Source organism: Ammospiza nelsoni, chromosome 15 (assembly GCF_027579445.1).
Source record: "Ammospiza nelsoni isolate bAmmNel1 chromosome 15, bAmmNel1.pri, whole genome shotgun sequence".
In the NCBI taxonomy this organism is placed as follows: Eukaryota; Metazoa; Chordata; class Aves; order Passeriformes; family Passerellidae; genus Ammospiza; species Ammospiza nelsoni.
Genome location: NC_080647.1, coordinates 6,514,255 through 6,565,338, shown reverse-complemented (window position 1 = coordinate 6,565,338; position 51,084 = coordinate 6,514,255). Strand labels below are relative to the sequence as shown.

General features: G+C 41.4%; 3 protein-coding genes across 5 annotated transcripts; 1 reads left to right on the top strand and 2 right to left on the bottom strand.

The window, feature by feature from the left end:
• Positions 1 to 335: 335 nt before the first annotated feature.
• ZC4H2 (zinc finger C4H2-type containing) lies at positions 336 to 12,085 on the bottom strand. Of its 2 annotated transcripts, XM_059483146.1 has the most exons (5): positions 11,919 to 12,085; positions 9,453 to 9,624; positions 8,036 to 8,208; positions 6,663 to 6,825; positions 336 to 4,925 (listed from the first exon to the last, which is right to left on the bottom strand). In XM_059483146.1, the coding sequence occupies exons 1-5, from the start codon at positions 11,969 to 11,971 to the stop codon at positions 4,812 to 4,814; spliced, it is 675 nt and encodes a 224-aa protein (XP_059339129.1). In that variant the 5' UTR covers positions 11,972 to 12,085; the 3' UTR covers positions 336 to 4,811. The 2 variants fall into 2 exon arrangements, with proteins under 2 accessions (XP_059339129.1, XP_059339130.1); XM_059483147.1 differs by lacking the exon at positions 6,663 to 6,825.
• A 3,415-nt stretch (positions 12,086 to 15,500) lies between these two features.
• On the top strand, positions 15,501 to 37,018 carry ZC3H12B (zinc finger CCCH-type containing 12B). The gene is made up of 6 exons (XM_059482698.1): positions 15,501 to 15,674; positions 27,222 to 27,987; positions 29,259 to 29,398; positions 30,119 to 30,353; positions 30,441 to 30,547; positions 31,096 to 37,018. Exons 2-6 carry the CDS (start codon positions 27,386 to 27,388, stop codon positions 32,514 to 32,516), a joined length of 2,505 nt encoding a protein of 834 aa, XP_059338681.1. The 5' UTR covers positions 15,501 to 15,674; positions 27,222 to 27,385; the 3' UTR covers positions 32,517 to 37,018.
• A 1,451-nt stretch (positions 37,019 to 38,469) lies between these two features.
• On the bottom strand, positions 38,470 to 49,928 carry LAS1L (LAS1 like ribosome biogenesis factor). 2 transcript variants are annotated; one of them, XM_059482695.1, is made up of 13 exons: positions 49,716 to 49,928; positions 48,969 to 49,094; positions 48,713 to 48,782; positions 47,505 to 47,586; positions 46,283 to 46,474; positions 45,649 to 45,695; positions 45,176 to 45,285; positions 44,766 to 44,851; positions 43,675 to 43,890; positions 42,320 to 42,455; positions 41,362 to 41,741; positions 40,291 to 40,432; positions 38,470 to 38,846 (listed from the first exon to the last, which is right to left on the bottom strand). In XM_059482695.1, the coding sequence occupies exons 1-13, from the start codon at positions 49,910 to 49,912 to the stop codon at positions 38,756 to 38,758; spliced, it is 1,875 nt and encodes a 624-aa protein (XP_059338678.1). In that variant the 5' UTR covers positions 49,913 to 49,928; the 3' UTR covers positions 38,470 to 38,755. The 2 variants fall into 2 exon arrangements, with proteins under 2 accessions (XP_059338678.1, XP_059338680.1); XM_059482697.1 differs by having other exon boundaries at positions 49,793 to 49,885.
• Between the last annotated feature and the right edge of the window lie 1,156 nt (positions 49,929 to 51,084).

Below are 51,084 nucleotides of genomic sequence, written 5' to 3'. Positions count from 1 at the left end.
AGAAAATGTACGAAGTGTAAAAAGCCCCGGCGCTTCCCAAGTCCCTGCGATGGTCTCGTTCACATTTCTGGGCTGCAGCGCCGCCTTTGACGCACAGGGGGCGCCCGCGAGGCGTCCGAGTGGCCGCGCAGGCGCATTCGGGGGCGCAGTGCCGTTCCTGGCCTGCAGTACCGCGCGCTGCCACCAGGCGGCGGCAGCGACCCGAGCGCTGAGCCCTGCAGCGGCACGAAACGCGCGGAGCTGCTCCCGCTGCCTTCACGGAAATCGGGTTTTTTTCTCCCGTTTTCAAGCCCTTTATTGTTTCATTTATATAATTTATATGTACAGAAGTTGCATTTGTATTTTCAAGCCCATATGTATCTTTATTTGTAGGACCAAAACAAAAAATGTGACCCAGAGACATAGGCTAAAACCTGTTCTGTTATCTCCCTTTCTATTTTCTAAAGCCCACTTGAAGGGATCTTTCTTACCCCATATTTATTTCCTTAAAGATTCTATAAAAGTATAACAGTATTGTGGCTAAGTGTATTCTTTAAAATCAGAGAGCTGAGTTTTACCACCAGGGCTTCTTAGCATAAGCAAATAACAGATGTGAAAGTACTCTGCAGGAAGAAAGCATGACATGAAACAAACATTTATTTAAAAGGACTGTACAGACAAATTAAACTCACACTGTTACTCCTATGAGGCACAGGAGTGAAATACTTAAAACACAGAAGCCAGTGAAAACACCAGATATTGCTAGAATACCTAAATACTAAAATGAAAATGCATGCTGGAGGAATTAGGAAACTGTAAAATAAAAGAATAAAGCACTTTTTAATGTATTTAAAGTGCTAGTGAAGTCCTAATTTCTTGAATAGTATGCTATTTAAAGTAACACATCAATGTCTACTCTTTCAAATTTAGATTATGTAAATTGAAGCCATTGTCAGGTTCAGTCAGGGTCCTGTTTATAAACCTAAGGTTGAATTCAGGAAGTGCAAATATTTAAATTTGCCTTACATTTTCTCTGTAGTTACTGTGTCCTTGGCACTGAAGTTTGGACAACTGATCCACCCCAGCTTGGGTGTGAAAATTTCTGTAGCAAAGCATTTAGATGCAGTACAGTGTTTGCATCCTTTTACTTATGAGCTTAGGGTTGATGGCAGGGTGAAAGTCTTGGGATTTTGTTTTTTTTTCTGTTTGGTTGCAGAACAACAGGACTATCCTTTGAGGCAAGTGATGAACAAAGACCCTGAAAACCATCTTCACCAAGAGAATCCAGTTCTTTTGTTGTTGCATGGATACCCCTTTTAAAAACAGAACGACAAAGACAGGGTTAAACCAGACTTCAGTAATATTAACGTCTCCTAAGCTTTGAGGAGGGTCTCATTGTGGCTACTCAGACAATTTGACCCAAATAAGAATAAATTTAAGTGAAGTGGAGACGTACCCACAAAGACTTCAGGTACAAACGAAGAAGCCATTGTTGCTCCATGAAGCAAAAATGCAGCAGACTTGTGTTAAGAGCTGTACTTCAGACAGCTTCCTCTTCTGTCTGAATAGCAAGAAATCAATATTTCATAATTATTCCTCCAGTCTCTTGAGAGAGTTGCCTGGGAGAAAAGAGCCTGGGGCTGTCACGAGAAAAGTTCTTCAGTTAAACTTCTGTGATTGTTCCGTGAGAGAAAAGAGAACTCGTTCCCTATGAGAGACACTGCTTCCCTCCCTGCCCCCACCCCCATGGTCCCCTAATGCATAACACATATTTTATCTCCTGAAATGGCTGGAATCATAGAATAGCTCAAGTATGAAGAGATCCATAAGGATCATCACGTCCAACTGCCTAGCATTAAACTGTATGGCTGAGAGTGAAATCCAGGTGATGCTCCAACCCTGACAGGCTCGGTGCCTCGGCCACTTCCCTGGGTCACTGGGCCAGTGACCAAGCACTCTCTCAGAGAAGAACCTTCTCCTGGTGTCCAATCTGAGCTTCCCTCAATGCAGCTTCATTCTATTTCCTCATGTCCTGTTGCTGGTCATCAGAGGGGGATCAGCACCTCCTCCTCCCCTGGAGGAAGCTGAAGGCTGTGATGAGGGCACCCCTCAGCCCTCTTTTCTCCAAACTGAACAAGCCAAGTGTCCTCAGCTGCTCCTCAGAGGTTTTGTCCTTGGGACCTTCTGCAGTCCTGGTCACACAGGTGACTCCAGAGTAACAGTCTGATGTCCTTCCTGCACTGGGGCATCCCAAACTGCCCCCAGTGCCCAAGGCCCCACCAGTGCAGAGCAGAGTGAGACAATCAGCTGGCAATGCTGTGCTGCATGTACCCCAGGTTGTGGTCGGCCCTTCTGGCAGCCAGGGCACCCTGCTGACTTATCTCCAGTTACACTCACCCTCAGCAATGATGCTATTCGTATGGCAGAATACCCTTTGTAAAGGATGTAAAAATTGTAAATACTAGTACAATTGATGCAAACACAGTGTGTCAGATTCACTTTAAAAAAAACAAAAACCAAACTCTAACCTTGTAAACACAAGAGAACATGAAACTAGTTTAAAAAAGTAAAAGTACAAAACTGTTGTACTAACTTAGTAATTGATGCATCCTTAAGTATACTTCAGTTCAGGGATCTCCCAAGAAAGAAAGAACCTGGCAAAGTAACAGGAAAGTGAGAACAACTATGACTAACCCTACCTATTTCAGAACTGTAAGTACAAATCAATCCTGCTATTCACACTACTTCATTGCAGACCATTCACCCACTCCATTGTCACTACTTCTTAAATTTATGTACAACTACCATCAAAGTATGCTGCTCTCCTGTATGCACTTTGGGGAAGCCCACATTCTGTCTTTTAACTCTGTGCAGTTTCCCTTCAACTCCATAGGAATTGCTCTGAACAGGGCACACAGCATGAGACCACCCTGACATTTGGAACAGTAAAATCCAGTATTTGTGCTACAAAACATACGTAACACACTATTGCCATTTGGAGCATGGAGACTTTCTTCCATTATTGCTATCTCAGAGACCAAATCCCTGTAGTTCAGCTGGCAGAATCTGCTTTTCACATAATTTCAGGGGTAGATAGTTCACATTGTGTCTGCTGTTGACAGATGTTGATTTGTAACATTAAAACATTAAAGATGTTGATTTGTAGCATTAAAAGATATTGACTATGTAACATTAAAATGGGGGAATATCTCCTGAACCTGGTTCAAGTTTTAGGACTATGTTCAGTAAATCACCCATGTACTTCGTGGCAGACTTAGGAAATTAATGGCCACGTATGTGATTTGGCCTGCAAAATTGCATCACGTGGATTTATTACAGTTGCCAGCATTTGGCAAAGTTCTTGGAGCAGAGACTTGGGGCTTCCCTGTTCTTCCTGTCTAACAAGCCAAATTCCCAATATAACCACTCTAACATAATATAGAGAGAAACCTGGGCTAAAGAGAGAAGTGTGATCAAGCAGATCCTGCGTCCCAGAGTTAGTGAAAAGAATATTTAACACTTGAAATCAATTTAGGCAACAGAGGTGGTCACAAAACTGGGATTAGAGATGAGTAAATTTCAGGCGCCAGTTCTGTAAGTGGATCATTGCCATCCTCCCCACTGCAAGAACTGTTGTTAAATTACATGAAAGAAAGGGAAGACATACAGGGAGTGATCAACTCCAGATACTTTAGTCAGGGTTCTTTTGGCACACAGGGAATAAGAAAACAAACTGGCCTGAAGTAAAGCTTATTTGAAAATGACCTATTAAAAACCAGAAAATTAGAAAGTTTTGATTGAGGGAGGACAGTGACACCAAAGCTTGTTGGTTCTGGTGAAATACATAATTTTTAGTTGACACTGCTCCTCATGCATGTTCCTGAACTTTCCTATGCTCCAGTGGAGGACATGTCTGCCAGATTTTGGCTGTAGAAACCAGGAACAGAGGACATGCAGAATGGGTGATGTGCAGTCTGTGCACACAGAGATCTGGGATACATCATGCATGTTTCCTAGAGAACCACAAAGCATTGGTCAGCCATAAAGACTAGGAGGACCACCAATACTTCAGCCTTGTTCACTTCAGCCTTGTTCTTAAGTCAATCAGTCTTTTCACTACTGAAAAGAATAACCTGTAAAGATGTTAAAGCATGACAAATTACATCATTTTTAGAAATTCATACACAGCCAGCACCTTTTCAAGTTTTAAGTCAAGTTTGAGGGAATGGTACAATCAGCTTCAGTAAATCAAAACCCATGTGTGTCCTTAGTGCACTGATTTTCTGTATAACAAGTCTCCTTTTCCCTGAACATTTTCTGTTTAAAAAGAGTTGCATTGGATACCCAAACCTACCCAGTCTTATGAGATTGGAGAACAAATTGTTCTTCAGTGAAACAAACAGACAGTCTGCTCTTTCAGCACTTCAAACAGTCCCCTGTTATCAGGAGAAAACAGAATAATCTTTTAGTAACATCTGTTTTTTAAAAAGGGAACATAAAAGCATTTGTGGTAATCACATTTGATCAAGAGAAATAGCCTGACATTTAGGATACTTGCACAAAGAATTCCAGTTTGTTTAGGAGTACAAAAGATGGAGCAATTGAAATATTAAACTGAAATATTAAACTGTAGCACCAGTAATATTTACTTTTCTAAAACCAAATCCTAAAGACTGGAAGGAACTTAGAGCAGGATCATTGTGCTTACATTGCATTTAAATAGAAAACAATGAGACAGTCATACTTGAGTCTGCAATTCAGCAAAGTCTGGGCAAATTTGCCATTCTACTGGAAGAGTACTGGGACAGGAGCTGGTCACAATCTTCTGGATTTCATTCATCCTGTTTCCTCTTGGGCTTTTTGGGGTTCCGAGAGCGGCTCTTGGCTTTGCACAGGGGACAAATGGGCGCGTTCCGGTGGATTTGCTGGTGACACGACAGACACGCCTGAAATGCAATTGCAGCCTCTGGTTACAAACACCAAAGTGGCCTTGGTACACAGGTTATTTGTTGGGGAAGATGAAACAGGAATGCCTTATAAATATGATTGCCTGGCAAAAGATTTTGAGAATATGGAAACTAAAAGCGAGATTGAAATGAAAGCAAGCTTTGAGATACCAAGCCTTAGTTACTGAACAACTGGAGAACAATGGTGTGGCCAGGTGAAGGTAATCTCCTTTTGATGGAACAACACCCTCTGCTTGCAGACGGGTCCGAGGGTCAGAGCAGACCCTGCCAGCTTGGCAGAAGGGGCCCAAAGAGGAGTTTTTAGGGTTTAAAATGTAACACAGTATAGTGATGTAATGATTCTTATAGGCTGTATGGAAATGCTATAGGATTTTTATCTTGTACTAGATTGGTTAGTGAGAATTAGAATATTCAACAGAGAAGAAGCTTTATTGTATTGTAACGGGAACCTCGCTCTCTTACTCTCTTATGCTTTTTACTCTCTTACCCTTTTACTCCCTTACCCTTTTACTCTCTCACCCTGTCATCCTCTCTGCCCCTCTCTTCTCTCAGGCCTGCCCTGAGCTGTGTTTGGCAGCTCCCAGCAGGGCCCTGCACCCAGGCCCTTTGCAATAAACCCCAAGTTCCTGACCTGGCTTCAGAGATCTCTCATCTCCATGCATCCTGACTGTCCTAGAGTTGTTGAGTTCCAGTACAGACTAAACCAAGGCTCCTTGCCTGCAAAGGCAGACTGCTGCTGTATTCTATACTACCTAGGTTATGTGGATTGTAATTTCAGGCTTACTGAAAAACAGAGCATCTCATTGAATTAAAACTGCATTTCTGCAGGCATGTGGCTCACACATGTACCAGTAACTTTAAATTCTATTTTGTGTTAAAGGTTACAGTGATGTTTTAAAGGTGTTTACCTGCCTAATAGCTCACTGAGTCAGAGAAGTTACAGTGATGGCCAACTGCAGTGTCACAGAATTGAAGGCAGGAGTAGGTGATTGGATGAATTCCACATATTTAACACAGGTACAGAACTCTGCCCTTTTGCTCCAGACTAAGCCCTGTAATTTATGTTTGACTGAACCCTATTACTTGCAGAATGGCTTTTCAATTGCCTAGCTACAGATAGTAAGTATATTACTTTGGAGTTTACCTACATCAGTTTGCCTTCTTAGTGACTCTGGAACCTGGGTGGGAGGAATACCCCAATGTAATTACTTAACTCTTCTCACTACATAAGGAGCTCAGTAAAACTGTCACTGAAGTGCCTGTGGTTATGTTACATTAATCCACGTTACTCAAGAAGATCCCTAGTGCAGAAGCAATAGCTTTTCCTGGTAATTTACACCATTGGTAATTTCCCACATAAAATATGTGCACTGTTTTTAATATGACTCCATATGGCATTAAATAAGAGCCACTACTTTTTCTTTTGCCAAGTTTTTTCTCTTCCTTACATGCCTTGCTCCCTTGTGAGACACAAGAGGAATGGGGATTGCCTACATCTCTGCTGAGGGTGACTCTTAAGTCCTAAAAGATTCTTATCCTTAACCCTTGATGACTGGTGCTACTACTTTAGTCTACTCCTTGCTCTTGTTTTGAACCACTGCAAGGAAAATCGCAATCAGAACACGTAATTTTTCCTTTTCACAAACATCAATCACCTTCTAAACATAATGCATTCCAATGACAAAAGAGAAAACCCAGCACATTCCATCTGCTGACCTTCATTGGAGGTGGCTGCTGTCTGAAAGTTGCTGTCTGTCTGGTGTCTTGCTTCCTGGCCACCTGCAGCTGTTGGGCAGCTGCTGCAGCTGCAGCCAGAGACTCTGGGATGGGAGGCTCCTGTGGTTCTGTCTGCCATTCTGCTTTCTGCTTTTCAAAGTAGCTAGACAAAAGAATGACAAACAAAAAAAAAAAAAACGTAACCACCTTCTGCAGTATTTCATTAGTCTGTAAAGGATATTTGGTGTTAAAATACAGTGGATCACATTTCCCTATCGTGTTCCTCCACTAGAGTCAAACTGCCAAATTGCCTACACATTGACTGGTTCATAAATAGAATATGTGGTGTTTCCTTCTGCATTTCTACACTTCAGCCAGATTCCAGACTGGATGTAAATCTAGTAAGATGAAAAACAGACAGACATGTATAGAAGAAAAATAGGCAACAGCTTCAGATGCACCTCTGTCAAACAGTTTTTCTATTTTTTCTGTTAAAATTAATAACTTTTGCACATAACAGATTAATAAACAGATCAATACATTATTTGTAGTGTCAAGGTGTTTGGAATGTAAAACAGCATTTCTATAGAAATACAAGGGAAATCTTGCAAACTGTATGTGTGTGTAAATATATATATAAAATATATATTAATTGTATATAATAATAGTACTATAGTAATTGTACTTATACTGTATAGTATTGTAAAAGTATATATATTAATTGTGCTGGGCAATAAGAGCAGTACATGCTTATTAAAACATCCCTTGCATTTAAAACTGGTCTATTAAGCAAAGGACACTGCTCTTTGAATAGTAGCTAATTCTGCCACTCTGCCCTGCCTAGGTTATATGTAAAAATGAGACTGTGATTTATTATCCAAATCCATTCCACATCTCAGGGAAACTTGTTGACAGTCACTGGTATTTGGCTAAAAGCCACTGCCATGTGCAGGCAGCAAAAAGTAAAACTCTGACTAGGAGCAGCACAACCCAACTGAAGAATACCTGGTTTGTATCCCTCTCATGTATTGCCTCCTACTATCACTCGCTAAAGAAGTAATTTTCAAGGAAAAATAAAAATATAGAAAAAGCAACATAGAGTATAAAACCTAGAAGGCTAACAACCACCCTTGAATGTTTGCATGTGATATGTAGAGTTTGCAGCCTGGAATAACCTAAATTTAACTTGAAACAAATTCAGACTGAATGTTATCAAACACATGTCCTCCACATCCCTTTTTCGTTAACTTCTGTTTTTCATGCTTACCTCTAGGGTTGTTTTTTTCCACCTACCAACAAAATTAAGATGAGAAAATAACCAGTAGAATTGAAAGAAAGCACAGGGCCAGATAATGTTTGCTTTGGAGACTTACTCGAGGGACAGTTTCTCTTCCTCCTCACACAGGTCTGGCAGCCTCTGCAGACCCAGGGTCATCCTCAAGGCATCCACGTGCTCCTTGAGGGGCTTGTACTCCTCGTGCAGCCGGCGCGTCGACTCCAGGAGCTTGTTCAGATCGTTCTCAGACTGCTTGATGGTGTTCTCCATCTGAAACAGCAGGTTGGGCATGCATTTAAAGAACTGCTCCTCTCTGACTGAGCAGCAGATTGGACCAGAAACAGGAGATTTTTCTCACTCAAGCTGGAGGAGATTTGAGACAATGAAATAGTAAAGCAAAGACTTAAGGTATTGGGAGGATGAAAAATGGGCAAAGGAGAAGCAACAGAAAGTGACATATGAGATGCATTTTCATTTTTAAAAAGTGCACTCAACCTATAGGACCCTCTGAACAACAAAAAAAGCAGAGAGACAGGCTACAAATAAAGCTGGCAAGTGAGGAGCTATGGAAGACTCTCAAGAGACATTAAAAAGAACTTAAAGTAGCATAAACTAATTTTCTGTGTTTCTAAGATACCTGAACACTGACTGGCAGAAGTTAACAAACAATCTAAGGAAAGGTTTCTGCTTCTCTTATGCAGCAAGTGGGAAAAGCAGCAAAGAAAAAGATAATCTGACTGCACAAAGAGAGGAGGATGGAACAGAGGCTGAGGTTGTGCAGCTGGGCAGGGGAACAGACATTTGAAGCCATAAATAAATGCGGTCTGCACAGCCAGTACATAGCTTGTACTTTTTCACTTGTTGGAGCCTTTTTCTTCCAGTGCAACACAGATACCTTCAGAGCTAAAACGTCCATGTAAATGCTCTAATATGACATTAAAAATGTATTTAAAAATATATTCCAAATTCAGCCCCTCTAATTGGCTAATCTTCCCTGTTTATAAATTGGTTTTTTCTCTTTTTTGTATTAATTCCCTTCAAGCTCGTGCTTTTTGATGTTTGGTGATTCCACTCTGGGATGAAGGTCAGCTCTTACTATGAATTTAACAAACACTCTGTATTTTCTCAAAATCTCCTAGTCCCACCTAGCTGCCAGAGTTTCTGTGTGCTAAATGAGAACAGACTAACAGGAAGAACTGTTTTCTATGGGACAGCTGGTGTGGTATCACTGTGGCTCTGGTAAAGTCACAGCCACAACAGGCTTAGTTATCTTATCTATCCTGTCAGTGCAACAGCTTATTATGCCAGCATTATAAAATATCCTGCCCTACAAAGAGACATAACAATTATCCTGAGGTATATTTGCTTTGCACTCTCTGTAGGATCCCAGGATGGTGTTGTAAAGTGCACATTATTGAACCGGTGATGCTTCACTCGTGCACAGTTCCACAAGCTGGGGGGTGATTCATGTGCAGCTGTGTCTGAGTCAGTGTCTGAGCTGGGCTGGCACTCACCACGTTAATGTCAGCGTGGATCAGCCTCAGCTCCTCCACGTGAGCCATCTTCTCCTGCAGCAGCAGGTCCATTTCTTGTTTGTATTCTTTCAGGTGCCTCTCCTCAGACTCCAGGGCTTCAAATTCTGCTTTCAGTCTTGCCTTTATTTTTTCCATCTGCAAAGTCTTATTCCTGAATCCCAGTGACAATTAAAACATAGAGAGACAACAGTAAGTCACTGACACATATTTGTGTGGGGTGTCAGTTTATATGGGATTAGATAGAGGAAAGAGGGCAATAGCAGCAATAGACAAGAACGAGACTAAATGAGTCTGAGAGAAGGTGAATACAAGGAGAATACTGAATTCTAATGCCAGCTCTTTTGCTGAGCTTTTCAGTGGTAAGAGAATCCTTGCATAGAAATATGAAATTAATAGAATGTTGTGAGGTTTTGACCAGAAGAACATGGCAGAAAGCATGGTCAGTCACTTGGACAATTAATTATGGCTACATATTCCAAGCCTCTGTCTGTAGAATACATGAAATGCAGATTAAAATAAAGTCTGCTAAATCTATCAAAGGTGAATCTGTAAATATAAGGAAATCTCATGTTTGTTTTGAAGGAAATTCTTCACAGAATGCAAGCTTCAAATGAATAAATTGGTTTATTTGATCAGATTTTGTTAAAGATGACTCAAAATAGACATCAATGTTGCAAGTAGGACTGGCTTTTCGACACTGATTTTTTTTTATTTAAAATACACTCAAGCAACTTGTTTGATACTTCACTGTACACTAAAGCTAAGCATCACCTTTGCTCTACCTTATACCACAAAATAATAGCAAAAATCCGTCAAGTGCAGTTAATACTTCACCTTTGAATGCGTGATTAGAAAACTGAATGCACTGTAAATTTCCAAATACAGGATACCACTCACTGAAAAATTACTATAAGTGTTACAGTAATTGGACCACACACTGTAGTAGGCCATACTTAGATCTGTTTTCTAAAACAGAGCCTGTGTACCTGTTGAGCACAAAATCATTGTTCTTACACTGTCGCATCTCAAATAGTTTGGGGATACTAGACAGGCAAATATCTTGGCTTGATCTTTGTTCACCTCTGTGGTATTGTGTGAAGAAGGCTGAGGCCCATACTCTGCTGCCAAATTCACTTGTTCCATGAATAAAGTGTTCCTTAGAGATGCTGTAACCAGCCACAAGTGCCTGTGACCACCTGGGAGCTGGGAATCCTCTCTGCCAGCCCTCTCTCCTCTCTCTGCCAGCCCCTCTCTGGCTGTCATGTCCCAAACACTTCTCATGGCTCTGGGTTTCACAGTCAGCATGCCTTCCACTCCGAGCTGCATTCAAAACCTCTGTTCTCTCTAAGGTGTTTTGGCTCCAACTAAACAGAGAGCTCAGGCCTAATGCTGAAAATCGGTGCCCCAAACCAAGGAGTGGAAACACCCTGCCGAAAGTTATGGAAAAGGTTCCTGATGCAGGAACGTGCGGTACCCTGCCTGGCTTTTAATGAGCCCCCTCTCCCACAGCATCCTGCAGCTCACCCTGCAAAGGACGCTATAACAAATTCCCGGTGCTCTGCACAGCATGAACCGCAGCCCTCGGGCCTTGTGGCAGGAGGGCATGGATGAAAAAGCCCCGGTGTGTCCCCATCCCCGGTGTGTCCCCATCCCCGGTGTGTCCCCATCCCCGAGCAGGCAGGGACACCTCGGCGGGGCTCCCTCGGTCGCTCCCCGCCTTTGCCCGAAGGGAAGGGTGGGCAGGGACACAGAGGGGATAGCACAGAAGCCGCTGAGGCTCAGCCGCTCCCCTCTCATCCCGCACGGATCCGCCGCTCCCCGGCGGGCCTTGCCCTACCGCCGCCCTCTGCGGTGTACGGATGGACGGACGGACGGACGGACAGATGGGTGGATGGATGGACAGATGGCTGTCCTGCACCCCGGTGCCGGCAGCGCTGCCCAGCCCTGTCCTGCCCGAGGGCACGTCCACCTTTGGATATTTGGGTGTCAGACGCTGCTGTCCTTGCCATACCCGATTCCTTCTCAGCCCGGGAGCGAGTGGGGCAAAATAACACATTCAGAGCCTCATGAATATGAAATACTAACTCAAAGGACTTAAAAACAAACAAACAAGCAGCGAAGCCCCCGCACAGCCCGACACCACTCCCCCGCCGCCGCTCGGACCTTCCCCCCGCGCACTCCGCCTTCTCCCCGTGCCATCACTCGGCGCTGCGCTCTGCAAATGCTCGACCATTGCCGCCCTGCACTACGCATTCCAGCCGCGATTCCCAGCAGCAGATGCTCCCTCCCTGCTTAGAAAAATGTGTTTTGAGCTCCCCTCGTGAAGCCAGCGGTAGTTTTCTTTCCCTCAGCAGCACAATAGCTACTTTCGGATGGATGCAACTCCTCGGCTCCCCCGAGGAAAAAGCTGCTTCGCGTCAGCGATGGGGCACAAAGCAAACATACCTGATCTCCTTGATGCTCTCGAGTTTGCACATTATTTCTTGCTCATCTGCCATGCTTTTTACTCCCGGCTTACACCTCCTGTGAAAGGCACAAAATGCCCGGGGGGAAAAAAAAACCGAAACCAAACCAAAACAAAAAAACCATACAATAGACACAATGTAGTCACCCCCTGCTCGCATATGGGCTCTGAGCCTGTGCGGCAGAACTCTAGTGGGAGCTGTGGGACTTCGAGTCCGGGCTCCTATTGCTGCCCAGGCAGAGAGGCTGGAAACGACTACAACACCCACAAGGCAGAGCAAAGCTCGCCTGCCCTTCTTCCTGCAAGTACATTTTAAATCAATTTGTCACGCCTCATTATGCCAGAGGTTGTTAGGAGTGGAAAAAGAGCAGGAGGCTTCCTTCAGAGATCTGTGCAGTGTTTAGTATTTCGTTAGAATATGCACTAAATGACTCTTGATGGGTTCGTGATTTTGATTAAAGGCTTTGACAAAAAGGGATGCTGTAGGCATTACTACTACAATGCTGTTTTCTCCTGGATGCTCTGAGCTTTCTACTGAATGTTCTAATTGCTCACCAAATCCAATCTTTGCAAGTTTCTGGGACTGATAATGAATAAGCTGCATTTGTGAATAGAAGAGGTTGTCACTACAGGACACGAAATAACATGACACGCAGGCACTGCTGTTCTCAAGGTAAAAAGGGGGAAGTTTATTTTCTGACTCCAACATTTATAGAATTCCAAAAGTGACAGTGGATTGGAGGGTGACAGTGCCACCTCTCCGATGACACTGGACAAACCAAGAGTCCACCATATTTCTTCTCCTCCATAAAAGAATGCAAAACAATAAGTTTACAGAAAGTGTGTGAGAAAGTTCATTACAAGAATTTAAACATCAGAAGGCTTAGAAAATCTTAAAAAATCATGGTGACATGTGAATAGATGTTTTATTTACTTTCTCCATTATTTAAGGACTTTTCCCTATATTGTTGCGTTCTTCAAATTTAAAAAAAAAGGTAGATGAAGGAAAACAGTGATAGCACCAGCATCCTCTTCATCACCCTACAGCTTTTGCAAAGAAATTAGAACATAAAAGGTCTTATCCTCATGTACTCTGAGTCAATTACAAACTCTTGCTGCCTTAAAAATTGAAGGTTGTAGGATTGAACACCAAGTGAGCTGTATGCTCAGAGGGGACAGACTTCTTCAATGCATGATTTAAATAGATGAACTAATTGTTTTGAGGGGGTAGAAGACAAGTTAGCTACAGTCAGCCAGTGAGTCTTGTTGCCAAGACAGTGAGGGAGGGAGAGCAGGCAGGGTGAGGACAAGAGGGAGAGAAGGAAAATGCCCTCAAACAGGAGTGATGAGAATCCCAGCCTATTTTTGCACTGCTTATCCTATTTTTTGATTCTTGTTTTTACAAGTTAATCTAAAAGGTTGAAGGCTGAAAATGAAAATGCAAGTTCAACTTGTTCCTTTACTCTGCTTTGAATGACACTAAGAAAACCACTTCACAAACTGTTGTAAATCAGTTGGAAGTTCTTGGGAAGTAAACCCACCCACAAGCCTTAGCAGTTATTTTTCCTCTCCATGTTTTAAAAAAGGAGAGAAAATATTACATCTTCACATTTCAAAGCACTGCAAAATAGTCAAAAAGTTTGACACTTGCAGTCCCAGCACATACAAATTAGTAGCATTCAACTTGTGCTTCATGCCTTTGGTCAAGTGTTTTAATGTCTGTGTTTCAATTTTTCTCCTAGACAAAGGGGGTCTGACAGTTCTTTATACGATCTGAAATCACCACACTGGTATGTATTATTTATTCTGGTGCTATTTATGAACTTTGATACATTTTGGATGCAAACAATGATCAGTTTTTTCCGGCATATGAACTGGATTTTTTTCAAAGAAAGCTAAGGTACTTATCTGAAAGAATACTTCAGCTGATCCTGAAAAATTCAACCTTCTTGTTGTTGTTTGATCCTTCTTAAAACAAGAGCCAACAGGCAAACAGATTTCAAAATAAGTTGCAGTATTATGCAGAATGAAACCAAGCCTAAAATACTCCCCTACCTCATTGAGCACAGACTGAATTTTTATGGAAAAATCCTCAACTGCTTCCATTTAGCAGTCTAACATCAGTCCATACACTTTAGCATTATGACAACAAATCTAGTTCAGAACAATTCCAATGGGAAGAATTTTTTTTCTCCCAAGATAATTATCCCAGCTACAGCAATTAATTCTAAAAGTCTGGACGTAGTGATGAAATGTATGACCCTTATAACCAAACTATTAAATATTAATATTCTAACTGCATTTTTTAAAAAGTGCAACATGTTTTATGAAATAAATAGCATTTAAAGAAATATTAGAGATTAAAGAGTAGTGGAGAAGAGCCCCCACTAAAACACACAACAGAACTAAAATTGGGTTAATATACTGCTTGATTAGGTACAAGTCACCACCATAAGCAGAACGTGCAGCAATATTGTAAAACCTAAATATCAGAAAATGGATGAGTCAAAGTGGTACATTCCAAGTCATGAAATTTGCTTTAAACTACTGAGTTTCTGAACTGAAAATAGATTCTTTCCGTATCCCATTGGGGTTTTGAGCTTTCAAAACATACTCTTCACATTTGATAGATTTTTTTCCTATGAGCAGGTCACCCCAATTCCACTGGCCATTTCATATGTTAAGGGAAAGCTGGTATTGGTTTCAGAATGCTTTGGGAATCTGAAGGTATAGCAACAATGAAACTGATAGAAATCAGTTTGATGCTAGCCCTGAGATTTTTAAAGTATCTAGTCCTTAAATATCAATGTTTTACGCAAAGCCTAAAGTATTTGCAAATTTTATTAATCCTGTGCCGCAGCATCCTGCCTAGGTAAAGGTTTAAGGGCTCACACATGTTAATCTTGGCCCATCCCAAAGCTGTGCCTAAATATACCTGCGTTTGGTCATGTCCTTTATTTCATCCTCCAACCCCGTGACCTGCAGAACTGGGAGAACACGATATTGCAATAAAATAGCATCCATCTGCCCGCCCCGCGCCTCCTCCTGCTGTTTCAGCAGGGATGGGATGGCCGGAGGGGACAGCGCCAGGGGACACATCTCCCTTTTCCCGTTCCCCTCCGGAGCCCGACCGCACAGCCACCCCGTGGCTCGGCCCCGCCATTCGGTATTCAGCCGGTGCTGCCCGTGCCCGTTCCCGTTCCCGTTCCCGTTCCCGTTCCCGTTCCCCGTGCCCGTCCCTGTCCCCGTTCCCGATTCCCGTTCCCGCCTGCAGCGCCCCCTGCCGTCAGGAGGAGGGAGGAGGGGAGGCCGGCGCGCGCCGCCGCGCGCGAGGCTGCGCGTGCGCGGGCGTCGGGAGCGCGCGGAGCGCCGCGCGGAGCCGCGCGCCTGCGGCAGCGGGGGCGCGCGCGTTGCCGGGCGACGGCGGCCGGGCGGCGGCGGCGCGGGCCCGGTGCGGCGCGGGCGGCGATGAGGCGGCGGCAGCGGCCCCCGCGCTCCCGTCGGCGCTGAACTCCGCGCCCGCACTTCCCCCATCCTTCCCCATCCCGTCCCGTCCTGGCTCTGCTCCTCCACGCCCCCTCATCTCCCCTCGCTCCGGCCAGCCCTTCCCCCTCCATGCGGCGGGAGCGGCCGGAGTGGGGCCCGTGCCGCGGCCGCGCCGAGCCCCGCCGTCCTTCACCTCTTCGCCGCCAGACCCCGCAGGGAGCCGCGGACGGTGTCCATAGCGACAGCAGCGGGTGAGGCCCCGGCCGGGCGCGGGGGTGCCGCGGGGGCTCGGAGCGGGGGAGCGGCGGCGGCCGGCGGAGCGCTCCCCTCCCCCGGGGTCCGCGCGGCGGGGGGAGCGGGGCTGCGGGGCGCCCCCTGCCGCTCGTCGGGCGCGGCCCGGGCCCGGCGGCAGCCGCGGCGCGGCCTTGGGCCCCCGTCCGACCGCGCTCCGCTAGCGGGGGGCACAGCGCGGGCAGCGCCGCTGCTCGGGGGTGCCCCTGCCGCTGCCCGGGGCTGCTCCCGCCGCTGCCCGGGGCGCCCCTGCCGCCCTTCGCGCACCGGAGCGGCGGCCGCCCGGCGTGGCGCGTCCCTCCGCGCTGCGGGGCCGCTGCCCTTGGCCGCTGCCGCCCGGCCCGCAGCAGCCGCACGCTGGGCTCGGGACGCGAGGCCTTGGCGGGGACCCACGGCAGCATCCTCGCCCAGGCTGCGGCACCGCGCTCGCAGCAGGGCAGGTGGAGCGGCCTGGGCACCGGGGGACGGAGCCGGGAAATTCCCCGGCATTTAGTCATTGAAAACACCAAGGAGAGATTGCACAGGCTGCGTTAGCACGCTGTTTGGGAAGGTGTTCCCTGTCTGAACAAAAGAACAATGCAGGAAACTTGCATTAAGGCAGAAAGGTGGTGAAATAAGGAAATTACTTTTGTAGAGGATACCTGATGATTGCCACTTGCATCCTTCCATTTTGCTTTATAATGCACCTGTGAATAAGGAACTGCTCACTCATGCAGTATGCTTGAGGTTTGAGATACTTTTTTAATCAGTTCATTTGAAAATGTTATTTTTTTCACAGCTGTTTGTTTTTCTAATAGTTATTAAATAATTTGGAAATTATATTTCACAGGAGCCGTTTACTTCACAAGCTAGCAAAACAGTAAAATTGCAGCAAAAGCTAGATTGTGTCTTCTGATAGGTGTGAATCTAAATTATTTGGGTTTATTGAAATACGTCTGATATTGTTTTACTTTTTTTGTTTTAGTCTTGCAGTGTGTTGCAGTGATTAGCATGTGTTGCCATAAATGGGGAGTAAGAATAGGAGGCATATTAAAATGCTGGTCATTTATGAGCTTCCATTATGCAGATCATTAGTTCTGAATGCTTGGGAATATGCAGCATTCCAGGTCCATCTGATTTTCTATTCCTTCTATGTTTGTGTATTGAAATAGAAGAGCCTGTCAAGTAGTCTTTTTTGTATAGGAAGGATCCTTTGTTGATAAGATGTATCTTCTGCTTGCCAAATGTTGTAACTGAACTATGGTATGTATGACTGGAAGGTATATTTCACAAATTTGGCTAGTGCTACTGATAAAATTATTTTTGCCTCTTAATGGAAAAATGGGTTAGTGGAAATTTCAAGGTCATCTTCAAATATAGAGTAATTTAGCTGCCTTTGGAATATGTAATTTCTTCTCCAATGTCACATGTTTTCTGTATATCAGTCCTGTCAGTGTTGACATTTTCTGGATCTGTTTGCCTTCTAAAATAATCTAATGTTTAGCAAGTTTTAATAGAAGCAATCCATAAAGCTTCCTAAGTCAATTTCATTTGAATGATTGCAATAAAAGGTATTTTAAAAAAGAAAATCTAACTGCTAAATCCAAACCTAACCCAAACTCACTATTTGGAAAGAATGACAAGAAAAAGGTTTAAGATGGATGAAGGGATACGAATTACATTTTATGCTGATGAACTAGTAAGAAAGTAAATTCTTACTGTCAACAGCTGTAAATTAGGTAAGTTCTGATTTTCTGTTCTTTGATCTTTCTGGAAACCTTTTCCAATGCAAATTATTCCATTGTAGACATCTGCTGGTTTTGACTTTCCTTGCCACTGTACAGTTTGCAACTGAAATGTTATTTTCTTGAACACTTAGAATTCTACTATAAATCTGTGAATTAGTAGAAGTAAAACAAATTGCTTCTATCACTTGAACTTTTTTCTGTTTGAATCAAGAGCAGGAGCACTGGGGCTTTTTGGTAATAAGGAAGGCAACATCTCAGTTCAGGTATGAAAGTAGGGCTCAGAAAGACGAAGAAAATCAATTTATGAATTTTGAAGAAATTCCCAGGTGTTGCCACATTTGAAATTAGTTTGATATATTGATGTGTCCAACTCATAATGTGAAAAAAAAAAAAAATTAAAAAACCCAAATGGCTGTAATGCTACACATACCTGAGAATGCTGTCCTTGTTTGCATCAAGGAATCTGCTAGGCATAAAGGGCTTTGAAGAGCCATGTTTTCATGGCTGGACAACTATATACTTTTTAATATAGCAACTTTTTGTGTGTGTAATTTTATTGTAGAAGGCTGATTTTTATACATTGTAAATGAAAAGCTTGTTTGAGCCATAATAGTGGTATTTTTAAAAGGCTTTGCCATCTGTTAATGTGGGGTGGTTTTAGTTTCCTGTGAACTGTCCCTTTTTGTTGATAAGCTATATTTTATATGATGTGTACATGGTATCACAGATATTTCACCTGGAAATAAGAATACCATGACCACCTTTACAGATGCAGGCTGTCTGGTGCTACAACATGTAGAATTGCATTAGATATATTTCAGAGTTATGAAACACATTTGCAAGTGCAGAGCTGAGCAGTGTAACATCTCCTGAGATGTAGTTTCATTCTTCTGAGGTGACCAATTTATTCATGGCTATAATAAGAAAAAAATCTTCATTAGTTGGCAATTTTGACTCAAATATATATGTTCTATATTTAAATAAGTACTTCAGCTAAGTATCTTTGACTTGTAAAGGTACCTATTTTAATTTTCTTTCATGGGTTATTTTTGACATGGCTTGCTAGAAAGCAGATTGATTCACCATGTCAAAATAAAACCTAGGCTTTACATCATTTGTTGTAGGCCTCTTCTAGAATTTCATCAGAAAATCATTGTACAGTAGAACTAAAGCATTTTACAAAGTCCAGCATTGGCCAAGGTGTTTGTTTGGTACACAGCCAGAATTTAAGAGCCCCTTTCTGCATTTGTTCCATCTGGAGAGAGACCCTCATCAAGATTAATATCTGCTCTCATTAGCTGACATGACTTCCAGTTTTAATTGAATGCTGTAACAGAGCAGAGTATGAACATTAGGTTAAAGCCAAAGGTTTAGACTCCTATCTTTAGTGAAGATATCCACAAGAAATATGCACTCCTTTATTGAGCCCACAGACACATCAGCCAAATCACATAAAGTCAAAACTAAGTCTGACAATTTCAACCTAAAACCACATGCAATTGCCCCCCTGAGGCAATGCTTTTTCTTTTTTTGTAAGATCAAATACTAGTTTCCATCTCTTTGCCAAGTCTCTGCCTTTTCTGATTCCTGGGTTTAAACACATTGATTTAAAATACAAACAAAAACTCCACCCCTAAAACAAAATAATCCATCACACCAGAAAACCTTCCTCCCTCAAGTCTTGTCCATGGGTAGATCTCCCTTTAGAAAGGGAGTGATGAATTTGCTGGAGCATAGGGATTTGCCATTTTAATTTTCAAAACAGAGTGGTTGGCTTTTGGCTTGTCTCCTTGATGATGGCTTTCCAGCTTCTTCACCTTGGAAATGAGCAGTGTTGCTATCATATGAATAAAGGAATCTTAGTGAAAAAGAATTAGTTTGTGTTGGACCTCCTTCAGGAGATCACTTAGTCCAACACCATCCTTATTGCAGACTTAATAAGCTGTGTACTGACTTTGTTTTTGCAAAAGCAAGGGAACTGGAGTGAAAATATAAAGCCACAAGATGCCTTCAAGCTCCTTTTGCTGCTTTCCATAAAGGTGCTGTTTGATACTTACTGGGTGAGGTGTCTTTCTCTGCTTCAGACTTTTTTTTTTTTTTGGTAGTTTCTAAAGTGATTTTTTCAGTTTATCAGAAAGCTTCTATCCTAACAGGTGAGTCCATCCTGCCTCCTGGATGGCACAGCATGTGAGGGTCCATCCAGTATATTGAGTTCTTTAGAAAGAGCACCCTTTGTTTTTCAGGTTTCTCAGTGGCTGCTTTTGGATGAGAATTTTGGTTAAAGGAGCATTTGGTTTAGTCTGCCGGAGTAGTATTCTAAATATTCAATTACAAATTGAATTGGTATAAGTTAAGATGCATCACATCCTTGATGTGTCTTTGACTTAGCTGCAATCACAACTTTTTTTTTCCCTTCACAGAGCAATAATGAGTCATTTATATCTGCAGAGTAGGTAGTACCAAATGGCCTCCTATCAGAATGTGGAATAGGAGAACTAGTGTATTCCTTTGGTCATAGATCCAAATAAATCATCTCAGTTTAAAGGAACTGCCCACAAATAAGCTTTAGGAGTTACATGTCTGCTCTCATTTTATGTCATGTTGTCTGCTGAAGTGTAAACATTGCCTTAGTAGGGACAGCAGATCTTTTGAGTGGCAATAATGCTAGCTGTAGCTCCTTAAGATTATTAGAAAGAGAAAATTGGTGGGGAAAAGGTACTATATATAATTGTTAGAACACCTGTTTTTAAGTCTGTTTACTGTATAATTATTTACCTTTTTTTTTCTGCCTTAGGAAATAATGATTAAATACCTAATACAAAAGAAATACTCCATTTTCTTCCCTTCAGAAAGCCTGTACTTTATACTTGTTTTGTGCTCAGCACTACCTGTTCTTTCTAGGTTGGGTTAACTCCAAACAGGAATCATGTAACTTAAGAAAGAACTAAAATGCTGTTTCCTCTGTTTAGAATTCCAGCTATGTCTATCCTGTCCTTTTGAATTCATACTTATGAGTATGACAAAATCAATGAAGTTTGAGGCAAGGTGCTTAAATGTTATACTACTTTTGCATTTCTCTTCAGTTCTCTCTTGATTTATAGTTCACAGAATTATAGAATATCCTGAGTTGGAAGGAAGCTGCAAGGATCATCAAAGTCCAGCTCCTGGCCCTTCACCCAGGAACCCCACCATGTGCCTGAGAGCCCTGAGCTCTGAGGCTTGGCACCATGCCCACTGCACTGGGAGCCTGTTCCAGTGCCCAACCACCCTCAGGGGAAGAACTTCCTCCTAATATCCAACCTGAACTTCCCCTGTTGACTCCTTCACAAGCAATTTCAGCTTCTCTATGTGATATGCTAGACCCAGCTTGCTTTTATGTATATTCCAATACATAAATCAGTGATCACTGAAAGTATTTCCTGAAGTAAATTGGAAGTGCCTCAAACATTGAGATGTTGCTGTCGTTTTTTAGAATAACTTTTCAGTTTAACAAAACTTCACAATATGCTAAGAGTGCAGTAAAAATGGGTACTTTCCTACCAAGTTCTCTATTCTATGGTGTTGTTTCTGTCTTGTAGTTTGAGTTAAATTGTGTAGTCATGAAAACAAAATGACTTCTTGGCAAGTTTAGATTTAGTAAAAGCTGTAGATTTGGGCCAAAGGATTAATCACATATTTGCACAGCAAAGAAAACATTGCTTTATTTAATTTTCCATATCTACTGTGACCCTAGTATTTCATATATTTTATTTTGGGTTTTCAGAAATAGCCATGATTTCTCCAACTTAGAGCTAATCAAAATACTTGTTCTCATTTCCCTGGTGTCTGTTGGTAGGTTTATGTTTTTCTGTTCCTGGCATTTTCCAAAAGTTCTCTAGGTTAATTTCTGAACCCTTTATAAAAGGTGCCACAAATGTTTAGTCATACTGTTGTCAATCTTGCAGGACAAACACCCTAGTGTTTGTGATGTACAAATCTACAGTTTGAGCAGAGCTAGAAAAGTAAAATGAAGTTCTGAGCACCTTCTATGAGGTTTTTTTCTGATGCAGCCAAGTGCTCTGCTTTTCTATTTAGTTTCTTGCTTGTTATTGCGAAGTTGAGCAATAACATAGTAACTCAGTACAATTTCTGCTAATCTGAATGAGGAAGTTTTCATCAAGGTCAGCCAAAAAATAAATGAAATCTAAATTTGAAACATATAGCAACTCAGTTGCAAATATGGGATGTTCTTCTTAAGGTTTTTGGGTTGGATTTTTTTAAAGTCTTGATCACTAGAAATGCAGTATTTAATCTAATTTTCCTGAAATAAAAAGACCATTAAAAGGCAGAGTTGTGCTTATTACTTTTCACAGTTGGGGAAGGAAGGACAGGCTCTTGAATCTAATTCAGCTGTCTTGACATTGCTGAAGGATACTGTCACTCCCTGATTCCTGTTCAGTAATCCAGCCAGACACCAGTAACTTGCATTCAGCAGTGTTGAAAAGGAAAGTGTGAAACTTAGGTCCTTAGGGTGGCACTTGCACAATTACTTTTTTACATGACAATGCTTATATGTTTTTGTCTGCCATGATGGTTCTTTCTTGCCTTTGTGTTGCAAGATGTTGTTCCCTTTTGCACAGCTGTAATTAATTTTTTGAGGTGCACTGTAAACTTGATCTTTGTTTAAGAAACAAACTAATTCCTCCCTCAAAAAATTCCCACCCAATCCATTTTCCAGCTGTCATGATGAGTCCATCAGCTTCTTCATACTCCAGGGAGAGTCAGGAACAAGCAGGTTCTAGTTAATAATGTGTTTTGGTGAAATCCATGGCATGATTTCATGGATCTAGTTTTTCATACCCACTCAATTATATTCTCATGATGTTTAAAAATGTTTGATCTGCTAACTCAGGGGCTTACTTTATTCATTTTATTTATTTACTTTCATTTGCAGTACCCTGCATTTCCATTGTTCTCAAACCACATTCATAACTTTCTTAAACTGAGCCAGCCATGATAAAAGGATTTCAGGAACAGTGTGCTAGAGCTTGGTGAGGAAGGATAACTACCAAACTTTTAAGTTTTTGCAGCATTTGGGAAGCAAGAGCTCTATTTCACTTTTCTGAACTGATCCATGAAATTTATTGAGTGATACACTGACAGAATTAGAATTTACATGTATATGTATATATGTATATATCTATCTGTATTTATTTGTGTGTGTTTAGGGTGGGGTTTTTCGATCACTGTTCAGTGTAGACAAGAACTACAATATAGATTGTAGATCAGAAAGCTAAAGCCTAGTGGTATTTCTGAAATAATTCCCAGTTCTATATATTCTGGTGCATGAATTCCTGAAATTCAGCCCTCTCTGCACAACTGAACTTTTCCTACTATTACAAGTGTTCCATCAGCATTTGTCAAGGAAGAACATCCCCTTCAGGGTTGGGTGGTGGTAACAATTACATTTATCTTAACTGGTGAGTCAACACTGAAAATTTTCCTTTGTCCTTTGCCTCTGTAATAGAGGAGTGCTAAGTCACATTCCTTATTGTTCTTCTCCAAAGATGGTTAAGGGAGGGGGAGAGACAGATGGAGAAACAGAAATGGCAAGTTTGTTTTTCTTTTAAAATACTTTATCTAAATTGACTCAGAAAATAGGAAGCTTCTAAATAAAATTTATTATTAATCATAGTTAGCAGGCTATTTTTCAATTGATGTTTCAATATTAATTTTAAGGGCAGGATGTTCACTGCTGGTGTAAATAGCTAATACTTTAGATTTAATGTATATTAGTGTTTTATTTCAGAGGAGCCATAATAAGTAGAAAAAGTAAAATATTTTTCTCAACATTGTACTGAGTTTCACTCGATAAAAGACTATACAGTATTAGGCCTTTGATTTGTGTAAATTTAGGGTTTCTCTGTTCATCAAAATGACAGTGTTGAGACTTCCCAGGAATGTGTTGAGACTGACATTGCATAGCAAGATAAGAAAAAAAAATCCATTAAACTGAATCAAAATGCTGTCATTTATGTGGCTCTAATTTATCAAGGGACTGAAAAGCCTGATCTGCCATTTTAACACTTCTGTTAAAAATGCTGCTTGACTTAGCACATATTCTGTGAATGCTACTGTACATGTCTCTAAATGTTTAAGTGACTGTGGATCTGAGCTCAGATCTTTCTTTAGACCATGTCTAATTTTATTAGATTAAAAAGTACAAGAACTATTTGAACATGTATTCATTTTAAGCATCTTAAAATTAAAGTATTCCTTTGGCAAATAGAAACTGATAAATCACCCAGCGTTTTTCTAATTCATATTTTAAAGGTTTTAAGAAAGGTTCTCATTTCATAGGCACTAACACTATCTTGGCTCAGTTTCCATTCTAAGGTATTGGTTAACACAGGACTCTGCTTACTTATAGCCTGGTTTGAGGGAGCCTGAAAAACAACTTCTTTTTCTTTGGACAGGAAAAGGAAAGTAACCAAGTAGGGTAGGCCAACTTGGTTCTTTCTATAGTGACATGCAGTGGATGGTAATGAAATGCAGTGAATTTATAGTATTTGAGCTCTTAATGACTGAGCCTGCTCAGTATTCAGAGCAATTCATACGTTTTGTTATAATCAGTTTACATATGCGTTTCCCTTTTGAGTGCTTGTCCCACAGACCGAGCGCTCGCTGCCCGCCGCACGGCCCGGGACAGGCGCGCAGTGCGGGCACCCCCGCCCGGGGCCGTGGCGCTGCTCACGGCGGCCCTCGGCTCTCAAACAAAACTCGTTATTGTGGAAACTGCGATGGAGTCATTCCTGCCTAGAAAGGTGACTTTAGTTTCCTTGAGGGACTCAACTCTGCCTTTTCCCCGGCTCGGTGCGGCCCAGGAGGGTGAGGCTCCCGGTTCCCGGAGCAGGGGCCGAGCCGGGCCGTGGCTGCCCCGCACCCGAGCAGGGGAGCGGCAATAGCGGCAGCCCCGGCCCCGGGCCGCTTACCGGGGCCGCTCCCATCTCCTGGGCATTACCGGGGCAATGGCAGAGCCACCTGGGCTCTGTCAGAGCCGCTTTTATCTCTTGGGCATTACCGGGGCAATGGCAGAGCCACCTGGGCTCTGTCAGAGCCGCTCTTCTCCTCCGTCTGTCACGGGGCCGTCACTTTACCCGGCAGTCCGGGTAAAGGCAGTGCCATAAGGGACCAGAAGAAGCTGTTCAGTCCATTGTTTTACCTGAATTTCTGTTGGTCCTGCCGAAATGAACAGGCTTTGAATAGAGTATTTCTAGACCAGCTCGAAATAGTAATTGTCATTTGAATAGTGATTGTTGAGTAATTTGCAAGTGTTCGTTTATATTACAGTACTTTATTACCGTGCAGATATTTTCTTTCTGTTTTAATACCATCAAAGTTGAAGACATGCTTTCAGTTTGGGCCTTATGAACAAAATAGACATGACTTTGTCTGACTCTTTTTTCTGAATCACATTATCAGTTCTACTAGTTGCTCGTGACTGTGCTGAAAGAGGTGTTTAGGAAGGAAACTTGGTTGGTTGCTTAGCAGCGAGCATCATGAGAATTACAATTTTAAAGCTGCAGTGTCTGTATTTCTGGAATAGCTTTAAATTAGATATTTGTAATAGCTTGCTTTCCTTTAAGTGTGTGTTCATGTTTGGCCGTCTTTGGGGGGAATGTAATTGTGCTGGTCAAGGTGACTCCCATCACCCTGAGCCTGGGGCTGCCTGGGCCATCTCACAGACAGAGGGAGTGTGGGACACAGTGGGGATGCAAGGAAAAACTGTTCTGTGATTGCACATGGCTTGGACAGTCTGGGGAGGCACCAAAGGCGTTGTGAGGGTCAGGGAGAGAATGGAGGTTTCAAGATGATAAGTTTAACAAAAGCCAAATTCTTGTGACATTGTGCTTAGAGAGATGACAACTGGCAAAGAAGAATGGAGCTCTTTAAACTTGGATGAACAGAATCATGTTGTTCTTTGTCCAGTGCCAAAGCAGTAGAGTCTCAATAATTTGAAAAAAATTAGTCTTGCCACATGTATTGTACAGCATTCCTTCATTGCAATATTTTGTAAGCTGTGGGTACAGTGTGCTGATAACCTTGTATTTTAACCTTCTTTTATAATAATTTTTTATATCCTTTTTTTTTTAATGTTGGCAAGGTACAAGGTTATGTATGAGACCTAATTAAAATCCATTCTAGGTCAAGCTATTAATACATCTAAGTTGGCAAGTACTTGGGTTGTAAATATACTGCCATTAGTGCTATCTGAGAGAAAAATCACTTGGAATGAAAAGGGAATACTGTAAAAATAATACCTAAGTATTTAGAGGGATACTATTTGAATAAATAGCATGAAAGAACAGATGTTTTTTAAGTCTAACTTAAACCTAATTAGTCAAGATTGGAATTTCCATTCAAATGCAATTGTGTTTTTATTTCATATGGCATAAAGGACTTAAACTACCACAGAATTCTTTAAGTTGGAAGAAGTCCTCCAGGATCATGGAAAAGTATGGTTATTCTTTTTTTAAAAATTATGTTGATTGACTCAAAACTTGACCTTTTAAGTTGTTTTTTTTGTTGTTTTTTTTTTTTTTTTTTTTTTTTTAGGTATGAGTGATTAGCATTTTCCTAAGGAAATAAGGCTTTTGAGCAGCTGTCTGTGTGTGCGTTTCTGTTTGCATAAATTAAAATGCAGTCTGGTAGAATGTTACTGCTTTTCCTGTTTATGGTTATTATATATCACTATATAAAGGTTTTGCAGGTTAATAATCTCAGTTTCACTTTGAGACAATTGTAGGGGGTTGGTTAGGCCAATATGGACCTGTCTCAGAGATTCTTTGACTTTTTTATGGTGTTGCTTATCAAATTTTATCACTCTTCTAGACCTGTTGTTCTTTGAAATATTCCCATAGACAACAGAACTCCACCATTTAATGTAGGGAAACAGTCAAGAAAGAAACTTTTCTAAGACTTACTAGCAGAGCTTTGAACTAGATTTATCAGGGGAGGAGATGTGCTTCGGAATGTCAGAGAGGAGCCAGGAAACACCAGCACTCCAGAAAGTGTGGTGGTGTGTTTTCCAGACAGGGAAACACCTGTAAATTGTCCCAGAGGAATTAGGGATGGCCTCTCACAAATGGTGAAGAGGCTGTTCTCTGATTCTGTAAATGATGTATTAGGTGCTGTGATTTTCTGCATCTTGTTACCTAAAACCAAAAGGATATGAAAAAATGAATAAGCTTTGACTTATATGCACACTGGTGATGCTTTTGATTTTCTTTTGTGGCTTGTATTATTTTTTTAAATGTCTGGTTTGTTTTCCAGAAGACACTTTTGCTAGGTAAACTTGTTAGTTCTGATAGTAAATCCTTACTGAAGGAGGCTGAAGGAGGCTGAAATGGTTTGTGTTAAATTTTATGCATACTGGAACACTGCACAGTTGTTCCTAGTGTAGACAGGCTGTTCTTGCAGTAGAAGACATGTTTCTAGTGAAAATGGTGGCTCACCCTTTTCTGGGTTATTATCTTTAAATATTACTGAGATAATCCATTCCAGTTCTATGTTTATTGTGTGGGAATTGTCCTTTTTTTGTGGGTAGAGTAACTGAGGGAGGGAAAGAGAGTCTTATTTGATTACACAGACAGTGTAATTATATGCTTTATTATAATCAGTTTACATAGAAATGTGAATGACTGGGGACATCTACTGACTTATAAACAAAATCATTGTAGTTGAATATTTTGCAGAATTGATCAAAACCTAATTTTAATTTTCTTTTTCTTTCTTTTTAAGGAACTTCATGTTGGTGTTGCTTATGCCAGAATATAGTAAGCAAGGCAGATTAGCTCCAGCCTTGTGTAAACTTTTAATTGGCCAACATGATGCAATTGGGCATGAATTCCAGGTGGCTTTGGAAATGAACGAGAACTGAGCGCTCTGGCTGGAAGCTGAACGTGATGACGGCCTGGTCTATGGTAGGGAAGCTGAAAATGGAGAAGAGGCACTCCAGAGAAGACAGAAATGTGGAGCAAGATGTGGGGGAATGCAGTGCTGAATCTGAGGAATGGACGAGCTCAGAAAGTGAGCCTGAGCAACCATACTTCAGAGGCAGTGCTCAGTGGAGAGAAAAGGAGGTTTCCACCAAACCGCATCGGCCGCTCTGCCGGTCCCCATGCCTGGATCGCCCAAGCTTTTCACAGAGCAGTATCACACAAGACTTGAAGCTAGATGAATGCAAAACAAATTTGGACAAGGAATACCAAGCTAAAATGGATTTTGCTTTAAAGCTTGGGTATGCAGGAGATCAGATCCAGGCTGTACTGAATAAGTTGGGAGCGGATGCACTCATCAATGATGTTCTAGCAGAGCTTGTGAGACTTGGCAACAAAAGTGAATCAGAGGGACAAAGCACTGCCAGCAGTACCACTGGTACTCTGGTGTCAAGAGGCCCTTGCCCAAAGGAAATAACAAGCCCTGAATTGTCACTGGAAGATGAAGTGGTGGATAACAGTGATAACTTGAGGCCAATTGTCATTGATGGAAGCAATGTTGCTATGAGGTGGGTGTCCCTGACACAATATTTGAAAATAATAAATCACTAAAATATTTAAAAAATACTTTTTACTGATGGCAAAGTCATTTTAAGTCATGTAGACTATTACACTGATAATGCATCTATTTTATGGACTCTTTAGTCAAGGCTTTTAATTATGCTGTTACTCCTTTATACGTAATCCATATTCCAGTTCCCCTGCCCTCATTTTAAATCCAAGTTCTCACCTCAAGTCTTTTGTTCAAGCAATCTATTTGTAGTGTGCTTTTGTGTGGGTGGGTTTAGTATTTTGAAGTCCTTGAACAATACTGAAAATTGTTTCTGGACATTAAAGGAAAGTAACCAAGTACAGTAGGAAATCTTGGTTCTTTCTAAAGTGACATGCAGTGGATGGTAATGAAATGCAGTGAATTCATGGTATTTGAGCTCTTGGTGATTGAGCCTGATCAGTATTCAGAGCAATTCAGCTGTGTCAGAACAGAGATAACACATGAGCTAAACCTGCTGACCAGCATGGCTATGCTGCTTGCCCCTTGTGACTCAGGATATTCTATGTACACTTGGCTGCTTCGGTCAACACTAACCCAAGAGATACCTGTACCATACCACTTTTGAACATGTCTGTAGAATACAGAGTTCAGCTAGCCATTGCTTATCATTGAGTAAGTGTGATTTTTTTATGAGGGAGTTGTATGCTGTTTTAGAAACTCCTTTGAGTTTCAGAAAACAAATTTTTGATGGGGACGGGACTTAAACAACTTTTACACAATTACTTCGTTCCTCTAAGAAGTTCTAATAAAAATGAAGAACATTTAGTATCAGAGGAAAATAGTTTATTAATATAGATATTTAAAAGCACTTATCACCCATGGCAATCAGCATTGTTCATTCCTCTTCTTGTGGTAGCATTTTATGGTGCTACTTAAGGTGAACTCAGTTTGTCAGGGAAAGTGATATTTTTCATTAGGCCAGCTAATAAAATGAAAAAAAATTGAAAACTTCCCGTTTACTTACTTTTTTTCTGGGGATAGTAAAATTGCATAATTTATAGACTTTTAAGTAGCATGGTTGTTGCAATCTGATGCCTGAATACCTCAGTACAGTTGTCTTTTTCCAATTATGCAAGGTGGCCTAATAAAACTTTACAGACTTTGTTTTCCTTATGTCCTTTGACCGTGGCAGCTTTAGAAGAAAAAAGCAACCAAACCACCACAACAAAAACCAAAACCAAATGTAACTTTTGTCCTTGCTGTTTCTAAAACTTGTATGTTCTTCAGCCATGGGAACAAAGAAGGATTTTCCTGCCGGGGAATTCAACTAGCTGTTGATTGGTTTCTGGAAAAAGGACATAAAGATATCACTGTGTTTGTACCTGCATGGAGAAAAGAACAGTCTCGACCTGATGCACCAATTACAGGTAACACCAAGATTTTCTTTGACCCCTTGGTTAAAAAGGGAAAAAAAAAATATTGTCATGTTTCTGATGGGTCCCAGTACTGGGCTGTGGATGTGGTGATGGTGATGTTGCACTCAACTGTTTATTTGAAAACACAACAGTTTCATTGTTTGGGAAACAAGCATTTAAATATCTGCATGTGTTAACAATGATGTGGGTTTTGTAACATTATTGGGTGGTTTCAACACTTTTGAGAAGGAGCAGTTGAATTTTTCCCATTCACAAATGTTGAACATACAGGAACTGAATCTTATTTGCTGGGTGAGCATGAAATAAGTATTAACAGGCCAGGGACTCAGTTAGTAGGGTTATCTTGAACACTGAAAAGGCAGCATGTGTTTTTACCTATAGAAAGTCCTTGCATTCTACTCTAGGCTATTGTAATACAGTAATACAGTAATACAGTAACACCTGAATTTCTGACGTGTTCAGGACGACTGAGTAAAGGTACATGGCTACAGAGTGGTTATGAAGTTCACATATTGAATATTTACTCAGTGCTTTGAAACCTCAGAATAAAATCCACATCTAGGTGGTTTTTAATCATAATGAGGACTGTGTATAAATATAATTGCAAGATACTTTGTCAGACAAAAAAGGCAAGAATTTTCATAATGCAAAGGTTGCATTTCTTTCTTTTAATAAGTTTTTAAAAACTGCTCAACTAAAATTATTTTACAGATCAAGAAATCTTGCGTAAATTGGAGAAAGAAAAAATTCTTGTTTTCACCCCATCTCGAAGAGTTCAGGGAAGAAGAGTGGTTTGCTATGATGATCGATTCATAGTAAAACTTGCCTTTGACTCAGATGGCATCATTGTGTCCAATGATAACTATCGGGATCTTCAGAATGAAAAGCCAGAGTGGAAGAAGTTCATAGAGGAGCGGCTGCTAATGTATTCTTTTGTGAATGACAAGTATGGGTTTTTTCTTCAATAGTAAATGAATTTACTAGCTCAGCATTCTCAGGAAAAACTGGTCATGTTTAATTTCTTTTCCCTTAGATTTATGCCTCCAGATGATCCGTTAGGACGTCATGGTCCAAGCCTTGAAAATTTCTTAAGAAAAAGGCCAGTTATTCCTGAACACAAGAAACAACCGTGTCCTTATGGTAAGTGCCCAAGTCAGATTGATTTGTTGCATTTAAAGGTAGGTGAAGCTAGCAATCAACATCTTGTCATTATCAGAACAAAATGTACTACTTTTCATGTTTCCATCCAAGCACAACGTTGCTTTTATACCCCTCATGCACATATTTATAAAAACAGTGTAGCAGAAAATTGAGGATTACGAGATACACCTTGTGCATAATACAGCTTTTTGCTATTTTATTCTGGTTTGTATTTAAGGGAGGAGATTTGTAATTTATAAAACCGTGTTAAAGCTGATTTGTTTTTATAGCACTGTGTGTATGTGGTCATGATTGAAATCATAAGTCAGTAGGAAAAAAAATTGTCTTGCCTTTGATGCAGATAGACATGGATGCAGACAGCAGAGTCTGTGACTGCCTGCATATATAAAAAATATGTCATTATCCTTAGAGTTTTAATATAGAAATACTACTTTTGCCAAGTGGTGAAAGATGTAAAGAAAAAAGATAGCAAATGGTGATATGAATGAGTTTTTGATTTATTTAACCTGAAAACCCTTTTCTTTCAGGTAAAAAGTGCACCTATGGGCACAAATGTAAATATTACCACCCAGAACGTGCAAACCAGCCTCAAAGGTCAGTAGCGGATGAGCTTCGAATAAGTGCCAAATTATCTGCTGTGAAAACTATGAGTGAGGGAGCCTTGGCCAAATGTGGCACAGGGCCATCCAGCTCCAAAGGAGAAATCAGTTCTGAAGTGAAACGCATTGCCCCAAAACGTCAGTCAGATCCAAGCATTAGGTCAGTAGCTGTGGAGCCTGAGGAAAAGTTATCAGCAGCCCGGAAGTCCGAGGCCAGCTCTGTCCCGTCTCTGGTTTCTGCATTAAGTGTACCAACGCTCCCTCCACCAAAAAGCCATGCAGCTGGTGCATTAAATACTCGTTCTGCAAGCAGTCCGGTGCCAGGTTCCTCACAGTTCGTACATCAGAAATCCTCACTGGAACATATGTCCAGTGTGCAATATCCTCCTATACTAGTCACCAATAGCCATGGCACCTCAGTTAGCTATATTGACCAGTATCCCAAATATGAGTCGCTGGGGGACCATGGCTATTACTCCTTACTCAGTGATTTCTCCAACTTAAGCATAAGTAGTATCCGTAACTCAGATTATTACGGGGCTGATATGGACCAGGGGATGTATTCTAGAAACTCAAGCCCCTGTCCTGACAATTGCTTAAGCCATACAAGTAATGATTCTTATTCCTCTTACAATGACTTGTATCTGGGTGTAGCAGATGCCAGTCCAGAAGACAATGTGAAGAGCCACAGACTGCCATCGAAAAATCGTCTTCAGCCTTTCCCTCATGGTTACCATGAAGCCTTAAATAGAGGTCAGAGTTACGGACCCGAAGAGCCTAAGCAATCCCTTCGCAAACAGTCAGTTTCCCACTTAGGCCTACATGCCCAGCATCCAGTTGTTGGAGCACGGTCCAGTTGTCCAGGAGAATACCCTGTGCCTCAAAACGTTCATCCATCAACTGCACAACCAAGCCGTGCCTTGGTGATGACCAGAATGGACAGCATTTCTGACTCTCGGCTTTATGAGAGTAACCCCACGAGGCAGAGACGGCCACCTCTGTGTCGGGAGCAGCACGCCAGCTGGGACCCACTGCCCTGTGCATCAGACTCCTACACCTACCACTCCTACCCACTGAGTAACAACCTCATGCAGCCATGTTATGAACCTGTCATGGTTAGAAGCATGCCTGAGAAGATGGAACAGCTCTGGAGAAATCCCTGGATTGGGATATGTGGTGAGCCAAGGGAACCTCACATCATCCCAGAACATCAGTATCAAACATACAAGAACCTCTGCAATATTTTCCCTCCAAGTGTTGTCCTTTCTGTGATGGAGAAGAATCCCCACATGACAGATGCACAACAGCTGGCAGCTATGATTGTTGCCAAATTAAGAACAGGGCGTTAGAGCAGTACAGCCTCTTTTGGATAATTGAACCTGTACAGCACATAGGACCCAGAGGAAAACTTACGTGAAGGAAGAGGCTAATCTATTGTAAATATTTTCTACTAAGATAGTATAAAGTTCTGTACACAGTAGCAATCATATATATGCTGAGGCACTATATAAAAGTTGATTGTATTGCAAATTTTAAGATTTTAAAATATAGGGATTTTTAATAGTATTTTATAGGAAATGCATACCTTGCTGCATGGATAGCTCACTAAGAACTATAATGTCACAATCAGTGTCTCAAAGCTGTTACTACAAAATTAGTGTTAGCAATTATATTGCATGTATTAGTGTACACTTACAATTTGCTTATAAATACCTAATCGGCCTCTAAAAGTATGCTCTATACACACCAAGATGACTTTTAGGGTTTCAGCTTTGTCATTTGACACTGCCTAGTGGCATCTTAAGTAGTGAAGAAAAAGTAAATTTGGTAAATTTAAAAATTAAAATTGTTTATAAAAGGAAAAATTGATTTCAGGTTTTCAATGTCAACTTAGTTGTTGATACTTAAATTTCAGATCTGTCCCTCAGGAGTTTGAATAACTATTATTACATTGTTCAATATGTTGGCTCAATCCAACAGAAGCCAAATACTTTATTAAATTAGGACCAAAACATTAAAGAATGTAAAGGCATGAGTGCCATTCAGTAAACTGAAACTTTAACTGTAGCTTCTCTCCAGAATCTCCTCTCAAACGTGCAGTAAGCAGCTGCTGGCCCAAATAACTAGACAAGCTGAAAATAAATTGTCAGTATTATGTAAACTGGATTACTCAACTTGAAGTAGCAAAAACTGGATGTTAACATGGAAGTTCATCAGTACCTGCAGCCCTTCCTCTGGGAGCGAGGAAGGTGTTTGAGTGAGCCTGACATTCAAGGTGGCTGTACAAGATCATCTTCAGAAAGGGTGGAGGGGGAAGGCTGCTGCTTGCAAAGAGATGCTCCAGTTTGGGTTTGTGGCAGAGCTGTCCTGGTTTTTGCTCTTCACATCCACGCTAAGGTGTGCATTTGCCTCGTGAAGGCTTTTAGAGTTCCTGTTTCAACAGGTGAGCTAATTTTGTGTGGCATTGTTTGCGCAACTGGTATCTTGCTCAGGGTGGGAACCTTTGTAGCTAAATGTCTCCAAAAGAGGCGTTTATTGGTTTTTTTAAGCTGCACTGACTGTACGCCCTTTTTTGAATCCACTGTATATTTCAACATTTTGAACCATGACTAACTCGACATGTCTCGAGCTAGGACTTGTTGACTTCTACTGTAGTTTTTTTCATGAAAGTTGAGAAGGCCTGGTTTATGGCCTTTTGTTTCTTCATGAGAAGGTGTGACACTGCCTAAATGTTTCTTACTGTGAAACACACAGAACGTGAGGCTGCAGTCAGGGTTGTTTCTGGTGTTTTGATAATGGCTTGCATGCTGCTTTCTAGTTATCTGTTTGTCTGAGAAACAAAGTTTATCATTTCCTCCACTTGTGTTACTGTAGTGGTTGGTTTGATTCAGAAAATCTTGTGGGCTCTTTATCACATGCAAAATAGGTTCCTGTCATATAAAAAAAACCCACCAAATGAACCAACAAGAAACCACAATTATGGGTGCAACTACAGTTAATTTACTGACATTTGATAACTGTACCATTTCACACAGGATAAATTTTCTTGTGTTGGTACAGGTGATGTATATAATGACTATGTCATTATGTATCTGAAATGAAGTCATTTGAAAGTGATCCTGTACTGACAAATAACTTAAGTTTCAATTAGTTGGTTATTCTCTCTGTTAGTGGGGAAAATGATTCAGACACTTATAACAGCTGGGGGAAAACAGATTTAACTCTTGACCGGTTTTCAAAAACATTTCATATTTTTAATTTGCAATTAATTCTTATTCTCTTCTCTTGCATGATATAAGCAGCTGAGAGCAATGCCTCAAATAACCAGAAATGACCTTTTGTTTGTTGATACAAATTGTATCTCTTTTTCTTGATTGTATAAAAACTGTGTATAAAAAAAATAATCTCTAGATTAACTTCAGTATTACATTTTCACCACAACGTTTGTGACACCATGTGTCACAGGGAAGTAGCCCATGAATAATTATGGATTTTTTTATTTAAAATGGGCACTTGTAGTTTATAGACAAACAGGGACAACTTTTGAGAACCAGGTTATTATGTGCACAAATACTGCGTGTACACCTCAAAGCATTACATAGGTATCTTCAGTCTATTTATTAAGCAGATACATTCTTGCACTAAACTTTATGTAAAAATGTTGCTGTTAACTCATCTGCATGTGTTTAAAATGTAACAGTAATTGCTATAGACCCTATTTTATTCTAACCAATTAATTTATAAATTATTTAGGTATGAGATGAAGTTTATTGTGCACTCATGTTTTCCATCTTGCATGGAATTAAATATTTGTATGCAGAAAAATGTTTGTTCCATTTTTCTCCATTTATAAAGATAAGCTATTTTAAGAGAGGATCAGTAGGTGATTTTTGATGTTTTCTAATGTGGAAAACTCAACAGAGATTTCTGTATGAAGCGCTGGGTGGCTTATGGAGATATCCATTTTTGTTGGATCTGTCCAGTCATTTTAATTTTCACTAACCTTTGTTTTACTGATGGAAGAATTCCTTTTTAAACATTGGGAATGCTGTGAGAACACAAACCCAGCATACTATTTCCCTAAGGCACTTCAGAGGCAAATTGTCTTATTCTGAGAAGCTATTGGCATCTCTCATGCATAGTTACAGAATTGGCAGTGCAGCCTTGTGGAAATAACCTGCAAATTTTGTGCTTGTTTAGTCCTCCTTAGAGGTAATGCAACTTTTCTATGTGATGTAGTCTTTCCTGATCAACTACTTTAAGTGATAATTTGGTCATCCACACCTGTTTTCAGCTATGTTTACAAGACAGTTCAGGACACTGACACGTTCATTAATCTTTAGCGCATAAGCTTGGATTTCTTCTTACATGGAAGAGTTGATCTTATTAACACCTGATCATAGCTGTCTATATTGTAAATATAAGACTTTGTATAAATGCTCTTTTTTAGAGCATGGTATTTAAATGTTTTTAAAACTGTAAAAGAACAGTTCTAGAAACTATATTTTAATAAAATCCATGAAAAAACAATTCTAGATGAGGGGGGAAAAAGTGTGAAGGTAAAATCATGGACTACTGCAGTTGATAAGAGTTGAGCAGTAGATTTTAGTGCTTTACTGGGGCCAGAGCATTCTCTGGGAGTTCTGATTTACTTCTCTTTCATCTTCAGCTATATTACTTTCACATAATTTGTCACTTAAAAGTGTGTAACTTTAAATTCATCAATCAAAAACCAAATGCTTTATGGGATGTCAGTCTAAATTATTTCATGTTTTTTGTAAGAATTACATGTCAGTAATATAGTAAATTGTACATGATTTCACTGCTGTTAGTCCTGTTGTTGTCATATTGAGCTGCAGTAGTTGGCTTTATTCATTTGTAGAATTAAACATTACTGTTTAATTGTTGTAAAATTTTATAAATCTCTTTGGGTTTTTTTGGTTGACCCAAATATAATGTAAGTCTTAATGACAAAATGAGTGAAAATGGATGTTAAACCAGTATGTGGTATTCTTAAATCTCTGTAGTGGTAAGTGGGCACTGCTCTAGTTGCTGCAGCATGTAATTTATTTACTAGCATGAGTCTGTTTAGCTTTTGTAAAAATGCTTTAGCTGTAAAGTTAAAAATAGGTGTGGAGTATGGTTGCTTAGAACAAGCAGAAGGAGCTTCATTGAAAAAAAAAACCAAACAAAACCAAAAACATCTAAGTAGGTGAGTTTTCCCCTACATACTTCTAATGCCAGTTTGTCCCAAATTATGCAGTTTGGCATTTTGTTAAAATTAAAAATACTTGATGACCTGTATGCATACCTGATCTATATCAATCCACAAACAGGAACATTGGATTATTGTAATTTTTATAACTCCACACTAAGGGGAAGGAATGTGCAACATTTCTGTGAAACTTTGTTCCAAAGTTGAAGTATTACTTGATCTTGACTTGCCAAAAGTTTACCTGAAGCATCTGTCCCAGTTACCTCTCTGGTGAGCATTCAGCTTTAACACTCCTGATGTACCTATTGCTTGTTTGTGTGACAGAGCCCTCATTAAGTGTATTCCCTGCAATATTTCAACTGGAAAAATACAATTGCACCATCACATAAATTATTCTTATGCCAGTGTTTGGTTAGCCTTTCAAGAGTCATTATACAATATTGCTGATTTTGGTCTGTATTTAAAGTTTGTAAATGTATTAAAAGAATTGCAAGAATCTAAAAGAAGTATAGGCTATCACCTGTTCCCCTCCTGCTCTATGTAAATGTTTTGCACAATTATTTAATAATATGAAATATGTTATAGTTTATATATATAAAAATTTTTGCTTATTTAATAAAACTGAGAGCCATTGGATTATTTGTTTTTAGCTTTTTATTTTTCAACCCTCTTTAGACAAGACCCCCAAAAAGCTTTTTTGCTCAAAACAACTGTTGCAGTCTGTCCAAGTTATTTCTTGGGGTTTTTTTAGCTGATTGACTGAAAAACTCCCAAATTCTTTGGGTGGGGTAATGGCAGATACACAAAGCAGTAACTACAGCTGATCAAGGTCTTGTAGTAGTAGATGTAGCAGCACATGATTTTACCCACCAAATGCACTTTCTCCAATGAGTAAAAAAATGTTGCAGATGGCACAGTATGTGCCAGCACATCCTTATTTGAACTGTTATGCTTGTTTGCAATAGAAAATACAGTAATTTAAGTAATTTCATACTCAGCTAAATGCAGTAATAAAGGAACAAATCCCTTTCACTCAGAATTTCCTAAATAAGCCTAATTAACTACTGGGTAAAAGAAGCATTTCTAAAAATACTTGAAAGGAGAAGAGCTTCCATGAAAAATCCCTCAAAACAGAAAGCTTATTTCCTTTTGCATTGGCACTGCTTGCTTTTATAGAAGGAAATATGGAATGTATGTTCCATTTTTGGATGTGTAGTAACAACCAATTGCAGTAGAGCAGGAAAACAAAAAACTAGAGAAGAAGGAATAAAAACATAATATTTACATTCTGGCCATCTAGCTAAGCCTTTACTTGAGAGCCAGTGCAAAGTATCCATGAAGCTGCTGTTCTAAACATGCATTTCAACCCTATGCAATGTGCTGCTAAAGTTGTATGTCCTATGTCCCTTTTTGTATCCCTTCCCTTGATGTGTTATTCCTTCTGCTTAGTAAAACCCAAAAATTACTAGGACTCAGAGAAAGCCTCTGTTTTAGCCTCTAGCAGATGCACTTAAAAAAATTCTTACTGAGGAGTCATGCAATAAATATACACTTAAACTCCTGGGGGTTTTGACAGGTATCTGCAGAAGCCTCTTAAATTCCAATAATACAGGTAAAGAAAACTGAATTTAGGAAAAGCTATCTGGAAGCCATTTTTCTCAACAACTCTGCAGCAAGTTACTTGTTCAGTCCTTTTCTGCAGTGATCACACCAGCTCTCAGCAAACACCACAGTATTGGTTATGAATATCAGCAAAATCATGAACAGAAGTAACATGAAGCAAAACACTTCAATCAAAAAGAGAGTAGTGGCTTCAAGACTATCACTTGAAAAAACATCGTGACAAAAACATTTCAAAATTATTTTACATATCACATTCAGCCATGCTCTAGCTAGGATTGATCCCTGAAGCTTCATGTGAAATCCTAGACAGGTGAAAACTGTAGCACAATCTTATCCTGGCACAATCACTCCTCCAGGACAGTATCAGCATCAATGAAATAAGAATGGATCAATCAACAGTCTCACTATTGGGCCAGAGGACACTTTCCAGAGTGAAAACTGAGAAACAGCAGCCAGGAGCAAGGTTTGCCTCCAGTCAGTTGTATTTATTTATGAAAAAGGTAAGGAACATGGAGGGATTCCAAAATACTCTTAACTCTATTTGGCAAACTTTAACTGGTTAAGCAAGACAATGGTCACTGTACATGCAACTAAAAGCACAAGACCTTTATAAAACATTGATTTTACATGGTAAAAATCAATAAATCACAGCAACAACTTCTCCTGGAGTGACTGTTTTCCCACCATCATTACTAGGTCTTCCATGCCACTTGTGCAATACTAAAAGTCACAGAGCTCTCTGCTGCTGTCTCAGAAAAGTTGAAGGCCACTTTTTATTTTATGGAAGTCATTCTGGGTCCATAACAATCCTCCTGTCATGGGAATATTCAATTCTGCAGAGCTGTGAGGAGGAGAATAAAGCACATTAGCAATGGGCTGGTTTCTACACAGAAGAAAATGTAAGCAGTCAAGAAAATCTTCCTTCTGCCTCGGGGAAGCCAGACCACCTTTCTAACACCACATGTCCTTTGGCAAGTGGAGGAGCTGCTACGCAAGGGAAATAAGAGTAATGAACAAGCTGCCATTGTAGCACTCCTGATGAAACCTGGACTGTTTCCAGGCACAGCTACAGGAATAAATTAGGTTCTGCTCCTTTCTATTTGTGGTAGCAACAGGTTTTCCTCATGTTTCTTTCTAAGATTTTTTTTTTCCTTGGCATCCTGCCAGGCTGTAATTGAGTGGAACAAACTGTCTGCCCCTTTCCCCACACAAAGAGGTGCAGAAACAAACACATGTTACTTTTGGCCTGGTACTTGCCTTCTCATTTTCTACATGAGTATTTTCTAGTAATATCAGTTGCATGACACATTGTTCAAAAAACAGCCTGAAATTTACAAATTTGGCTTGTAGCTTTTTAGAACTAATATACTATCAGTCCTTACCATTACTAAATCATATTTCAAAATGCAATCTAGGGCACCTTCCCCCAAAGGAACAGGATGTTAGTGATAAGAGAAGGTCAACAATTTGATGCCAGGGATCTGAACATAACTCTGAATATGTGAAAATATGAATATGTGCAAGATTTCTTCAGTGAAATACCCCAGGCTGCATGATTCTCAGTCCTTCACATTGCTACCAGATTGGGCCCACCAAGCACAGAAAGGAATCAGTGATTAGAAGGTTGTCAACCAAGTGTTAAGGAAAATAACTACAATTCATTTACATTCTGAAGCATCCCTTGGATTAAAATAACAGGAGATGGGTTAATATGTATGCGGTGAAACTGATTTGACAGCTTACAGCATTCAAGTTCCTCTGACTTCAAAGTGTGAAATAATGACCCTATTAAAACATCTCCAATGAGCTTCATTTAGTAACAAAGGTGATCTGACTAAAGCTTTATAGAATGCCCCTGTTAATTCCAGAACAATCTGTGTTTCTTTACTGAAATCAGATCTGCTGCTCTGAATTACTAATTACAGCTCTAAAAGGTCACTGGGCACTGCCAACATATTGAAGATCAAAGCCCCAGCTAATAGAAACTTCAATTTTCAAGCCTGCTGGGGCTGTGCTGATACCTGCTAAACAGCAGTATTTCATAATGCTTTCAATGGTTTCTTTAAAAAAGAGCAGCAGGAGTGAAGATAGCAATATCAGAAGATGGTGTGCTCAAAGGATATCAGCAGGGTTAGGTTTAGAGACAATAGTAGATATTTGGGGCAAACTATTTAAATAGAAGTAAAAAGGAAATCTCAGCCCTAATTTTTCACATGGCAAAAGGCACAGAGAGAGAAATGCATTTCATGGTTCAGAGGCAAAGTCCCACCCACACCATTACTCACTTTGTACTGAGAGGCTTCCACTCCTCCCTCACTGGTTGATCAAGCAGGGACATCATAGAATAATTATCCAACATGAGACCATCAGGGTCATCTGTCTGACCTGGGAGTTTCCCAAGAGGAAAGTCCTTCCATCGTACTTCATCTAGATAAAAACAGTACAAAACAAGAGGTCTGAGTTTCCCAAAGAGATTTTTGAAACACAAGATCACTCTCTCCCAGTCCACAAATACTGCCCCCTGCAACTCAGCCATTCAGCAAATGATCTGCCCAATGTCACAGAAGCAGAAGACAATTTTCCTTCTGTTCTCAAAACATCCAGTTCTAACAAGCTGTCCACATCAGCATATTTAAAATGTCTCTTTTTTTTTTTCTTTTTTTACTTGAGAAAATTTCCCACTGAATGAAGTACAACAGTTCAGTTTTCTAGTGGCTGCTTTTTTTCCTTTAAATGTCATTTTGACTCCAACTCCTCTCCACCAACTTCCTCCTCCTGTGTCTGAGTCCCTCCATGACTCAGAAATTCTTAGCTACAGAGACCTCCAACCCCAATGAGAAAGTACAGCTACTGTAACAAAGCTAACAAAACACTGGACATGATGTTTATTCCTTCCAAAACCCTGTCTTGCTCCTTTGTTTGCCACTATGTCACAACAACCATTTTCCCAGAGCATGGAACTTAGGTTCACAGACAAATTGTGTTTTCAAATCCCCCCAAGTCTGACCCACAGAAGTCCAAGAATCCATATTTTCTTCACCATTCTCAGCTGGCATATAGGCTGACCCATCAGCTGGATACACTGAAATTTGAAACAGTTTGGAAAAGCTTCATAAAAAAATAAATAAGACAGTAATAGCATGCTCCTGGAAAATACACTCACAGTGTTTTATGAGCTTAAGTGAAATGACTCCTGAATATAAACAAAACACTGGAAAACCCACATTTTCCAGTAATTTGGCATTTAGATGACTCTGAAGCACAGTTTAATTGTGGCAGCCCCAGAGGGCTGGGATGTGTTTGCACTTCAATTAACATTTGTCAGTGATGAAGATGGTCTGAGAGTCACTTTTTACCTGCAGTGATCTGCCAGGCAGACCCTTGCAGTGCTGCCCTTTTCTCAGCAATGGCCACCATGGTACCAGAATCAGCAAGTCCTTCCAGAGCATTTGCTTCAGTCACCATCTCTTCTTCCTCCTCTTCCACTTCCTCCACACCATTGTCTCTCTCTGGCACATCTTCTTGTTTCTCTACAGTCTGCCCTTGATTTTTAACCTGATTTTCTTGCCTGGCTCTCCACTGTAAGCTCTCAATAGTATAAATTGGCTGTTCACTGCCATCTGAAGAGAGGCCTGGACTGGACAGAGGGGCCCCTCCTTCTGTGTAAATGGAAGCAAGGTAGAGCAGGTTCTTCCGAGAGGAACGTGGCAAGCGAGGTCTCATGATGGTGAGGATCCTAGAGAGGAAAAAGGGCAATGGAAAAGTCTTAAAAGGGTTGGTAAATCTTCATCTGGAGGCTTTTTTTGCTTTTAATTGTTTGTTTTCTCTAGAACAGCTGCCTCACATAACTCATCTAACAGGCAAAATATCATTATTCCCTGGTCAGTGGATGCTGGAACACTCAATCTTAGTGATTAAAATTAAGGACTTGGAATACTCCTAACTGAATTACTGCTTTACTGTTTTCTTGTATACAAGTTAGGAGCTGTGGTAAATTCCTATCACCCAGATAAGGTGACATCTCTACCAAGTCACTTTGCTTCTGAACAGGCTGCTTCTTTAAATACCTCCCCAGGTAACTTCTGCTTTCATTTGGAAGGTGCAATCCTTTAAAATTATTTTCCTTCTCTGTGTGTGCAATCAATGGGGAGGTGAATAGCAGCAAGCATGGCTTTATATGCACCTGTTACAATTTCTACAAGAGGCAAAGAAAAGCAAGGGAATGCAGCTATAGCTCAGCATATCAGTAGGGACCCAAAGGTGTCACAGAGCACTGTTTGCTGTCCCTTTTCTAGGTCACAGCATCACACTTACAGCTGAAGAAGATGTGGGGTGGCCCAGCAGGGAGCTTGCAAGCAACAGTCAGTCAGTCTTATCCACTGCAAAGGAACTTTATGGAGGAACAGCTCCTTCACAGACACCTGCTTGTTGCATTGTTGTTTTTTCTTCCCTTGAAAGAAGATAATGAAAACAACAGGGTGTTCAAAACTCATCAAAAATATACCCTTCATCCCTCTGCATTTTTACTGGAACCCATCCTCAAATAAGCTGTCATTTTAACCCAAGTGCACATCCAGATGTGCCAACCAAATACAACATCAAGGTTGTTATAAAGGACTTGACAACACCTGGACAGCTCAGGTAGCTCCACCAGACCTGAGCACAAAGCAGTGCAGACATTCCCAAGCTGGCCCTGTGCATGTCACAACAGACAGGAAAGTCACAAAATGTTTTTGAACAATATTATCCCAAATAAATGCAGGGTACTGCATCTGGGACCCAGAATCATTCCAGATAGCTCTGCAAACAGTAGATTTAGCAGCTGGGAAGCAGCAGCATTCAGGGATCTTGGTACATCACAGATATGCTCAGCACTGACTGAAAGCACCAAATATAACCTATGACTGCCTGAGATACTGCCAAAATCTTTGTGCAGACCAGAGCAAAATCTCTGAGCCAGATCAGGAGAGGATAGAAAAGGCACCAAAATTAAGGGGTGCAAACCTCTGCAAGGATACACAATGTCACAGTATAAAAACCCTGTTAGCAGAAACCTGTGACACTGAATAATTAAGGCCCTTCAGTGCCCATCTCTGAAATGAAACATAAGGTCTGCCAATTTTAACAGTTCTAAAGAGTCAGGAACTGAAAACAAAATATTACTTATTACATGTGTGTAAGTTCAGAAGGCATAAAAATCCCATGATAGGATCAATAAAGGACAGCAACACTATTTAATATCTTATAAAGGCAGGCTTCTGTTAAGGGAGAAAAGAACTGGGAACAGGGATCTCATAACACACCACAAATAACAGTAGCAGATAGCAAATAAGGATGTTATTTCCTACAAGTATTGATATCTGGAGAAATTAGCACTTAATGGCTTGGTCCTTCCTGTGAGAGATTTGCTTTTCTTATACTGAGGAGGCTGCAGCAAACTTATCAATAACAATTTCAAATTTTTGCTAAGAAATACATGATATGCACAAGCTGCAGGTGAAAAGTCTAAGAAATGCAACAATAAAAGCTTTACGTTCACATGACAAAATGCACTAATTATGCTACTGCACTTTATGTATAAAGGTCCCACCACTTTACTAGGATAGTTTTACACAGTACAGAAGAAACTCTTATGCTTTTTTAAACACAGAAATTGCAGACACACTCACCAGCATTTACTTTGGCAATGCCAGTCAGCAACTCAGAAATCCAGTTGATCAAGAACTGAGGCCGGAGTTCTGAAGAGTCAGAACATTCCTTCAGCTCTATAAACATTTTCTCTATTAGGATCTGTGTAAAACTTCGTGAAAGGAGGCTTGACAGCAAAGGCTGCCAAAAGCAGTAAAATGCTGGGGGGATTTTGAATTGCCATACCTCTTTATTTGCTGCAATGAGAAGAAAAAAACCAAATCAGCCAAGACAGAAATTGGTGCTTTGTAATGTATTTATGAAATACAGGTGTGACACTTGCTCCAGACTAAAGAGGTTTGTTCTCAGATCACAGATTCCAGGATATTTCCTAAAGTCCTCACTGAAACTATTATTTTTCTTATGCTAGGGAAGTAAAATAAGTAGCAATTTGATAATTAGCACAAAGAAATTATTAACACAGAAAGATCTGTTTTGTCAATCCCTTTCCAATTTCAGCTTATTTCAAACATAATTAAAAGCTACTCTATCTAAAAAATATACTACAAAGAGAAAGTTCATTGAGCAAAGCAACAAAAAAATGAAAAAGCTTTTAAATTTCTCTACTGTTATATAGTGATGGAAATTTGAGAAACTTTCCAAGAAAGTTCTTTGGCTGTGAAGTTATTTATTTTCATTCTCTAGGTGCCTAGTTCTCCTGCAAACAACAAATGCAACTCCACACATATGGGCAGCAGCTTGGAAATAAATGCAGCTGGTGAATGAGGCTCAAAAAACCTCATCCATTTTGATTTGCTTCAAATCTTCAGTGTAGAAGAGAAACACTCCTGAAATCAGCAACTATTGCAGAAAAGGGTAGATGCAAGCTTTAAAAGATGTTTTGATATTCAGTGCTGAAGAGCTATCCTTTCATCCCAAGAGGTTTATGCAAAAGCAGTAACTAAGCATGGCCCTAAGAGGGTCTGGAGAACAGGGCAAAAGATGTTGAAGGACCCAGACATACAAAAATATGCAGCCAATTAGAGATTCCAATAAAATGAGAAAAAAAGAACAGACTTTGTCATAACACTAGCTATGCATTTTCTACTTGGGTGATGCATAAAGCACTCACCTTCATACTTGATATTCAGCATCTTCAGACAATCCATCTTTGGGATGAGAAAGCCATCACTGAGGAGAGCTTCAGCCACTGCTGCCCTAGAGCAGAGAGTTTATAAACTTATTACTGCCACTTATTCCTTCCTGTATCAAAACACCACTTGCCCCAGTTCTGAAACAAGTCTGACTGCCCAACACCTGGAACTGTGAGGAGGGAATGGAGAATATTTTGTTTGAGAGACCTGGTAATGCTGTTTTTCTATGGCATATATATTTATATTTGTATATATATATATATAAGATGCTGAAGAAATTGACTAACTGCTTTCTCCATGATCAGCTACATGACACTATGAAATTTCATAGGTCTACAGCCCAGTTCAGCACCATATCTTCCATCTCAGTTCTTTATCAGAGACATACCTGTTTTCCTGCATCAGGTCTTTGATCTGAGCCAAAATCCAGTCCAATTCTGAAGAGGAATCAGACCACAATTCTCGAGACTTTGAAAGAGATGGCATAGCCTGCATAACCTGAGTGAAGGAAAAAAATCAAGCATGAACAGAAAATACACTCACATCACAAAGACATTATTGCTATGACAAGAAGATGCACATGCCACCTGTACTTCATCACCAGCACCTGAAAAAGTTCACAAATGTTCCCCTGTCTTGGAATCTCCAATAAGCACAGATCATCTTTATAAACCTGAACAAAGTGTCCACAACAGGAACTGTCAGAGCTCAAATTACTTGTTCTCTGTAGTGAAGTTTTCCTTTGACAAGCCATGTATGACAACACCAGCAGACCAGCCTGAGCAAAGAACTAAGACAACAAGGAAAACATGTTGCCCAAGAAAGAATTAACCAAAGTGCTCATCATCAGAGTGCACTTACCCGGAATTGCTCATTCTTGTAAGAGAGCAGAACATCTCTGACTTTTTCTAGAAATAAACATAAATATATCATTTAAGCAGAAGATCAACTATGTGAGGGAATTTTGTATCTAAGGAAGCTGCTTAGTTTTGCTAAATTTACACTCAAGGAAGGCATCAGTCAAATGAAGCCAGCAATTCTGTTGAGGCAACACACTGAAGGCTCCCAAAACTCCCAGACTTCTCCAGCAACATGAATTTTCTCAAGTGGGGTTGAACTACAATTTCCATATTTTATCACTAACAGTAGCCAAAGACAGATAAGTTGGATAAACCCAGACAGCTGAAAACCAAATTCCTAGATCAGTGCAGGAAGAAATTGTTGCCATATGCAGTTTATGTTGTGATGCACATTTGTATTCTGTAGACTTGCATTTTGCATCAATTGCAGCAGCACTACAGCTATTCACAAAGTGCTAAAAATTTGGAGAAATACTACCAAACCAGTCAGTCAACACCAGGAATCCACCAAGACCCAAAGAGGAATCCCAAAATCTGAGCTGAAGGTCTCTCTTTGTGCTAGAAGATGACACATTTAATCTGCTTTCTTTAGCATATCCAGTCCTTGTGTCTGCTGTTGCTCTAGGAACACCTACCATGGAATTCCTTGTGTTTCTGACAGGCCTCACGCTGTGGGGTTTGAATCTCCCATGCATCACCATCCAAATCTGCATTTGCCTCCACCTCTTCCTGCTCTTCTTCCTCATCCTCATCTTCCTCACACAAGTTATTGCCCAGCTGACGGTTCCAATACATCTTTCGTAGCCACTCCAGCACAACATCACAACCTAACAGAGAACAGAAAACATCTGCTCAGGGAGGATTTCTTTGTTATGGCAAAAAATAATAAGTGGCATATTGCTAACTTGAATTATGAAAATAAATGCTATTAATCATTTGATGAAAATACAAAATACTCCATTAATGAAAATGTGAACAAGTTAAAAAAACCCAAACAAATAAAATCCCCAAAACCAACCCAAAACCTCCAGAAATAAACCAGGAAGAAAAAAAACCCAATCCAGTATCAGACATGGTAACTACCCATCATATTTTTTGGGGGGGGGAAAAGTTGACTGGACACTGCTATGGCACTGCACCTTGCTCAAGCTAGGTCAAATTTAAGCAGCAACTAGGTCCCTGCAGTAGCATTCAGATGAGAGAATGAGTCAATACTTTAGTATCACCATGGTCAACACAGCATCTACAACAATAACAGAATTATTTTTGTGCAGGGACTACACTATGCATACATGAAATAGAATGGAAAGGAAATGCCTTTACTTTCATCAGCATTTTCCCAATTCAATCTAAGGACCATGCTGAAGATTATTTAACTGGATTCTCAAGCCTTAACCCAAAATTTCCAGAGTCTCTTCAAATGCTATGAGCTGGTCATTCACTCAGGCTTGGAGTATCCACATTTCTCCCTAAATGGGACTTTTTAAGAGTTTTAGACATCACTAAACCATCAGAAAAAGCTTTTACCTATTTCCCCAAGATGAACTTCCTGTGCTGTAAAAAAGCAAAAGCACCAAACTGTTGCAACCAGCTGCTGTTGTTTCGAGTAATTTTTTCAGGGACAGGACAAACTCGGAACATTTGCCCTGTGAGGAACCACAGGACACGGCTCAGCTATCCTGACAGGGCAGTGGCAAATCCTCCCAGAGTCTGATATCACAACTCTTCCACCCCAAAACGGAGGCAGGGGTGCTCCCCTCGGGGCCTGCAGCTCTGGCACTGCCACCCCAGGCAATGTCCTCAGGGCACCCCTGCCAGTGGCAGCTGCTGGTGGCACTCACTCACTCACTCACTCACCCTTGCGGCACAGGGCCAGGCGCGGCAGCTTCCCGTGCGTCAGCTCGTGACGGAGATCCACGACCCACACGGGGATGTCCACCTGCAACAACAGCCAGCAGCTGACCCTCTGCTCCCCTGCACCAGCCCTGCACGGCTGCTCAGAGCCTCCACCAGGTGGGAACAGCACCTTCCTGGCCATTCCTGTGCTGCAGTTCCCCTGCTTCCCACTTCAGGAGTGAGCCAAGATGCCCCAGCTCTCTGATGCCACTCCTCCTGTGGCCTAGGATCCATACAAACTTGCATTTTACGGTTTAAATCCTTCAGTATTACATGCAACAAGAGATTTCTTTTTAGACAGAGGTGCTACATGTAATCTAATGTAACTGTCTCATCCATTTAAATACAGTTTAATTGCTTCTATCCAGTTATTCTGGATAACTATGTATCAAAGACACAAATAATACCACATATAATACCGAAATTTACACAGTAATTTACATGCAGTTTTTTGCAGCTTTCCTGAGGACAACTACCTTTAACTATGCAGGACCTTTGCTTTTAAGCTTGATCAGTTTTAAAAAGTGAGAAGCAGAACTTTTCTCAAAAACCCAGGAAAAAAAATAAAAATCAATTCATCATTCTCACACAGGGGCCCAAACATATACAGAAGAGTCTCAAATACTGTCTGTCAAAACTTGTTCAGTCCCAGGTACGATGCTCAGTGCACCTGGCAGTTAAAGGACTCAAGTTGGTGCTGCTACTACAATTACAGCTTGAACCTTTCCTCCTCCACACGAGTGGAAAAGCTCACCTGAAGAAAAAGAAATGAAAATACCTGCAAATGTGATGGATTTTACGTATAGCCTCGCTTGTCAAAGACTAGGATTTATAAACCACAGATTTATCTCTTTTTCCTATCTCAGTCGCCAAGAAAGCAAAACGTGTGACAGTACATCAAGTGGGACTACACACATGTAAATCAAGACTTTTGATCACATGTGATTCCTAAACCTTTAATGATCATCAGCCTTTGTGACTCTTATTGAGACTTCAAAGAACAAATTTTATATCCAGTTGCAATAAACCTGTTTAAAACTTTGCAGCTGGAATAAACAAGCATCTATATCTATTATTTTGGTTACAAAAGGATGACCACCCCACAATTTCATTCACTCAGTGTTGTTAATAACCTCTAAATTATCAAGCAACTCCTATTCAATAGTTACCTCTCTTGCTAATTGTCTCAGAGGAATGCTGACCGTCTTCTGTTTCCTTTCTGTGATCAAGTTGACAAATCTACATGGAGGTTACAGAAAAAAATAAATTACTATCAAGAGCTGCAGAGAAACTTGGAACTCCTGAGACAAACTCCCCATGTACTACACAATCCTGTGGCCCCAGAGATGCAAAGTGAATTCAGTGGAATAATGACATCTGTCCAGGTGTTTCTCTCAAAAGCAAAAGGGTCTTGAGAACCCTCACCTTACAAGGGCCAGCCCATAAGACAGGATGAGCTCGTGTGACTTCAATCTGCCAGATGAATCAAGGACCTTGCAGCGAATCAGTTCTGCCGTGGAGTCAACTGCAAGAGGCATTTTTGGACCGTATCTGGAGGCAAAGGAAAACCAGGTGAGCAGATTCACACAAATACACTCACCCTGTAAAAAGAGCAGCTTCCCCACTACATTTTATGCTCTGTGGTACATTACAGCCTAAGAAATGGTATGCTGAGACAGCATCAAAGGCTCTTTCCAGAAGGGTTCTATTGGAACAGAGTGGTTACACGGTTGCTCCTAAGCACATGTTAAGTGAATATTTACTGATATGCCAGGCACACAGACAAGATGCTTTACCTAGGCGGATGCAGCAGAGGCAATGGATATGCACAATGCCAGGGAAATCAGCCCGTGAAGTTGCGGGCATGCAGGGCTTGTGCCTCCCCTGCTCCCACAGGGACACCGTGCTCCTGGCATAAGCTGCGTGCCCGGAGCCTCCCGCAATGCAGGAGCCCTACAAGACGGGGCCGCCAGCCGTGCTGCACCGCCGGCCTGCCCACAAGCCCCGGCCGCGGAGCTGCTCCGACGGGGAGCTGCGCTCGGCTCCTCGGCCGGGCCCACGACCGCAAGGGCCGGGCACAGCCAGGGCCGAGGGCACGGAGCGGCCGCTCCAGGGACACAGGGCCGGCCCCGAGCCCCGCATCGCTGCCCGCCCGCGGCGCGCGGCCCGTACCGGCTCTTCCACGCCGAGACGCGGTCCAGCGCGTCCTGCTGCAGCCGGCTGTCCCCACAGTACAGCCCCACCATCACCTGGTCCCACTCCGCACGGCCCCTCCACGCCACCACCGTCCGCAGCGGCTTCAGCCGCTTGCGGGCCGGGGACGAGCTGGGCTGGCCGCGGCGCCCGGCCGGGCCCGCGCGGGCCGCCATGCCGCCAGCGCCGCTCCTCGCTCCGCCTCTCCGGCCCGGCCCGGCCCTGCCCGCGCCGCTTCCGCTTCCCGCGCCCGCCGCCCGCCCTGGGTGCGGCCGCCTGAGGCGAGCCCGGCCCCGCGGGTGCTGCAGGGGTGCGGCGGGGCTGGCCCTGCATCCTCTGCGGCCCCCAGGGCTCGGGGCCGGGGCGTTCTCCCCTTGTGCGTGCGGGGAGCTGAGGGGCGGCGAGGTGTTCTGAATCAGAGCGAGGGAAGCCTTGCGAGAAAGCACAGGAGCATCCCCAACAGCCACATCGTGTGCCCCACAATGTTGTCCAAACGCTTCTTGAGCTTTGTCAGCCTCGGCGCTGTGACCGCTTCCCTGGGGATTCTGTTTCAGAGCCCAACCACCTTCTGGGTGAAAAGTCTTTTCTTAATAGCCAGCCTGACTGGCTATTAAGAAACGTTGCCTGACTCAGGTTCATGCCATTTCCTCGAGTCACTAATCACGAGAGTGAAGAGATTGGTACCTGCCCCTCCGCTTCCCCTCGTGAAGATGTTGAAGAACACAATCAGGTCTGACCTCAGTCTCCTCCAGGCTGAACAAACCAAGTGACCTCAGCCCCTCCTAAGGCTTCCCTTCCAGACCTCTCCCCTTCCTCCTGTCCCTCCTTTGGGTGCCCAAAACAGCACAGAGTGCTCGAGGTGGGGCAAGCACACTTCTTGGTCAAGAGCTTTTTTCTGATATCCTAAACCTCCCCTAAGACAATGTCAGGCTGTTCCCTTGGGTCCTGTCCCTGGTCACCAAAGGGAAGAGATCAATCCTGCTCCTCCTTTTCTCCTCATGAGGAAGTTGTAAATTGATGAGGTTTCCCCTCAGTTCCCTCCAGGCTGAACAGACAAAGTGACCTCAGCCCTGCTCATCCAGGTTCCCCTCAAAGCCCTTCACTAGTTCTTTGTTTTCATGTAACAAAAATACCTACATCGGGTTTTTTGTTCAAAAAGAAGTACATAATCTGCACTGCTCAATACCATTTTAATGTACTTTACTTTCTTGGGGCATAGATATAAATTAGGAATATTCCCCTTTTGACTGGATAGTCTTGTTATGTATGTTTAATTCCAAAATAACTGAAGTTTTTGAATTATAAAAAAACCGGACATCCCATTGTTTATATAGCAGTATGATGTGCA

What these genes read in the sequence shown, in the direction of transcription:
- ZC3H12B (XM_059482698.1), top strand. Translation starts at nt 27,386, where the DNA reads ATGACGGCCTGGTCTATGGTAGGGAAGCTGAAAATGGAGAAGAGGCAC. An exon ending in GGAAGCAATGTTGCTATGAG is followed by an intron (nt 27,988 to 29,258) that starts GTGGGTGTCCCT and finishes TATGTTCTTCAG; the next exon opens with CCATGGGAACAAAGAAGGAT. An exon ending in GAAACAACCGTGTCCTTATG is followed by an intron (nt 30,548 to 31,095) that starts GTAAGTGCCCAA and finishes CTTTTCTTTCAG; the next exon opens with GTAAAAAGTGCACCTATGGG.
- LAS1L (XM_059482695.1), bottom strand. Translation starts at nt 49,912, where the DNA reads ATGGCGGCCCGCGCGGGCCCGGCCGGGCGCCGCGGCCAGCCCAGCTCG. An exon ending in GACCTGATGCAGGAAAACAG is followed by an intron (nt 44,852 to 45,175) that starts GTATGTCTCTGA and finishes TCTCTGCTCTAG; the next exon opens with GGCAGCAGTGGCTGAAGCTC. An exon ending in TGCCTGGCAGATCACTGCAG is followed by an intron (nt 40,433 to 41,361) that starts GTAAAAAGTGAC and finishes GTTTTTATCTAG; the next exon opens with ATGAAGTACGATGGAAGGAC.
- ZC4H2 (XM_059483146.1), bottom strand. Translation starts at nt 11,971, where the DNA reads ATGGCAGATGAGCAAGAAATAATGTGCAAACTCGAGAGCATCAAGGAG. An exon ending in GAGAGCATCAAGGAGATCAG is followed by an intron (nt 9,625 to 11,918) that starts GTATGTTTGCTT and finishes ACTGGGATTCAG; the next exon opens with GAATAAGACTTTGCAGATGG. An exon ending in GAAGAGAAACTGTCCCTCGA is followed by an intron (nt 6,826 to 8,035) that starts GTAAGTCTCCAA and finishes TCTTTTGTCTAG; the next exon opens with CTACTTTGAAAAGCAGAAAG.